This window comes from Littorina saxatilis, linkage group LG12 (genome assembly GCF_037325665.1).
Source record: "Littorina saxatilis isolate snail1 linkage group LG12, US_GU_Lsax_2.0, whole genome shotgun sequence".
Taxonomy (NCBI): domain Eukaryota; kingdom Metazoa; phylum Mollusca; class Gastropoda; order Littorinimorpha; family Littorinidae; genus Littorina; species Littorina saxatilis.
In genome coordinates, this window is record NC_090256.1 from 31,359,362 (window position 1) to 31,419,361 (window position 60,000).

At 41.8% G+C, this 60,000-nt stretch overlaps 3 protein-coding genes across 4 annotated transcripts in view; all 3 read left to right on the forward strand.

Moving 5' to 3' along the window:
• The window catches only part of LOC138981737 (phosphatidylinositol 5-phosphate 4-kinase type-2 alpha-like), a gene marked incomplete in the record, with an annotated part of 36,138 nt that extends 24,357 nt beyond the window's left edge, over positions 1-11,781 (forward strand). Inside the window, 4 exon segments of the mRNA XM_070354812.1 lie at positions 401-439; positions 1,828-1,941; positions 3,198-3,498; positions 5,538-11,781. Coding sequence (XP_070210913.1) covers positions 401-439; positions 1,828-1,941; positions 3,198-3,498; positions 5,538-5,722 — 639 coding nt within the window.
• Positions 11,782-23,611: 11,830 nt separating this feature from the next.
• On the forward strand, positions 23,612-49,492 carry LOC138981740 (polycomb group protein Psc-like). 2 transcript variants are annotated; one of them, XM_070354814.1, is made up of 9 exons: positions 23,612-23,725; positions 35,162-35,325; positions 36,952-37,048; positions 38,958-39,013; positions 40,403-40,553; positions 41,259-41,310; positions 41,764-41,862; positions 43,061-43,147; positions 45,560-49,492. In XM_070354814.1, exons 2-9 carry the CDS (start codon positions 35,214-35,216, stop codon positions 47,114-47,116), a joined length of 2,211 nt encoding a protein of 736 aa, XP_070210915.1. In that variant the 5' UTR covers positions 23,612-23,725; positions 35,162-35,213; the 3' UTR covers positions 47,117-49,492. The 2 variants fall into 2 exon arrangements, with proteins under 2 accessions (XP_070210915.1, XP_070210916.1); XM_070354815.1 differs by lacking the exon at positions 23,612-23,725 and adding an exon at positions 23,763-24,148.
• Positions 49,493-52,544: 3,052 nt separating this feature from the next.
• Positions 52,545-56,768, forward strand: LOC138983064 (uncharacterized). Its single transcript, XM_070356468.1, has 3 exons — positions 52,545-52,591; positions 55,740-56,391; positions 56,478-56,768. Exons 1-3 carry the CDS (start codon positions 52,545-52,547, stop codon positions 56,766-56,768), a joined length of 990 nt encoding a protein of 329 aa, XP_070212569.1.
• Positions 56,769-60,000: the final 3,232 nt, after the last annotated feature.

The following is a 60,000-nucleotide window of genomic DNA, read 5'->3' on the forward strand; positions in this document are numbered from 1 at the left end:
CCCCCCCCCCCCCCCCCCCCCTATTTACCCCCTTCCTTTGATGTTTTCAATGGAACAAAGAGAGCAAATTGCTATTTCTGTAACATTCAGATTGTAACATTTGGATTGTGGGGGTGTTGTTTTGTGTGAATGAAATGCAGGCGTACCAGGTTTTGTAAGGTCTCTTTGTTTTAAATGTTAGTGGGGTTGTTCCCATTCATGGACATTTAAGACGTTTTCCTGGGTGTTCTTTGTGCTTGTTGTTTTGAGATGGACTTTGTCGTTGATTACATTGCTGACATATAATTCACAAGAGAATCCTGTTTGTCTTCTCTCTTTCAGCCTTGCAGTCTTTCTCAAGACATGTAGTTTGTGTGAGCGGGTGACCAAAGGTGTAATACATGTTTTTATTGTGTTTCAGGGTTCCACAGTAGACAGACAAGCCAGTGATAAAGAACGAGTAAGTGCAACACGATTACTTTTGATTACTCAAGTTGAGGGTATGTTGTATGGCTGATAACTATAGTTGAGAGTCAGTTGCATGACGCATTGTCATTTTGATGTGCTGTGAATGACTCCTTGAGTTTGAAAATGACTCACTGGTCAAATGACAGATTCACATGACCCTCTTTGTGCTGATTCTGCACTGTGATGCCTACTTTTTTTTCATGCTAGCACATATTTTGTGTAATGCACAGTTCATAGTGGACTGTTATCTACATCAGTGCACAAGGCTGGTTACTGGACTAGCTGGATAGGTTTTTTGAGTCACTTGAGAAAAAGTGACTCTATGTAATCGGTCAGTGTTAGTCTGTCCGGCCGGCCGGCCGGCCGGCCGTCCGTAGACACCACCTTAACGTTGGACTTTTCTCGGAAACTATCAAAGCGATCGGGCTCATATTTTGTTTAGTCGTGACCTCCAATGACCTCTACACTTTAACGATGGTTTCGTTGACCTTTGACCTTTTTCAAGGTCACAGGTCAGCGTCAAAGGAAAAATTAGACATTTTATATCTTTGACAAAGTTCATCGGATGTGATTGAAACTTTGTAGGATTATTTTTTACATCAAAGTATTTACATCTGTAGCCTTTTACGAACGTTATCAGAAAAACAAGGGAGATAACTAGCCTTTTCTGTTCGGCAACACACAACTTAACGTTGGGCTTTTCTCGGAAACTATAAAAGTGACCGGGCTCAAATTTTATGTGAACGTGACTCATTGTGTTGTGAATAGCAATTTCTTCCTGTCCATCTGATGCCTCATATAATATTCAGAACTGCGAAAGTGACTCGATCGAGCGTTTGCTCTTCTTGTTAACTGAGAGAGAGGGGTCGGTCAGAGAGAGAGATAGTGTGTGTGTGTGTGTGTTTTCACACCAACCTATGAATGCATGCATGTTCACCTTTTGCATACCATGGGTGTGTTATGTATTTGACAGAATGTGGATTTTTGGCTATTAAAGTGAAGGATGTGAGTGTTCTGTTTGATGGAAGGGGCGGGTTGGCAGCAAACAAGGTGTTGCTGACGAAATGTAAACTCAAAAGGTGATGAAACAGTAAATAGCTATTGACAGAAGTAAATGGGGGGGGGGGGGGGGGGGGGGTTTGGGGGGGTGGGGGATGGTAGGGTGTGTAGGTAACCAACATGACCAGTTCAGAAATAAATAGGGGGAGAGAGTGTCTGTGTTTGAGAGAGAGACAGTGTGTTGATGTGGTGTGGGGGGGGGGCGGGGGGGGGGCATTCGCTCAGAAAAAAAAACTAGCAAAGAAACAAAACAGCAAACAAGCAAGCAAAACCAAACTTGTGATAAAGACGACCCAATGACACAGTGGTTGTTGATTACAGGCCAAAGAACTGCCCACATTCAAGGACAACGACTTTGTCAACGATGGTGCTGTCATCAATGTCGGCCCTGAAGAAAAGGAGAGGATTATGCAGATACTGCAAAAGGATGTGGAGGTGAATAGAAAATCCTGTGTCTGTGTTAATTTCTTGGGAAGTGAGATGAGGCCAAGTAGGGTCCTGTCAGCCGTTAACTTTGTGGCTGCTCCCTGGCACGGAAATGAGATGCAGCAGGAGTTGTAGTGTGTTTTTGTTGTTTAGTTCTTGTTAGTTTGTTATTTATGTGGTTGAATCTGTCTATAACGGATACTCAAGGGACAGACCAAAAGTGTCAGTATAAAAAAAAGTGGTCGCTATTTAAAGAAGAATTATATAGAAGAACCCCCTCCTCCCCCCCCCCCACCCCCCCCCCCTCCCCCTCCCTAATTTTTAAAAAGTGGTCCCTATCTAAAGAAGATTTATACAGAGGAACCCCCCAAATGGCCTCCTTTTTGAGACCTTCCTTTTTCAGATATTTTATGTTCGTAACCTCCCGCAGTGGGGCACTGCGGTTATGAAATTAAAGGCCCCTCCTGTTTTTTGAACCGCAGGAGCTTTCTAGTTTGCTGTTTGGTAGATTTTTGGTTCCTCTTTCCTGTTATGCTCTCTTTTTCTTCATGAATTCTTTTCTTTTTTCTGCCTTCTTGCTCATTCACCTGTATTTTTTCCAAAAATCTCTTCTCTTGCCGCTTGTCTCGCGATTCATGTATAGTTTAATCTGTTAGTGTTCTGATGTAAGTCCAGCAGTAGATAGGTTAAGCCTATTTTAACATACTGGAAACTGGTAATCTTCCAGTAGGTATTAATTTAGTTTTACTAAAGCCTGCTGGGACACAAGTAATGGGTTAGTGCATTTGTAAACAGGAATCGCTTGACAAGTGGCCCCCTTCATCCCCCCCTTCCTCGTCCTGATATGGCTCTGCGTAGTCGGCTGGACGTTAAGCAACAAATAAACAAACAAACAAACAAATGTTCGTAACCTTTGTGAATTTACCTCCAGTTTTAAGACTCCCTCCGTTTGCAGACCTGATTTTCTCAGACTTTTATTTTAGATCTTTAAACGTGGTTTTCACTGTACAGTGGAACCCCCCTTTTAAGACCTCTAAAAATCAAAGAAAAGCAGGTCTTAAAAAGGAGGGAGTCTTAAAATGGAGTAAATTTACAGAGGTTATGAACAAAACATGTGAGAAAACAGGGTCTTAAAATGGAGTCTTAAATTTAGTCGAACGCAGAAGAAGAAGAAGAAGAAGTCTTAAATTGGGGGGTCTTAAAAGGGAGGTTCCACTGTACTCAAATAAGGACTTGAACTAAGCGTACCCTGCTTTTGTTGCCAGTTCCTGGCCAACCTGCACATCATGGACTACAGCCTGATCGTGGGGATCTACGACTGCACGGTGGAGGACAAGCAGCAGCGCAACACCTTCCCCGTCCCCGCCGACGAGGAGGAAGAGGAGGAGGAGGGCCTGGGGGAGGAGGTGATAGATGAGGGGGTGGAGGAGGTGGAGAATGGGGTGGAGGATGATGGGGAGCTGGCTGGTACTCCCCCCGACTCCCCCCAGCCTGTCACCCCCATGCCCCCCTTCAGCGGCGAGCTGGACGCAGAGCTGGAGACGTTTGGTGTGCGCTCTGTTGAGGGTGAGTCCGGTGGGAGAGAGAGAGAGTGTGCATGCGTGCGTGTGAGCCTGAGTGCGGGCAGGCAGTAGGGAGGGCAAGCTGGTGAGTGTGTGTTTGTGTGCATATGTGCCTGCGTGCGTTCGGGACTGTCTGTGTGTGGAATATGCCTTATTGTGAAATGACATTTGAATGAGGTTCAATAAAACCTGCATTTTCCAAAGCTTTACAAACTTTAAGTACCAGGAGTGGTATTCAAGAAGAAAAAGAATTTGAGGTGGTTTCAGATTCTGAAGCCGTTTTAGCTACTACGCTTTAACTTCCGATTTTAACTGGCATTCACGAGTCCCCCTCCGAACGCTGTTAGCTAACAAGGTTGTCTATTTATAAACCACGGGGTTTCCCTCACTTCCTGTTCAGTGCGCACGGGCAGTAGGTCTTATCCGCCTTCATTGCTTTTATTCCGCGAACGAACACGTGTGCATTACATTTACTTTAGTCGACATGTACGGAACATCCATCGGACGAGCGAAAGCGCAGGCACACGAGGAAGAGATGGAGGGGAAGAGGAAACGAAGTGCTAACTGGACTGACAGCGAAACGCGGGCTCGCGAAAGATTTCAACCGATGCTCGATCATACCGGCTTGTGGTGAAAACGTGCTCGCGTTTTCTTTAATGCATTACAGTGTCCAATTTCTTCTACTGATTCCGTGGCCGAACGGTTCTCACATTCGCCTGATGCGCGATTGAGTCGAGTTCAAATCACCATCTGTCCGTAATTTTTTTTACTCTTTGGCATTTGTTTATTTTTGTTTATTTTCTTCATGTGCAAAAGAGTACGTTATAATAGCAAATTGATTTAAAAAAAAAAAAAATTTAGGCAGGAATGGTTTTTTTTGTGTGTTTTTTGTGGTTACCATGATATTAATTTATTGAACTTAAACATGTAAATATTTGATTTCAAAAAAAATATGAAGAAGGATGCTCCCCGCTTAAAAAAAACAAAGGTAAAAGAGAAGACAAAAAAACCCAACCTTTCTGTACAAATCTACATCGTCCTATTTATCCACAGGATGAATGCGATCCCGGAAAATTCTTCTCAGATTTCTTCTCTCGGCATATTCCAACATCATGAAGGCCGCCATCTTGAATCACGAAGATAACACGGTGTTAGCGATTGTAGAGACGAGGGGTAGGTCCTGTAACTTTGAAAACGTCACGTGACTTTGGCGGGTCACAACGGGCTTTCGTGAATGCCGATTAGCGCGACTTACAGCTCAAACAGCGCCACCATGCGGCCAAGTGGCGCTAAAGAGGTTTCTTGAATACCAGTCCAGTTCACTAAAAGTGATCCATAACTCTTTTCCAGTAAGTGCATATTAAACAAATTGCGCTGTATTTATTTTTGTAGTTTCACAAGCAGATCAATCATCTGTCTTTTTGTATTCCACGCAGCACATTAATTGATCCAAATACTGTATTACTGTACTTGGGCAGGGAGATAGCCCCCCCCCCCCCCCCCCCCCCCCCCGCGGGTTAGGGGGAAGAATTTACCCGATGCTCCCCAGCATGTCGTAAGAGGCGACTAACGGATTCTGTCTCTCCTTTTACCCTTGTTAAGTGTTTCTTGTATAGAATATAGTCAATGTTTGTAAAGATTTTAGTCAAGCAGTATGTAAGAAATGTTAAGTCCTTTGTACTGGAAACTTGCATTCTCCCATTAAGGTAATATATTGTACTACGTTGCAAGCCCCTGGAGCAATTTTTTGATTAGTGCTTTTGTGAACAAGAAACAATTGACAAGTGGCTCTATCCCATCTTCCCCCCGTTCCCCGTCGCGATATAACCTTCGTGGTTGAAAACGACGTTAAACACCAAATAAAGAAAGAAAGGGAGATAGCTCAGTTGGTAGCGGCGCTGGCTTTACAACCTGTTGTCATTATCAGAGTGGGTTCACCCCCAAAAATGTGTAGTCCGAATTTCCTTGAATGAATTCCCCAAGGAAAATAAGATATACCAAATTCATATATTTCTACATTTTCTATATTTTTCGCATGTGCAGAGTCCCCAAAGTCAGAGATTTACTTCATGGCCCTGATCGACGTGTTGACCAAGTACGGTATGAAGAAACGTACCGCTCAGGCCGCAAAGACTGTTAAGCACGGTGCCGGTGCCGAAATTTCCACAGTGCGGCCCGACCAGTATGCCCGCCGGTTTCTGGACTTTATCGCAAAATGCATCGAGTGACGGCCACTGGACACTACTCCTTGTTTCTTCTTTACCAACACCCACCTGATGTGCTAACTCTGCCCCCTGTTGTGTGGATGGCTTGGCTGGGGATCATCTCAGCGGATGCGTCACTGGTGACTGACAGAGCGACAGCTTCTCCTGGTGTGACTGTGAAAGGAACGTATCCTTGTTCAGTGACTGTCTCTGGTCTCAAACAGCTTCACTGGTGACAGTCAACTCCACAAGGCCTGTGTAGAAAATCGTCCAACTGGAGCATTTTGCATCTCTGGTGATAGCCCTGTGTAGAAGAATGTGGCTTCACCGGTGATGGCGCAAGGAAAGCATCCTGGTTGAGTGTTGGCCTCTGTACAAAGTAAATGCTTCACTGGATACTTTATGTAAGAAAAACGTTTGAAGCGTTTGCTTCACCAGCAACCAGCACGCTTTGTATTACCTCGCAACACCCTTCTGCACTCTTCGTTTCACTCACGCCAGCCTGCACTTTGCTGGCTGCTTCTGAAGGTCAACTCAACCCAGAACGACCTTGAGTTGGCCTTGGTGCATCGTGCTTGGAACTATAGCCGTTTCAAGACGTTGACACTGTGTACGGTTCAAGTCGTGGCAAGGATAATGACCTAAAACACAGGACCACAGGGGAAAACTTTTTATTTATTTTGCACTTACGGTTTTTGTACTACTGCTAGTGCTTTGTAGTGAGGACGCCTCCTAGCTTGACATTTTGAGATGACATGCTGTATCTCACAGTTATAACATGTCAATGACAACGGTGCCAAGATGTGATTTGAGATTGATTGTGGTATAGATATTGAGATTGATTGTGGTATAGATATGTGTCTGTAGCCCCCCAAAATGGAAAAGATCAGTGATACCACACTGAAAGGAAAATGTCAGTTGCTTGCCATGTGTCATTTATGAATCACACGACATGCAATGTCAGCATCAAACATGTTCCAATAATCTTTTCATCCCTTACGTAGCCAAAGCAAAGCCGTTAGAAAATGTTGCTTTGAGAGTAAGCATTCATGCCTTGTTTCCGTGATCATGTCAACATGACATTTTTACATCAGCATCCACAAGATATTTCATCTCTAGATTCCAGGCAATTCTTTGGCGCAAATTTTAATAGGCTTTATTGAGTTGTGTGATGGGAGTGAGGTTTTACAACTTCTACATGTACTGATAACCTCAAGCTTTTCTAAATGGTTGAAAACGACGTTAAACACCAAATAAAGAAAGAAAAGAAAGCTTTTCTAAAAAAAAAAAAAAAAAAGGTTCTCTTGTGCTTGTAGTAGCCCAACTGAAGCAGTTGATTTGATGTGTTCATAACTGGCATAATTCAGTCATTGTGATTGTGATCAAGATGGGTTCATTTTGACGACAGAGCGAGTGTTCATGGGGGAGGGGGGTTCATATCGATGACAGAGAGTGTGTTCAATGGGGGGCGAGGAGGTTTCTACCGTTTGTGGTACTGATTTTTGTTACCTGGATGTTCTTCTGATGTAGTACTTTCCAAAAGTGTGATCTTGAACAAAAACTAACCAACCAGTGCACAAGTTTACTGTAAGCTCCTTGTCTAAATATTGCTTAAATTGTACTTTGTTGACCACCCCCCGCGGGTTAGGGGGAAGAATTTACCCGATGCTCCCCAGCATGTCGTAAGAGGCGACTAACGGATTCTGTTTCTCCTTTTACCCCTGCCAGTAAGGTAATATATTGTACAACGTTGCAAGCCCCTGGAGCAAATTTTTGATTAGTGCTTTTGTGAACAAGAAACAATTGACAAGTGGCTCTATCCCATCTCCCCCCTTCTCTCCGTCACGATATAACCTTCGTGGTTGATAACGACGTTAAACACCAAATAAAGAAAGTACTTTGTTGACCAGAATGTCCCCAAAATTGTGGAACATATGTGATAGAGTTTTGGTTACAATGACTTTTGTTGCTGTAAAAAAATGGAAAAGCCCCATAAGATGAAGAATAGATTTTTGTGGCTTCAGCGTGCTGTGTTCATATTTTTCACAACTTACAGAAAGTATACATACGCATTTTTTTCCCCAAGTCTTTACCTTCTGTTACAAAACCAGTAAAAATAAAATGCAACAAAAACTACAATATGGCAAGTTTCAGGCATTGTGGGGTTGACAATTATCCAAATTGTTACATCAAAACGTCAGGAATTGCTTACTTTATAATAACTTGATGAGGGGGTCATTTACAATGTTTCTGTCCATGTAGCACATGCTAGCGAGAACTCTCACTTCTGTATTGATATGTCGTATATTCATTGTTTGTTTGCATCCATGTACATATACTTCTGTATATCATTGGACATGTGTGTATAATGTCCTCGCGCATGAGGCGCCTACTAACTGTCTGGTGTTGGAAGTCTGTGTTGAAGAGTGAGGAATCAATTTTCACAGATCTAGATGGCTTCATCCAGCAATGCATTCATTACTCCATAGGCACCAAATGACCACGATTGTCTTGTGTTCTCTCCATGTGTGTATCTACCAGTTGTTAACGTCCTGTCATCTTTTAACGAAGTCTGCTCTGGAAGCCTGACGTTCTCTGTTGCGTTGTCATTGTCTGTGCAAGTGCGAATGTACCGTTTCATTTCTGACTTCTTGTCAAATCTCTTGTGACCAAGAACATTTTGAGAAAAGTGCTGCAAACAAACTAAAGAAAATGCTGATGAGTTAGAGTACGAAAAGGTAGGATGCCTGAAGCGGGAGACAAAAACATGAACTTTGAGTGGAAGGGAGATAACTTTAAGTGGGAATGTTATGAACCATTTATGCGAATGGGTTCAGGCACTTCCATGATCATAGATTAAAATCAAACGCTCAAAGTTAGTTATTGCTTGAAGAACAGTAGATAACCAGGGAAATGTCAAGACCATGCAGTATAATGTACACTGCTTCTCATGTTTTGCTCATGTTTTTTCCATAGGGGTTGGTTACATTTTCATGAGGACAAATCGCATGTTTGATGACATATGATCAATATTGTGTCAGCAGTATGCAGCTTTATGCTTTACCGGGTACTGAAAGCTTTCTTGATAAAACAATACTCGCATTCATGATACGTATGTGTTTGAAAGAGCATATTAAAATCGTCCGCCAAATTTCATTTGCTTTTAAGAGTACGCTCATAAGTCTAGCTTGTTGTGCTCCATGTTCCTAATTTCATGTATGCGGCAATAGTACCAATGAAATTTATTGAATAAACTTGGTTAAACCAAGGGAGGTAACACGTCAACGACAGCAGAGAATTGAAATGTCATTTAGTTTAAGTCTACTACTTGCTTAGTGGTGCAGAATTGCAGATCAGGTATGTCTTCTGAGCATTTAAAAATGCAGAATTTTTTGAACATTTCAGTCATTTCCTGAAGGCATGTACTTACAAAGCACAGTTGGTTTTGTTCTCATTTCTTAAGATGTCAAGATTGTCCAGTGTTCACATTCTCTACCTGTGTTCCTTTATTTTTATTGCCAATTTTTTTCTCTCTTTTTAATACCTACAGCCATCACTTAATTTTCTATCTTTTGTTTCTTGTTATAGACAGTGGTGTGTTTGCTTTTAATACACTGTGTAATTATTGTTCATGACCTCTCAGCGTATTAGCTCCTGGCTATTATATTATCACCACCATTCTGTTCATCCACACTTGTGATGCTTCTTTCATAGATGTAAATAGTAACGCTCACTTATTCATGGACACAACCTTTGTGTAACTGTTCTTTTTTGTCGTTTTACAGATTGACCACTGTTTTTGTTGCCTTACGCTTTTGTATTTCATTCATTGGTCATGATAATATGTGTGTACATTTGTACCTACACATGACAAGCTGTGGTCATGCTTTCACACATAACATTGTTTCACATTTAAAGGCACAGTACTTCTTGTCTACCATTCAGTCTCACCAACGTAGGTCTGGCCAAGGATAAGGTGATCTCTTCGCTTGGACACATACCAAAAGCCTGTGCAAGGTGTTCATGTTTCAAAAAGCCACTAGTGTCAATTTGCAAAATAAATTCACTAACCATTTCCAGTTGAGGAAGCAGACAGGATGTTTATTTTTGGAATGTGTCCTCTTGGAGGGATGGTCTTCTTCCACATACAAGCCTAGGCAGATCTGAGATACTGAGCAGGAAGGACTGTGCCCTTAACGTCGGCCTTTCACATTCAACATTGTTTGATGTTTGACACACTCTCGACTCTAAGGTCATGTATGTATGGCTTTCTTCACAGTGCAATGACAGGCTTGTGGCCACGTACTCGTAATGGACCATGTTTTCTGAGTATTGTTCCTTGTCTGTTGTCAGTGTACAGAACAAAACTGTGTCGTCAATGTCTTTGTTGGGCAAGCGTCCATTGTGCGTGTTTTTGTGCAGATAAGTTTTTCGTGTTTTTTTAATTTTTTTTTTATCAAGAACTGGTACAACAACACAATGAAAAAGTTGATATTTAAAACTGTTTGTTTATGTTGTAATACTGTGTGTTATACAGGGAATGATATTCTTCTGATTTTGTTTTGAGTTTGGTGTTTTTTTAGTGAGAAGAGGGGGGTGGTTTTGTTATACGATCATACTATGAGTCATTAAATCTGGTTAATGTTGTTACTGACTTTTTTTTTTAAAAATCAAGGCTGTGCAAGACATTTTGTTTCCTGGTGAAGTTATTCATTCATTCCCTATCGCCTGATGCCACACATCTCTCTGTGTCTCTTTCCATTTCTCTTTGTCTGTTTTCTGACCCTACCTACCCCCTCTCTCTCCCCCCTCCCCCCACTCTGTCTGCCCCCCTCTCTTTCTCGCTATGTCCTCCCCCCTGTCTCTCTCTGTCATACTCCTTGCTCAGTACAGTATTTGATTTTTTCTCTTTCATGAACTTGAGAAAACATTACTCAACACAGTTTAATAAGGCTGTTCAAAATTGTCTTAATTCATCAGTTTTGAAATAACTTTTCCAACCAAAGTCTGTCTGTCTTTTTCTCCTTATCTTTTGTTTCTGTTGCTTCGTTCTAGTCCTCCTCCTCCTCCCCCCCCCCCCCTTCTCTTCCTCTCTTCTATTTTGTTTGAATGCAGCCATTAATGGAAATAGAAATTGTTTCTGTTGGTAATATTCGCTAAGGAAGTTAACAGCCAGTACTGGCACAAGTCACCCTCGTTATAATGCTACATGGTTAACTAATGGTGGTGTGGGGGGGAGGATGCTCTCAGGCTTTTTATTTTTTTAATTTACAATTTCAAGATGTCATGCCTCTTAAATCCCCCCGCGGGTTAGGGGGAAGAATTTACCCGATGCTCCCCAGCATGTCGTAAGAGGCGACTAACGGATTCTGTTTCTCCTTTTACCCTTGTTAAGTGTTTCTTGTATAGAATATAGTCAATGTTTGTAAAGATTTTAGTCAAGCAGTATGTAAGAAATGTTTTGTACTAGAAACTTGCATTCTCCCAGTAAGGTCATATATTGTACTACGTTGCAAGCCCCTGGAGCAATGTTTTGATTAGTGCTTTTGTGAACAAGAAACAATTAACAAGTGGCTCTATCCCATCCCCCCCCTTTCCCCGTCGCGATATAACCTTGAACGGTTGAAAACGACGTTAAACACCAAATACAGAAAGAAATGCCTCTTAAAGGCTGCAAAACTGTAGGGTTTTGTAAATGATCAGATTTGTGACTAATTATGGAGTATGGAGATTGTGTGTTATAATGAGGGTGACATGTGTCCAGAAGTCATTAGGGGTGACGAGTGTGGAATCATTTAACTTCATCTGTGTGACTGGAGGTATTCCGGCAATCCTTAAAATGTTGGACATCTGTTGCTGTTAGCAGTAGTGTTGCACAAACAAATATGCGTTTGTTTTTGAAAATAAAATCTTTCAAATTGTGTTAAGACGGATATTGTGTCAGATCTAAGTCAGCCAAAAGCATCACGTGACGATGACAGTGAAAACTGAACGCACCAGTATTGACACCATTGTTCTCTTCATCTGTCTTTGTCAAAGTGTTGAGGAAGCATTGTCTATTAAACTACATACAATGAACAGTCTTGGGCACTTGGATTTTGTTTTGTCTACAGGTGTATACAAGTTGAGTTTTCATTCTCTTTTCTGAGAGGTTTGACAAAATGTGTTAAAGGCACAGTAAGCCTCCCGTAAACCATCACAGATACTGTCAGGCTTTTACACACAGTACAAACACCGTTTCATTTAAACACTCACCGCTTGAGAACATTCTAGGTGCCCTCCGTAAAGAGCGAGCAATTTTCAAAGAATTTATTTTTGCGTGGTTTATCTTACCTCTGAGCCATCGTGAACCTGTGTAATCCAGTTTCCCTTTTTTCACAATTTAGCCGCCAGTTTGTCATTTCAATGCAAATCTCTGTAAGCTTATCTGCAATAGCACGTTATTGTGTACCTTTGAATCTGAAATGCAACATTGAAACGGCTGCGAACTAGAGCAGTGGCGGTTAAGGGTTCAGAGGAACTGGCACCAGGCAGCGTCGTCTGCTACGAGAACCACGACCTTGCGTGACCCTGCTTCCGGGCTATCTTTTTTTAAACTTTCAAAACTTCGTATTGTTCTGATCTTGTCTTGATGAAAAAAGATTTCTTTTATGATTTAAGAATGTTTGTGTAACAAGCTGTCAATTTATTATTTAGATTTCAAAAGTTAGGTCAGAAGCGCAAAAAAGCACCGTCCGATTGTCTGACAGACAATCCGCAAAATTAATTCTTTGAAAATTGCTAGCTCTTTACGTAGGGCACCTAGGGTGTTCCCGTTTGGTGAGCGTTCTTCTTCTTCTTCTTCTTCTGCATTCGTGGGCTGAAACTCCCACGTACACTCGTGTTTTTTGCACGAGTGGAATTGTACGTGTATGACCGTTTTTTACCCCGCCATTAAGGCAGCCATACGCCGTTTTCGGAGGAAGCATGCTGGGTATTTTCGTGTTTCTATAACCCACCGAACTCTGACATGGATTACAGGATCTTTTTCGTGCGCACTTGGTCTTGTGCTTGCGTGTACACACGGGGGTGTTCGGACACCGAGGAGAGTCTGCACACAAAGTTGACTCTGAAAAATAAATCTCTCGCCGAACGTGGGGACGAACTCACGCTGACAGCGGCCAACTGGATACAAATCCAGCGTGCTACCGACTGAGCTACATCCCCGCCCCTGTGAGCGTTCAAATGAAAGGGTGTTTGTACTGTGTGTAAAAGCCTGATAGTATCTGTGATGGTTTACGGGAGGCTTACTGTGCCTTTAACATAAGAATGAGAATCGAGCCAAAGGTGGTGGTGAATGGGTGTGTGTGTGTGTGTGCCTGTAGAGTGATTCCCAGAAAACTATTGGGCAGATTGTCATGAAACTTTACATATCTATTCTTCAAGATGATACCCCCAGATTTTTTCTTCTAATTTTTTCGATAAATGTCTTTCATGACATTCAGTTTTTAGTGAAAGTTGAGGAGGCATTGTCACATCAAATCAAATTGATTGACATTTTAGTCAAGCAATCTTTGACGAAGCCCGAACTATGGCATTGCATTTCAGCTTCAAAGCTTAAAAATTGATTAATGAGTTTGGTCATTAAAAATGTCAAAATTCTCATTAAAATTAAAATGTTAGTAATGGATCCAAAAATAATTTCACCTTATTCTTTATCATTTCCTGACTCCAAAAACATAGATATGTTATGTTCGGATTAAAAACAAGCTGAGAAAGTGAAAAAGATCAAAGAGAAGTGCACTATCCTGTGAAGCGCAATGCATAAAGCGATCAGCGACCGGTACACTTTCATCTCGAATATGTCAGCGCTTTCTCGGTCGCGGGGTATCGGCAAAGCTATTGACTAAAATGCAGTGCGTTAAGTTTTATTCTGTGAGATTGACAGATTGACTAGACGGGCGCAGTGGCGTGGTGGTAAGACGTCAGCCTCCTAATCGGGAGGTCGTGAGTTCGAATCCCGCCTGGTGGGTTAAGAGGGGAGATTTTTCCTATCTCCCAGGTCAACTTATGTGCAGACCTGCTAGTGACATAACCCCCTTCGTGTGTACACGCAAGCACAAGACCAAGTGCGCACGGAAAAGATCCTGTAATCCATGTCAGAGTTCGGTGGGTTATAGAAACACGAAAATACCCAGCATGTCTCCCCCGAAATCGGCGTATGCTGCCTGAATGGCGGGGTAAAAACGGTCATACACGTAAAAACCCACTCGTGCTAAAAAACATAAGTGAACGTGGGAGTCTAAGCCCATGATATGAACAAAGAAGAAAAAGACAGATTGACTAAATGTATTGACTTTGCATCATGCGACTTGTTTGTTTGTCTGGTCCTCTCTCTGTCTTTGCGTCAGATAGGCATATATGTGTGCGCACTCACACACACACATACACTCACGCGTATATGTGCTCACACATTAACTTTGGAGAATAAAAAAAGATAATAAAGGAGAATAAAACCAATACTGTCCAGCACTTTCGGGATAATAGAAAGGCCAATAGCTCTTGGTGTTTACAGAAGCATGTTGCATAAATTTAGACACTAGCCCCGATCAATGAAAAACAAAATTAAACGGAGAGGAAATAAGCGTAACCGTAAGTAAAAAGGCATGGAATTAATGATTTACAACGTCGAAGCTAAACAGGTAGGTGCAGAGAGAGGGAGAACTCTGCCAAGCTTCTAGAGCATCTGTCACCATGAGTTATTTCCCTTGCTATGTCTTCGCGTTCCGACTGCCTCCTACGGTCAAGGACGAACCTGCTCCTTTCGCGAGGGAAGGCTGAGTCCCGCCCCGCCCCCTCCCCCCTTCTTTTCTCTTCATATTTCTGAAACATTCTGTAATGGATTATTGATATTCATACAATAAAAAACAATATTGATAAAAACAAACCCAACAACATGATGACCGCGAATAAATTGATTGATCATTCAAATGATCACGACGTGACAAACTGCTGCAGCCCAAACAGCGACCTCGTTGTCCGTGTTGATTATAATATTTCATTCGAGGCAACTTGGTGTTTTGTTGTGTGCATCTGATTTCAAAACCAATCGTTCGTTAACTTGCGCATTGCGCTAAATAGCTATCTGACCAGGGGACCATTACATTATCGCGAAGACGCATTGACTAGATCTTCAGTCATATAAACTACTATAAGTTTTAATGCAAACTCGCCCCTCAAAACAATCCAACGCACCAGTGGGTCACCAGGTCATCACGTGCAATCTTTCGTCGCTCGATTGACTAAAAACAAAATAAAATAATAAAAGGCCAAACTCTGGAAAAAGACGATGAAATTGTGCCATTTTGTCAAAATACGGACATGCAGCTGTTTTGGGCAGAGAATTCACCAGACACACGTTAAAACGGCGAGAATCTTGTATGCAAATTTGCAACAGTAATCATGCTTTTGGTACAAAATATCAATAGGCATTCTGAACTCAGGTCAAAATGAGTTCGGCTCATTCGCTCCCTGACAGGATGCCTTGAGTTTCGAAACCGATTTTATTTTTTAAACATATTTAGAGCTTTTTGTAATGTATTGTTGATATAAGCAGATTCGCGATCGTCGATAATGATTTTTCATGGTGTTTTGTAATTTTTAAATTACAAAGCAATTGATATGTAAGACAGTTTCAAGCGAACTATTTTTCGCGGCTGTATTTATTGTGCAAACAACTCTAAATATGGCAAAAGTGTCACGTGATAATCAACCGTTTGGTTTCGGCGCTCACTGGAGCAGACGATTTTTTCTGTAACCAGTTGACAGTGATGAAACCATATATTACGGTCTCCTTCCGGCAGCAGTCCCAACATTTCGACTTGTTTTGACATTAGAACGATGTCTTTATCATAACTGTGAAGAGCAGAACGGAGATCACTGTCAAAGTCGGCCAATCTGCAATCATTTTCGTCTCGCGAACACTCTGAGTCTCAAATTTAGATTAGTGCTCGCGAAAAACATATGGGAGATAACTCTGTATTTTTGTTTTGATAGATTCGCGTGGGACTGTAGCGTCCGGTCAGAGAGACAACTGGTAATAGCCTTGGAGCGATGCTTATCAGAATGATCAATAGGATCTAACGGTTGTGTGTTCATTTCCAGCAAAAGTTTGTCTGGGCCTACGCATGACAGCAATGTTTATCAATGCTCACAGAAACAATAGGCAACATCCTTAAAAAGCTTAGGGTCTATCTGAAAATTTTAATTCACATTTAATTCATTACCGAAAATAAAAAAATCTTGAAATAAGATTTTTGTAAATTCAAGAATACATCCTTACGGTGCTTGTGTTATGGGCGTTTGTATGGTCTTTATTAGCCTGTTAGAGGAGGTCCTCGTATTATTTGCCATTGTTTGCTCTCTCTCTCTCCTTTTCTCGTTCTCTCCTTCTCACCTTCTCTCAGTCTCTCTCTCGCCTTCTCTCACTCTCTTTTCTTCTCTCTGATGATGATGATGATGATGATGAGGTTGTTGTTGTTGTGTGTGTGTGTGTGTGTGTGTGTGTGTGTGTGTGTGTGTGTGTTTGCGTGTGTGTGAGTGTGTGTGTGTGTGTGTGTGCGCGTGTGTGTGTGGGTGTGTGTGTGTGTGTGTGTGTGTGTGTGTGTGTGTGTGTGTGTGTGTTGTATTGAGTGCGAACATGCGGCGCGCGTGTGTGTGCGAGTCGACTTTTCTTTTCCTTTGTATTATATTGACATACATACATTTCAATGTTCTATCATGCATTATGTATTCGTACAGGTAATGTTGTAATTAGTAATACTGTATGATTGCGATTGGCAATTGTCCTTTTATTGTCTTTATTTTTATGTCTTAGTTTAGCAGGGACAGATTGTAAGACTAGGCGTGAGCCTAAAATCTCCATCCTTGAGTAATAAAGTTCGTTCGTTCGTTCGTCCTCTCTCTTTCTCTCTCTCAATCTCTCTCTCTCTTTCTTTCTTTCTTTTCTTTCAGTCAAGTCTCAGTTCACACGGCAGTCTCCATGTTTACATATATGTCTATCACTGTGACTGTGCCTGTTACTGTAGTTCCGAGTAGATATTGAGCCGATAGGATAACCATGCCGCGGTCGAGAGGAAGAAATATGTCAGACAGGAAAAGCGTCGTGTTTGAAGTAGAACCTTCAGAGAGAAGAAGTGCAGCTGATTGCAGACAACAAAAATAAAGTGCTGTTCACTAGGAAGACTTTCAACCAACTCTAGTTTGTTTAAACAATTTTATTCAGAAAATTACAAATCAGTAACAATACCGCATACAATGAATTAAATAAATGACGCACAACAAGCTTAGAAACGTGCTCTTAACCCCTTGACTGCCTTAGGACGGGTATACCCGTCCTGCACTTGTGCATTATTTCCATGATTAGATACTAAAAACAGATTCTTGGTTGAATTTCCTTTAAAAATAACATAGGTTTTACTTTCCTACCTACTGCCAGTTTGGAGCTAGAATTTTTTGTGAATTATTACACCCCGAACTCCCATATTCCCTGGCAGTCAGGAAGTTTTGATTGGCAGCGAAAGGGTAGCTATATGTGATGTCTGATTTGGCGGACAACTACACGGTATGTTGAAACCTTAGATGGTTTGAAGTCGCTCAGGAGTCGCACCAAAGTCTCTTTTCAAAATAGCTGAATGACACGCAGAAAGCACGGAGTTGAACAATACAGCAATACATTCAAAAATTCAGTGATGGAGAGCAAAGCAAAACTCATTTTAGCGCATCACCAATTATTTGCCTTGATGGGTTTATAGGTCTGTGAGACAGGAAATGATGTTGACGGTCCGGTGTCACGAACTGAAAAGTCTGCCTGAACAATCCTTCTCATTGCGGCGGTCAATGCGCATGCGCTAACATGGGGAGATTAATCAGGTCGTGAACAACCTAACCCTAACCCTAACCCTAATCATAACCCTAATCCTAACCCTAATCCTAACCCTAACCCTAACCCATGGTTCGTTCGGTCAAAGGGTCGCATTTTTTAAGTCCAAGATTGGCGCATGCGCATTGACCGCAATGAGAAGGATTGTTCAGCAAAGGTTTCAGTTCGTGACACCGGACAAGAACTAAAAGGGAGTCTTGGGTGGAATGTCACAGTGCCAGCAGGCTGGAATATCTTTGGTGCCAGTGTGGATGATCATTTATGTTATTGTATTGCAATGTTTATGGACAAGGGGCAACTGCATGTGCAGACCCACCGCAACACGGTGGCCTAGTGGTAATAAGGCGTCCGCCCAGTGAGCGGGAGGTCGTGGGTTCGAACCCCGGCCGGGTCATACCTAAGACTTTAAAATTGGCAATCTAGTGGCTGCTCCGCCTGACGTCTGGCATTATGGGGTTAGTGCTAGGACTGGTTGGTCCGGTGTCAGAATAATGTGACTGATGGGTGAGACATGAAGCCTGTGCTGCGACTTCTGTCTTGTGTGTGGCGCACGTTAAATGTCAAAGAAGCACCGCTCTGATATCACACTTCGTGGTGGACAGGGCGTTAAGCAAACAAACAAACAAATGTGCAGACCCAGAGACGGTATCCATGTCCCACCCCATGTCACCACGTTTAAAGACCTCGGTCAATCTGCCACTAGTGCACCTAAACTCACATGTTTCATCTGAAGGCCTTCGTCGGTGACTATACTCTCTCTCTCTCTCTCTCTCTCTCTGTCTCTCTCTCTCTCTCTCTCTCGCCCCCTCTCCCCTCTCTCTCTCTCTCCCCCCCTCTCCCCTCTCTCTCTCCCCCCTCTCTCTCTCTCTCTCTCTCTCTCTCTCTCTCTCTCTCTCTCTCTCTCTCTCTCTCTCTCTCAGTATGGTTTGAAACAGTTTTGCGTGACTTAAGGTCGCGGATTGGAATCTGGCCACGGGTCAAATGTTTGTGCAGACCCAGAGACGATATCCATGTCCCATCCCCGTGTCACGACGCGGCGGCGTATTGACCCGTTAAGGTCAACACTTGTTTAGTCTTGCCTTTGGAACGTTACCAGTCTATCTGTTTCAGATTTTAAAATAGCATGCCACCCAAAAAGTGTAAATATGGTGACAGAATTGTTTCCGTAATAGAAGAGTAACCTTAAATCCATTTAAAGGAATAGATCGCACGGAACTTCATTTAAAATTCGTTTTTATACAAAACCTTTTAAATTTTTTCTAATTCAAGAAAAGCTCAGATTTTTTTTTCTTTCTGTTTTGTTTGTTTTTTGTTACAGAAAATGTTATTTGTTGCACTTGTGGGTGAGAGTTGACGTGTGTTTTTTTAATTTTAATTTTAAACTGTTTGGGGTAGGGTATTTAATCTTCAGGAAACATTCATCTCCAAGAATGATATATAAAGATATAGTTTTAAAATATGTTTTATTTCAGTCTGAATAAATGCCAACATTAGATAGCAGAGAGCTTCTTTGTTTATATCGTTTTTGTTTTCTGAGGAAATATCATATGCAATAAATAGCCTGCTACATTAAAAAGTAAAAATTCTTTTTTGACTTTGACAGAGTTTATTCACAGAAAGGCTCTCTGTTATTGCATTTGATACTAAAATAAGTCAGTTCTAGCAACAAATCGGAAAAAAGTAAAAAGATTGAAAGTTCAGAAAATACATGAGTATTTTACAGTGGTGCTTGGTATGTTGCTGGAAAAGAACCGCTATTCTGAGAAACTTGTTTTCACAATGATGTTAAATCTTAATGAGTCACTTTTACAATAATCTTTTTATTGAAAGGAAGAGGGTGACGATGACAAATGTCATCACGCAATGATTATGTGGTGTTCAAAGTACCTAAGATGCTGAGAAATTGAAAAATAGAAAAAGATAGTGAGGAGATGGTTTTTTTTCCCTATCATCTTGTCGTCTTCAAAACTATTGGTACGTGCGAAATATATAAAGAAAGAGAGAAAGAAAGAAAGAAAGAAAACAAGAGGATAAAGAAGACAAAAAAAGAAAGATAGAAAGATAGAAAGAAAGAAAGAAACACACACACACACACACACACAAACACACACACACACAAACACACACACACACACACACACACACACACACACACACACACACACACACACACACACAAACACACACACAAATAAAAAAGAAAGTAAACCAACATATATTTTTGTTTGGCCTTAATGTTAATCCTCATCGAGGCCATACACTTTGCCACCAGTATACACATTCAGAGAGTGTTCATTTTGATTAAAATAGAAATTATGCAAATGCTAACGAACTATTAGTTCTTATTGAAACCACGCAAATGCAACAATTGCACGCAAATACTTATTTATTCAAATGAAAGTATAACATATCTGACAGTGATACATTTTGACACTATGCTATATGGAAAAATTATGCTAACGCCAACACTTACTGATTCCATTCAGCTATTATGCATGCAGTGATTAGTGTAAATTCTACTACTATTAGGGCCTACTATACTCTTTTACTATTTCTCAACTGTAGTGCAATACGAATTCATATTCAGGCCACGGAAAAAGCTATACACTTATGTATATAATGTATGTCTGAAATGAGCAGAAAGCCTGTTATGTTTATTATTGATGAAGTATATGTCTCTGCTTCAAAGTCAAAGACACATTCCCAGGTGTGTCCGGGACGAAACCGTTTTCCCTTATTTGATAAAAAAAAAAAAAGGGATACATGGCCGAGCAGAGACATACACAAACTTTTTTGTACATAAGCATATCCATATACTTTCAATGACAGATCCATAAAAAAGAACACAACAATTACAACAACAACAACAACACCACTAACAACAACAACAACAACAACAACAACAACAATAAAACGACAACAATAAAACAACAACAGCAATAACAACGACGACGACGATATCAATTGAATACGGTATAGTTTACAATTCATTGGTATTTTTGTATGTTGAAAAGTTAAACATTAAAATGCTGTAAGGTACCAAAATAACAAACGCACATGCGCAAAACGTGTTTAAAAAAATAGAGTAAAAACAGACAACCAACCAACCAACCAACCAACCAACCAACCAACCATCCAACCAACCATCCAACCATCCAACCAACAAACAAACAAACAAACACTGTACTGAACTAAACAAAGTAAATAGGCCTACATACAATGGGGAAGAAAGAAAGAGTATGTACAAGGTTCAGTGGCATCAGACCATTTCTTTCATGATTTGTTTTATGGCTATGTCCCTTTCACATAAAAATGAATGCTCCCCATCCATCAAGGTAGTAAACTCTCCTACCCTCCTCCTCCTTTTTACTCACAGTACAGTTCAAGTCAATAACTCAAAATATTCAGATCGTCTCTTCAATGAAAGTATGTTAATCAGTTATTTCATATTTCATATTATGGCGTTCGCATATTCAAGGATTTCTCAATTTAATTCATATATATGCCCTTACAAAATGACCAGACCTTATATGACTCCAAGCAACTGATTCAAACACTCAAAATGATAACGATTCACTGATCTGATGAGATATAGAGAATTAAAATGATGGTGGTTTTTTTAAGGTGTTTTTCTTTTTACAAAGAACAATATTGTTATAATTATGTGCTCCATACGACACAAACAGTTCTGTTTCTGTTGGCTCAAAATTTTAAAAAAACGTCTTGTCCGAGTTCGAAGACGCGAGCACAGCCACAGAAAAGTGAGTGTCCTGAACTTCGGCTGAAGACTCCCCCAGAAAAAAGAACAATGGTAAAAAAAATTTAAAAATTTCCTACCCGGATCAGTTCTATTTCTGTGGGGTTACAGGGCATTGTAGAAATTGGCACAGAAAGCCTTTATATTCCTCAGTTGTAGCGTATGAGGTTTGCCATACTTGACAGAAAATAAATAGCCTCGGATCAAATCATTATGTCAGTGTCGGAGATGGTGGGAAGGAAACTATATATGACGGCTTACTAGTGCCAAAACCTGGGGTTACCCATTATCACATGATAATTACTAATTAACGCTGTCAGTTACTGTTTTCACTTGTTAGTTACTCATTTTCACGGGATAATTAGTAATTTTCACGGGAAAATGACTAATTTTTGAGTCACTTGAGAAAAAGTGACTCTATGTAATCGGTCAGTGTTAGTCTGTCCGGCCGGCCGGCCGTCCGGCCGGCCGTCCGGCCGGCCGTCCGGCCGGCCGGCCGGCCGGCCGTCCGTAGACACCACCTTAACGTTGGACTTTTCTCGGAAACTATCAAAGCGATCCGGCTCATATTTTGTTTAGTCGTGACCTCCAATGACCTCTACACTTTAACGATGGTTTCGTTGACCTTTGACCTTTTTCAAGGTCACAGGTCAGCGTCAAAGGAAAAATTAGACATTTTATATCTTTGACAAAGTTCATCGGATGTGATTGAAACTTTGTAGGATTATTCTTTACATCAAAGTATTTACATCTGTAGCCTTTTACGAACGTTATCAGAAAAACAAGGGAGATAACTAGCCTTTTCTGTTCGGCAACACACAACTTAACGTTGGGCTTTTCTCGGAAACTATAAAAGTGACCGGGCTCAAATTTTATGTGAACGTGACTCCCAGTGACCTCTACACTTTGACGTCTGCTTTGGTGACCTTTGACCTTTTTCAAGGTCACAGGTATGTCTTGAAGGAAAAAAATTGAAATATCATATCTCTGAAACTATTCATCGGATTTGATTCAAACTTTATAGGATTATTCTTTACATCAAATTATTTACATCTGTATTGTGTTGTGAATAGCAATTTCTTCCTGTCCATCTGATGCCTCATATAATATTCAGAACTGCGAAAGTGACTCGATCGAGCGTTTGCTCTTCTTGTTAGTTTTGGCACTAGCAATCCGTCAGGAAGTGAGCCAAAACTAAAAATTAGTAATTAACAGGTGAAAGTTTGTAATTTTCCCGGGAAAATTAGTAATTAACACGTGAAAATGGTAATTATCAAGGGAAAATTAGTATATTTTCCCTCGATAATTACAATTATGAGGTTTTGGCACTAGTAAGCCCTATTTCGGGGTTACCCATTATCACGTGATAATTACTGATTAACGCTGTCATTTACTGTTTTCACCTGTTAGTTACTCATTTTCACGGGAAAATTACTAATTTTTAGTTTTGGCACTGGCAATCCGTCAGGAAGTGAGCCAAAACTAAAAATTAGTAATTAACAGGTGAAAGTTAGTAATTTTCCCGGGAAAATTAGTAATAAACACGTGAAAATGGTAATTATCAAGGGAAAATTACTAATTTTCCCTTGATAATTACAATTATGAGGTTTTGGCACTAGTAAGCCGTCATAGGAAACGTGAATCATTTTGTTCACGGTTTATTAAACAAAGGGAAGTAAGCGCTCTAAATGCATACGGCATTCGTTCATACACAAGCAGATCATCAGATACCTGTGCCTGTGCTTCATATGAATTCGTTCACTTTGACATTTCATCGAAAGACTGAGACTGACTCTCCCTACACTGATTTGCGAGAAAAAACCACACACATATTGAAACTGATACAGACAACGTTTTGTACTTTTCGTCTCCAGGAGAACCCGCAACCCATATAAGGCACAAGAAGAACAGTTACATAAATATGTGTTTTAGACACAATGACAAATGTTTATTTTTAACCAAGGACATTATTGCGGGCCCGGCCAGACTGCTTGCTGTTGCGGTCATTTTTTGGGCATTGGCTTACATGGGAATTGAAAAAATAAATGGCGTCTTGTCTACACAAAACGACACAGTGTGATTGAAAAAAATGTACTCGTAAAACAGAAATCTGCCAAATGAAACGATTGTATTGCAGACGAGCTTTGTTGAGAAACGAGAACCAATCGCTCGTGTTTCGCTCTCGCCCCAGCTGTCCTTCTATCAATGAAAGCGTGTTTTCCAGTCACGTGACCGCTGACACACTGTGTGCGCGCGGAGACTCGTGTTTAGGCTCTGAGACGCTGGCCTCTTTGTGTGGCTATGACAGCAATTTCTGCTTGTTTGTGGTGCTTCTGTAAGAGATAAAAAGGTATGTGAAACTCTTATTTCATCGTTGTTGTGGCAGTTATCCCTGTCGCAGCTTATTTCGTTGTGGGATCTATATGAGCGCGCGCTTTCTCCATTGTGTGCTCGACTCCGGGGCTTGTAGCCTATGCTGTACCTCGTTTCACCCTTACACATGCTTGAGTGCAAACAGTAGGGCGCCCGCCACTGGTATGACCCAGTTAGTGCACAGACTGAGCGCGTGGAGCACGTTGTAGCTAACAACTGAACGCAGCAAAGTTCTCGTCTACCGCCAGCGACCTTACAATATGGCGGCATTTTGCGAAGCGGTAGAGAGAAAAGGGGTGACTTTTAAATTTGAATGCGTCGTCCTCGATCGGCACACGTCCCCTCAACAAAGCCTCCGGCAACCACAGATCGGTAAATGGTGAAGCTGCACGTCCAGTTGGTGAGTAATTTCCAGTGCCATTTCGCTGCTTTCCAGTGGACCGACAAAAGCCTGTTTATAAACAAAGTGATTCACCCGTAGACCTCGCGCTAGTACAACAACCTGCCCGTGACTGATGTAAACCCGTGCGTTACACACGCTGTACGTGTGCCTGCTTTATTCGGGCTGCACGCACAATCCGTGGTTACACGCGTGGAAACAGTGTGATAGTCCTGGAATTTGGAACTGACTTACAATCTTGGTCGGCAGCGCATGGCGTAGAAATATCACTAGCTGCACATCGCAAAATGTTTCGGACTGAGTCAGTCAGAGGCATCGACCAATAGTCGGTAGCGGTGGTGGCAAGGGGTCAAGAGATATGTCTCACCTTCGCCGCGGCGTAGTAATGCTATGCATTTTTTTCACACTGGACATTTTGACAAACTTTGTGTCTGCAACAGACTTAATTTCATCTTCAGCTCTTTCATTTGTTTGCTTGCTCATTCTTGAGATAAAAAAATTGCGTTCAGCTGTTGTCATGTCATTATTGTGTCTGTCTCACTCTCCGAAAGATTCTTGCTTAGATTCTGTGGATTCCATAAAAAGCGAAACGTATGAGTGTGAAGATATTCCAGAAAATTGCGTCAGGTGTCTTTCTGTCTCTCGGCACCAGCATCATTGAAAAGTAGACTCTCTTGCCTTCAACATTCCGCATCGTCCTTTTCCTTTTGTAATACGTAGCTGTCTTTTAGGCATTTACGTGACACTCTTGCAGGGAGAATTTAGATTACTGTGACTCAACTTTCTTCGAAGAAGCGATGGTGTCTTCACTCTTGTGTTCATATCAGTTCCAGACTGTAAGCTTGTAATATTTAAAAGTTATGCAAGAGGTGCAGCATGCGCATTTGGGCCTTTTCATTTTGTTGTTTGAAATTCACATAATTATTCACTTTGATGACAAAGCATTGCACTTGTCTTGTGTGTAGAATCATGATTTAAATATCTGTAATAAACTGGTTTGGTGGTGATAAGTACAAGCTGCGAACTTTCTGTTTATCAGTGTTTATGTTACTGTTAGTCATCATTTGTCATGTTATTCTAAGTCATTTTGTCTCAACATTTGTCTGTTGCTTAAGGTTTGACGTGTGTGGGTCACTCACTGTGTGTGTGTCACTGTGTGTGCGTCAATTTCGGTTTGTGTGACATTGAATGAGGCGACTGTCCGGCAAGTATGTTCTCTAGTTTTGTTGGAAGAATGTTGTATTTTAGAGTGATGTGGTTTCTGCTCACTGTTTAGTGTCGTTCAATCATCGATGTTTATCAAGTCATTTATTATTCTGTCTTCGAAGCAAGCGTCTGAGGTTACCTCGTTCTCGTTTAAAGTAGAAAAGAGAGCTTGTCTGCTATTACTACTAGTATTGTGCGTCTACATTGTGTTTGTGAATTAGACAGCCAGTACAATATTTCAAATTCCACCAAACTGGTGTGGGGAAACTTGGAAAAGACACCAGCCGAATTTTCATTTAGACCGAGATTGCTTTCTTGCGTCTTTAAAAGGGAATTGCCTGCGTTTCCCGCAGATGTATATATTATGTTGTTCAGTTTCCGAGGGTCACTCTTGTTGAGTGTGATTGCTAGTAGATTTATACATCCCGTCGTTCCTCGCACCACAAATATGTGTTCTGAGTTTCTTTCAACTTGGAATACACAAATATCTTTGTTTAATCTAGTAAAGGTGTCGTTCTTCCCATGTTTACCATCGTGAAAGAACAGCACAGATCTCCCCGGGCTTTCACGTGCAATGCGAGCATCCTTCCGCTTGGGTAACACACTGTACACGTGACAAAATCAATAGTCCTGGCTGCTTCTGCTTCCTCTGCACAGTGTGACTCTCTTTGCGGAATTAATTTCACATGGTCACATTGGTGTCAACTGTTAGTGTCATGTACGAAATTAATTAATTACACCCCCGGTATAGGGGTGTGTATAGGATTCGGTCGATGTGTTTGTTTGTTTGTTTGTGTTCGCATATAGATCTCAAGAATGAACGGACCGATCGTCACCAAACTTGGTGAACAGGTTCTATACATTCCTGAGACGGTCCTTACAAAAATTGGGACCAGTCAAACACACGGTTAGGGAGTTATTGGTGGATTAAGATTCTACAAGGACTTATAGAGGGACATATTAATGGTCAAAGGGAAATAACCTTCTCAGTTGGTGGCAGTGAGAATGGTAAGGACGGGGGTGTTTTTCCTACCTCGGAGGAATTTCTTGTTCAGTAACATTTTTGCCTTTGACTGGAAGCAAAAAAATTGTTATGAATGATCTGGGTTTTTGTAAACTATGCTGTGCGACTGAAATGTGTTATGTTTCAGAGCGTGTGTCCTCCATGAGGATGTACAAGTTCCTTTTTGGAACAGTAGGTATTGAACATTTGAGATTAAAAAAAAATCTAGTCAGTAAAACAAACGTGCACACATAGCATGCAAAGAGAAATTAAATAATTAAGGGGCTTTAACAGGAATTGAGTAGTCGTTTGTCTTCTATCATTTAACATTTTTATCTTAGGTTACATACATATAGAAGTGGCTTATTTTGTTGTTGCGTGCAATTGTAACTTGTTATGAGGGTCATTTAAAAGTGTATAGATCTTAGAGGCAAAATGCTGTGCGAATCCTGTATTGGTAGAAGGATGTGTACATGGGGCGTTTTTGTTACGTCTAGGATTTTGGGTGCAGCCACATAGGCACAAATAAGGATCTCAAGGCTACAGAAGCGTATACAGGTGACCGAGCGTCCTTGAGTGACACATGTTTGTCGTACGACAGACAGCCGTATAATTCGTATGCTCGCTGCATATTGAACGTGTGTCGAGTTCTGTTCGCGCAAAAAAATGTTTTTTGTGTTCGTGTTGTGTTTTTTGGCCTCAAATTTAGAGCTCTTGATTCTTCCCGTTATGTCTTAGAACGGTTTGTTGTTTTTACTTTTCCAGTGTAAAATTGTGCGGGCATTTTAAATATTTTGTTTGTTTGTTTAAAGATTTTAATTTTTTTTATTGCATCTGTACTGTATATAATACACATATCGGGGTTTTTTTTTGTCATAAAAAGGTTTACTCTGTTAAAGTGTGAATTTTGTGCTTTTGACAAAATGAAGTGTCCAGTTCATGTAAGCTGAGTACTTATAGTTTCTCAGTGAATCTGGAAATGCACGACGACGATTTATCATTACAGATACGACACAAAACAATACATAAACAAGTAGTGATGGTGAAGGTAACCTGTCCCACAAACACAGGTATGTTGCACACAAAAAAAAGGAAAAGTTTAGGCTTGGCGGGAGAAAACTAGATAAGGCTGGGTAAACGTAATTTGTATTGTATTTTGTTTTTAATGTATTATTATTGTTCTTGCGTATAACGAAGACATGCGTGCAGCGGGGGAAAACGCCCAACTTTTGCTTGTTTGTTTCCTGTTAATAATATTATAATATTTTTTATGATATTTATTTTATTTCTTATTGCTGTCGCGTAAGATAAATACACGCTCAAGGTTGTTTGTTTATTTATTTCTTGTTTTTTATTACATTTAGTCAAGTTTTGACTAAATGTTTTAACATAGAGGGGGAATCGAGACGAGGGTCGTGGTGTATGTGTGTGTGTCTCACTGTCTGTCTGTCTGTCTGTGCGTGTGTGTGTAGAGCGATTCAGACTAAACTACTGGACCGATCTTTATGATATTTGACATGAGAGTTCCTGGGAATGATATCCCCGGACGTTTTTTTTCTTTTTTTCGATAAATGTCTTTGATGACGTCATATCCGGCTTTTTGTAAAAGTTGAGGCGGCACTGTCACACCCTCATTTTTCAATCAAATTGATTGAAATTTTGGCCAAGCAATCTTCGACAAAGGCCGGACTTCGGTATTGCATTTCAGTTTGGTGGCTTAAAAATTAATTAATGACTTTGGTCATTCAAAATCTGAAAATTGTAAAAAAAAAATTGTGTTATAAAACGATCCAAATTTACGGTCATCTTATTCTTAATCTTTTCCTGATTCCAAAAACATATAAATATGTTATATTTGGATTAAAAACAATCTCTGAAAATTAAAAATATAAAAATTATGATCAAAATTAAATTTTCGAAATCAATTTAAAAACACTTTCATCTTATTCCTTGTCGGTTCCTGATTCCAAAAAACATATAGATATGATATGTTTGGATTAAAAACACGCTCAGAAAGTTAAAACGAAGAGAGGTACAGTAAAGCGTGCGATCAATCAATCAATCAATCAATGAGGCTTATATCGCGCATATTCCGTGGGTACAGTTCTAGGCGCTCTGCAGTGATGCCGTGTGAGATGAAATTTTATACGGCCAGTAGATTGCAGCCATGTCGGCGCATATTTACCTTTCACGGCCTTATTCCAAGTCACACGGGTATGGTAGACAATTATTAACTGTGCCTAAACGGATGAAGCATAGCGCAACCGCTACCGCGCCAAACAGGCTCGTCACTTTCACTGCCTTTTGCACTAGCGGCGGACTACGTTCAGTTTCATTCTGTGAGTTCCACAGCTTGACTAAATGTGTATTTTTCATTTTTATTGTTTAAGACCTATTTTGATTTTCCATTTCAGCTATGTAGTATGTCTTCGATAGATATCATTTTTAGTGAATTTCATATCAGTGGTGCTGTTATCCTATCGTTTGTTTGTGTGAAACTTGGGGTGTCGTGTTGCGTGAAACTCCTGTGCATGGTGTCGGGTTAACATGCTTGCCTTGACGCTGTCTCGCTGAAGGTAACAAAAGAAGAAATAATGTAGCTAGTGAAAAAGAGTGTTTTTACATTTAGTCAAGTTTTGACTAAATGTTTTAACATAGAGGGGGAATCGAGACGAGGGTCGTGGTGTGTGTGTGTGTGTGTGTCTGTCTGTCTGTCTGTGCGTGTGTGTGTGTAGAGCGATTCAGACCAAACTACTGGACCAATCTTTATGAAATTTGACATGAGAGTTCCTGGGAATGATATCCCGGGACGTATTTTTCTTTTTTTCGATAAATACCTTTGATGACGTCTTATCCGGCTTTTTGTAAAAAGTTGAGGCGGCACTGTCACACCCTCATTTTTCAATCAAATTGATTGAAATTTTGGCCAAGCAATCTTCGACGAAGGCCGGACTTCGGTATTGCATTTCAGCTTGGTGGCTTAAAAAATAATTTATGACTTTGGTCATTAAAAATCTGAAAATTGTAAATTATTCTGCATCATTTTCTGATTCCAAAAACATATAAATATGTTATATATTTGGATTAAATACAAGCTCTGAAAATTAAAAATATAAAAATTATGATCAAAATTAGATTTTTGAAATCAATTTAAAAACACTTTCATCTTATTCCTTGTCGGTTCCTGATTCCAAAAAACATATAGATATGATATGTTTGGATTACAAACACGCTCAGAAAGTTAAAACGAAGAGAGGAACAGAAAAGCGTGCTATCCTTCTCAGCGCAACTACTACCCCGCTCTTCTTGTCAATTTTACTGCCTTTGCATCGAGCGGTGGACTGACGATGCTACGAGTATACGCTCTGGCTGTAAAAATGCAGTGAGTTCAGTTTCATTCTGTTAGTTCGACAGCTTGACTAAATGTTGAAATTTCGCCTTAAGCGACTTGTTCTTTCTTTCTTTCTTTCTTTCTCTCGCTCACTCCTTCCCTCCTCCCCCCCCTCTTTCTCTCCAGAAAGTAAACATAACTCTTCTGCTTATCTCCCCCCCCCCCCGCCCCCTTCAATGATTCAATAACAAAAAACAAAACAAAATATATAGATCCCTGTTTAGACCGCGGCTTCGTGTTCGGCTTCCCATTAACCCAAAAAATAAGTCAATTCCTCTCAATGTTGTATACATGTACAAAACAAATTCTTTTATTTTTATTTGCAATTGAATTTGTCATTTCCACCGATGGAAACTGTCAACTCTGTAGGTGCCGGCCACAGTCTTTTAAAAAAAAATTTTTTATTACTATTTTTTATTACAAATGTGGGGGGGGGGGGGGGGCTATCTGCTTTCTTAAAACGTCACGTTGAACTTCTTCTGCATGGCATTTTTGTGTGCATTGTTTCTAAATTTACAACAGAAATACTTATGTTCTGAGCAGAACACTTTCTTTACGTTAATTTCAACATTAGAGGACAGACATGTGCATTTTCGAGGTGGAAAAACCCCAAGCATTGTGACTGGTTGCTGAAAACATTGAATAAGCTTGTGAGCGTGTCGTAAATGGAAACAATGTTTTGTGGTGGTAGGGTCAATTTGTAGACACAAACCAAGAAGGCAACAACAACAAACGGATAAACAAATTCCGGAGGTTTTTAATTCACATGGGCCAAAGTATTTGTATCCGCTTGGTTTCAGCGACTGCACGTAACTGTGTTCGCATTTAGGCGAAGTTTATGTGCGCACTTCCCATAACGCGCCGAGGGAGCAAACTAAAGACGATTTTAGACTCATCTATTTGGTGCATCACACATCTGCGGTATTGACACACCACCCTTTAACCCTAGACCAATAGCTTTACAGTGAATGTCTCCCCCCGCGGGTTAGGGGGAAGAATTTACCCGATGCTCCCCAGCAAGTCGTAAGAGGCGACTAACAGATTCTGTTTCTTTTTATATTTAGTCAAGTTTTGACTAAATATTTTAACATCGAGGGGGAATCGAAACGAGGGTCGTGGTGTATGTTTGTGTGTGTGTGTGTGTGTGTGTGTGTGCGTGCGTGCGTGCGTGCGTGCGTGTAGAGCGATTCAGACCAAACTACTGGACCGATCTTTATGAAATTTGACATGAGAGTTCCTGGGATTGATATCCCCATACGTTTTTTTCATTTTTTTGATAAATGTCTTTGATGACGTCATATCCGGCTTTTCGTGAAAGTTCAGGCGGCACTGTCACGCTCTCATTTTTCAACCAAATTGGTTGAAATTTTGGTCAAGTAATCTTCGACGAAGCCCGGGGTTCGGTATTGCATTTCAGCTTGGTGGCTTAAAAATTAATTAATGACTTTGGTCATTAAAAATCTGAAAATTGTAAAAAAAAAATAAAAATTTATAAAACGATCCAAATTTACGTTTATCTTATTCTCCATCATTTGCTGATTCCAAAAACATATAAATATGTTATATTCGGATTAAAAACAAGCTCTGAAAATTAAATATATAAAAATTATTATCAAAATTAAATTGTCCAAATCAATTTAAAAACACTTTCATCTTATTCCTTGTCGGTTCCTGATTCCAAAAACATATAGATATGATATGTTTGGATTAAAAACACGCTCAGAAAGTTAAAACAAAGAGAGGTACAGAAAAGCGTGCTATCCTTCTTAGCGCAACTACTACCCCGCTCTTCTTGTCAATTTCACTGCCTTTGCCATGAGCGGTGGCCTGACGATGCTACGAGTAAAATGGCATTGCGTTTCATTCTGTGAGTTCGACAGCTACTTGACTAAATATTGTATTTTCGCCTTACGCGACTTGTTTTACCCTTGTTAAGTGTTTCTTGTATAGAATATAGTCAATGTTTGTAAAGATTTTAGTCAAGCAGTATGTAAGAAATGTTAAGTCCTTTGTACTGGAAACTTGCATTCTCCCAGTAAGGTCATATATTGTACTACGTTGCAAGCCCCCGGAGCAATTTTTTTATCAGTGCTTTTGTGAACAAGAAACGATTAACAAGTGGCTCTATCCCATCTCCCCGCTTTCCCCGTCGCGATATAACCTTGAACGGTTGAAAACGACGTTAAACACCAAATAAAGAAAGAAAGAAAGTCAAGCAGTATGTAAGAAATGTTAAGTCCTTTGTATTGGAAACTTGCATTCTCCCAGTAAGGTAATACATTGTACTACGTTGCAAGCCCCTGGGGCAAATTTGTGATTAGTGCTTTTGTGAACAATTGACAAGTGGCTCTGTCCATCTCCCCCCTTTCCCCGTCGCGATATAACCTTCGTGGTTGAAAACGACGTTAAACACCAAATAAAGAAAGAAAGAACAGTGAATCACTGAATGTCGACATTTCGCAAAGAACTTATAGGTTAAATCGGAACAACAATCAGTGAGACAATGGGCTGTCGTCATGGCAGCCCTGAAAGTGGCGAGTATTTTACACAAACATGCGTGTTAAGTTGCTGAAACAAATTGTTGGTTTGGCCAGTAAAGTTTGCTCTCTGGCGAGTGAATTTCAGGACTGCATGGACTCCAGTCGTTATTTGAACAGAGAAAGGAAACAAACTTGCATCGGTCCCGCATGGCCAATTAAAAAAAAACACAAAAAAAACAACAACCTTCAATCGTAATTTAAAACAACATGTGACTGATGTCATAAAACGTCTCTTGTTCTCAGCTCTATATACGTGAAGAAGAGGTTTGCTGCAAGAAATCGTTGGATTCCAAATAAATAAGCTTGCGGATACAAAAACACGTTTGGATAAAATATACGCTGAATGCCAAAACAGGAGTGCTGTTTATTTATTTTTTTTATTTTTTTGAAACTAATTTTTTAGGACTTCTTTTGTGACAATTGTGATGAAGTAGAACGGCTGACTTTTGTTAGTATCATTCTTTTCTGATTATGCGGCCCTTACATTCATATTTGCCTTTTATATCGATTCTTGAGAGTTGGTTCAAATATAAGTCGCATGTTTGTGTTAGTTTGTTTGCTTAACGCCCAGCCGACCACGAAGGGCCATATCAGGGCGGTGATGCTTTGACATATTATAACGTGCGCCACACACAAGACAGAAGTCGCAGCACAGGCTTCATGTCTCACCCAGTCACATTATTTTGACACCGGACCATCCGGTCTTAGCCCTAACCCCATAATGCCAGACGCCAGGCGGAGCAGCCACTAGATTGCCAATTTTAAAGTCTTAGGTATGACCCGGCCGGGGTTTGAACCCACGACCTCCCGATCACGGGGCGGACGCCTTACCACTAGGCCAACCAGTCGCATGTTGAACAATCACATATTTAAACTTTCTTGTTAACGACAACAGGAAATAACATTCTGTCCTTTTTTTATACACAAATCTGGATGCTTCTCTGTAAAGTATAGAGGTGCATGGGTACGAGACTTTCCCATTTAACCAAGGTGTAGCCTGTCATATTTCGTTACAGTATTTCCGGAAATTATCGTCTTGAAAATGTTGCGTTATAACGAAGCACGTTTTGGTGGTTGCGGTTGTTTTCGACTTCATACTTTGAAAAGCATTATTAGTTATTTGTTCATCATGGAGTTGAGCGTTTCTCTAGAACAGATAGGGTATGGATGAGCGCCGGCCGATGCTCGCCTAGGCAAAACTGTGCAGTATATGCAAGCGCTGGCTTCGCAAGGACTTTTCCTGAAACTTCCGGGGAAAAATGTCGTCTAGGCGCCAGCATTGACAGTTGTCTGCGCCATATACCGAGGTTTGTTAAAAGCAGCGAAGGAAAAGAGAGAGCTACCGATGTCAACGCGAGAACATCTAGATCAGCGAAAATGAACGCATGCAGGCAAATGTCAGTAACTGTCGCTTGAGTTGTCTCTTGGCACGTTGGTCGACAATCGAATTGAATAACTGAGCGATCGGAGAAGATTTTCTTGCGTGTTCAGTTGTCTTAATTGTTTATCTTTCGTCAATTATAACAGAGCAGGAGTTGATATCCACTTCGTACAACACTGAGTACAGACATCTTGCTTTTTTATTGAAATATTTTGTGGTGGAAGCATGCTTGTATATATACGTAGTACATTTATATATTATACTAGAATGAATACCCGCTTCGCCGGGAAGAAGTAGAGCCGAATGATACCCGGCTTCGCCGGGAAGAAGTTGAGCCGAATACCCGGCTTCGCCGGGAAGAAGTAGAGGAATACCCGGCTTCGCCGGGATAAAAGCGTTAATGTGGACATTGAACTTCTAAAAAAAGTATAGGGAATATCCGGCTTCGCCGGGATGAAAGCGTTGTGGACAGTGACCTTCTAAAAATAGTATAGGGAATATGGATTGACGCCACACGAAGGAAGGGAGATAAACGCAAAACACTGGAAAAGATAAGGAAGAGTTACTGGGAATGGATCTGGGAAGATGAACAGAAAAACCAAAATTGGTTCAGCGCTGCGCGCTGAGAGCACGTGTTGAAAATTCTCATCGACCAGGTTGTGTCCGGGGTCTACCTGAATATGCCCACCAAATTTGAAGCAGATCCATCAAGAACTTTGGCCGTGCATCGCGAACACACACACACACACACACACACACACACACACACACACACACAGACAGACACAAGTCGTATATATATATATATATAGAATTAGAAGAAGAAGAAGATAGATAGATAGAGAAGATAGATAGATAGATGTACAAGGCCTTTGTCGCCCTTGCTATCTGCTTCTTTGTTGCACTGCAGTGCTGTAGAGCTATTACTTGCCGAAGAAAGATGAATTGATGCGTCGAAACAAGGAATTAGACAATGGACGAACTCCGGAAGTAACTCTAGTTTGTATAGGTTGTAAAAGAGTGAATAGGCAAGCTTTCCACACGTGTTCCCTGTCCACGTGTTTCACAAATACCCTTCGCTAATGACTGGTCTATCATTTTTCGTGGGAAAGTGTAGTATAATCACTCTTTCATAACACATACAAATCCGACAGAGTTATTTCCGAACATCGTCTATTGACTGGCTGAAGTCAATGTAAGTTTACCAAGACGCTTGTATCCTGCTGCACTAGCGTCGGCCATTGGAGAATGAAATGAAAGTCTCTTTTCACTGAAAATAAATTCGACGGCTTTTAAACCTGTAGGTTTTGATTGTTTTTGATAAAGATAACCGTCGCGATATAACCCTTCGTGGTTGAAAACGACGTTAAACACCAAATAAAGAAAGAAAGATAAAGATAACCGCCCCTTTCATCTATCTGTTAATTAGCGTCTTGATTAAAATTTACGGTATCTTCCTCTTCTTCACGGATTTGTTTGTGTATCTCCACAGATCGTGTGCAGCAAGAGTACTCTTTGAGACAGTCCGAGAGTGACACGGGAGGATGTACCACTGTACGAAGATCAGCATCGCGGATCTGAACCCGCATCTGATGTGTGTGCTGTGTGGGGGGTACTTCATTGATGCCACCACCATCATTGAATGTCTACACTCCTGTAAGTCTTTTTTTGGTGTGTGTACGTGTACGTGTGCGCGCGTGTATGGTTGTGATCGCTCACGGGTGTTAACGAGTGTTGAGCGCTCTCGAGTTTTATTTGTTGGACTCAGAGAACATGGATTTATTGTTCTGTTTATTTCAAATGGATGACGCAGTTCCGTTTTCCCGTTTCTTGTCCTATTCAAATTATTCTGTTTTTCGCAGCAAACACTGCAATGAGATCTTCACAATAACTGTCTCGAGAGAGTTGAGTAGGCGATTAAAATGGACAGTACTGTCCGAAAGAACGTGAAACAAATTAATTGAGGACATAAAAGTGCTCCCCGTCGCGATATAACCTTCGTGGTTGAAAACGACGTTAAACACCAAATAAAGAAAGATAGAACATAAAAGTGCTGTTCCACATGTTGACAGAGCCCCGGATTTAAATGAGCTCCTCCTGTATTGTATCGTCGGCACGTCCATCAACAGTTTAGAAAACGCTCATCGCGAATGCGTTAAGAAAGTATAGTAAAGACAATATCGAAAGAAAGGCATGTTGGGAAAGCCTACAGCATCAATACGTAGATTCTGCCAAACAAGAAGTTCTCAATGTGTACACCGTATAGTACCTGTTTTATAACAGTCTTAACTGAACGGATGTCTTGGAGAGCTCTGAAGCCATGCACGTGGGGATTGAAAGCGTTTTGTTTCCCCTTTTGTTCGAATACACGTGAATCAAAATCGTAAACGTGCTATACGGTCTGCGAAAATGGTTGATCGGAGAAAGATTGGAAGGCACAGTCCTTCTGGTGTAAGCGACTCGGCTCACTATCTCAGATCTGGCCATGCACGCTTTTGCATGAGGTGATACAAGCCCTCCACTTGGACAAATACCCCTAGTCAACCCGGGTGCTTTCCTTGCAAAGTGGGAATATTTTGATGAATTAATGTCTGAACTGACACAAGTAACCAGTGTCAATCTGCCAAGTTAGTTCATCCAAAAATGTCCCACACAGAGAGCAGTCAGGCTATTGATTGCCCCCCGCGGGTTAGGGGGAGTCCCATATTGGTTGGGACGAGAAAGAATTTACCCGATGCTCCCCAGCATGTCGTAAGAGACGACTAACGGATTCTGTTTCTCCTTTTACCATTGTTAAGTGTTTCATGTATAGAATATAGTCAATGTTTGAAAAGATTTTAGTCAAGCAGTATGTAAGAAATGTTAAGTCCTTTGTACTGGAAACTTGCATTCTCCCAGTAAGGTAATATATTGTACTACGTTGCAAGCCCCTGGAGCAAATGTTTGATTAGTGCTTTTGTGAACAAGAAACAATTGACAAGTGGCTCTATCCCATCTCCCCGCTTTCCCTCCGTCGCGATATAACCTTGAACGGTTGAAAACGACGTTAAACACCAAATAAAGAAAGGCTATTGATTTTGGTTGTGTCCAAGTGATGAGACGAAAAAAAACCTGGGCAGATCTGAGAGGGTGAGCAGAACTGATATCATGGGAAGGACTGATCCATTACAGTGTAATATTGTCTGCGAAAATAGCTGGTTGTCAGGAAGCATTAATATTAGACATTGTGTGTCATGCTGTGCGGTGCCACGTGTGTTTGTCACGTGTTTGTGTCTCGTGCAGTCTGCCGCACGTGCGTCGTGCGTTACCTGGAGTCCAGCAAGTTCTGTCCTATTTGCGATGTTCAGGTGCACAAGACGCGGCCGCTACTCAACATCAGGTCAGTTTTCTCTGTGTGCCTTTGTGTCTGTGTTTCCATGCAATTGTATTATCAAACATATATGCATAATTCAGGAATAGTTTTTTGTGTGGCTGGATCCTCAATGTTTCAAGATTTTCAAGATTTTCAGCCAACTTCCTTCTGTCTGCATGTTTTCATTACATTAAGTCAAGTTGTGACTAAATGTTTTAACATAGAGGGGGAATCGAGACGAGGGTCGTGGTGTATGTGTGTCTGTCTGTCTGTCTGTCTGTGCGTGTGTGTGTGTAGAGCGATTCAGACCAAACTACTGGACCGATCTTTATGAAATTTTACATGAGAGTTCCTGGGAATGATATCCCCGGACGTTTTTTTCATTTTTTCGATAAATGTCTTTCATGACGTCATATCCGGCTTTTTGTAAAAGTTGAGGCGGCACACCCTCATTTTTCAATTAAATTGATTGAAATTTTGGCCAAGCAATATTCGACGAAGGCCGGACTTCGGTATTGCATTTCAGCTTGGTGGCTTAAAAATTAATTAATAACTTTGGTCATTAAAAATCTGAAAATTGTAAAAAAAATAAAACATTTATAAAACGATCCAAATTTACGTTCATCTTATTCTTCATCATTTCCTGATTCCAAAAACATATAAAATATGTTATATTTGGATTAAAAACAAGCTCTGAAAATTAAAAATATAAAAATTATGATCAAAATTAAATTTTCCAAATCAATTTAAAAACACTTTCATCTTATTCCTTGTCGGTTCCTGATTCCAAAAACATATAATATGATATGTTATTGTTTGGATTAAAAACACGCTCAGAAAGTTAAAACGAAGAGAGGTACAGAAAACTGAAAAGCGTGCTATCCTTCTCAGCGCAACTACTACCCCGCTCTTCTTGTCAATTTCACTGCCTTTACCACAAGCGGTGGACTGACGATGCTACGAGTATACGGTCTTGCTAAAAAAATTGCAGTGCGTTTAGTTTCATTCTGTGAGTTCGACAACTTGACTAAATGTTGTATTTTCGCCTTACGCGACTTGTTGTTTTTCTCTTTCCTTCTCATAGCTTTTTTTTCCGAACTGAAGTGTGTCATAAACCGTTTTGATGTGTTTTGTTGGGTTCTCCCAAAGCATCAGTTTACTTAAATATAGCAGTACTAAACTTTGTTCGCCGTCAGCTAGCGACTTCTTCTTCTTGGCGTTCGCAGAGGTTACACGATCAGTCCAGCACTGGTGATAAATGTTGTCGTTTTCTCTGACTCCTGTCGACTGCCGTACAGTTTGGTCTGCAAGGGAGTTGGTGACGGCCACACTTCTTTTCGTTCCTCATCTAGTAAGGGACATCGCTGTAAGATGTGTTCCGCTGTTTGGTCTTCTTGACCGCAGGCACAGGTTGGTGATGGCGCCAGCTTGAACTTTCGGTTCATGTGAGCATTGAGCCTGTTGGGGCTAGTACGCAGCTTGATGAGGTTGACTTGCTGCTCTCTGGACATTGTGTGGTAGTCATCTCTGTTTGTCCTTGGCCTCATCAATGCCTTGATGATTGTCTTCTGCTCACTAAAGCTGACAGTGTTTTCAGGTTGATCTTCCACGGCTCCTTCTTTCGCCAGCTCATCTGCCCTTTCATTTCCTGGTATCCCACAGTGTGCTGGTATCCACTGGAGGACAACTCTTCTGGTTTGTCTGACCATCTGTAATGCTTTGGCCAGCTGTGGGAGTTTGTCGTTCTCTAGGGCCTGAAGGACTGAAAGGGCGTCCGAGAGGAAGACAACTTGGTAGCAAGGGTCTGCGAAGTCCTGAACCAAGGAGGCGGCCTGCATGAGAGCTTCTGCTTCTGCTTTATAGTTTGGGCTAGCGACTAAATTAAATGGGAATTATGCATATTGAGTTTTGATTTATATCATGGGTTCTTTTTCAGGTCGGACAAAACACTGCAGGATCTGGTGTATAAACTTGTTCCAGGCCTCTTTGAAAGTAAGCAACTTTTCTGATTTCAATACATGTACAGTTACCTCTCCGTTCCCAACCTTTTTTACATTTAGTCAAGTTTTGACTAAATGTTTTAACATAGAGGGGGAATCGAGACGAGGGTCGTGGTGTGTGTGTGTGTATGTGTGTGTCTGTGCGTGTGTGTGTGTAATCAGAGTAAACTACTGGACCGATCTTTATGAAATTTTACATGAGAGTTCCTGGGTATGATATCCCCAGACGTTTTTTTTCTTTTTTTCGATAAATGTCTTTTATGACGTCATATCCGGCTTTTTGTAAAAGTTGAGGCGGCACTGTCACACCTTCATTTTTCAATCAACTTGATTGAAATTTTGGCCAAGCAATCTTCGACAAAGGCCGGACTTCGGTATTGCATTTCAGCATGGAGGCTTAAAAATTAATTAATGACTTTGGTCATTAAAAATCTGAAAATTGTAATTAAATTAATTTTTTTATAAAATGATCCAAAATTACTTTTATTTTATTCTTTATCATGTTCTGATTCCAAAAACATATAAATATGTTATATTCGGATTAAAAACAAGCTCTGAAAATTAAAAATATAAAAATTATGATTAAAATTAAATTTCCGAAATCGTTTTAAAAACAATTTCATCTTATTCCTTGTCTGTTCCTGATTCCAAAAACATATAGATACGATATGTTTGGATTAAAAACACGCTCAGAAAGTTAAAACGAAGAGAGGTACAGTAAAGCGTACTATGCAGCACAGTGCAACCGCTACCGCGCTAAACAGGCTCGTCACTTTCACTGCCTTTTGCACTAGCGGCGGACTACGGTCATTGTGAAAAAATGCAGTGCGTTCAGTTTCATTCTGTGAGTTCCACAGCTTGACTAAATGTAGTAATTTCGCCTTACGCGACTTGGTTCTTTTCCCCCCTACCACCGTCAGCTTAGTTTATCATACAATGTAACAGTTCTTTGTCTTGTTCCTCACTGTAACTTGATGTGAGCTTTTCGAGCGTTGCTTTAATACACCAACACCAGAAGGTGTATTTTGCTGTGAAAGATACATACATACAGTCGAACCTGTCCTGGCGACCACCTCTCGATAACGACCACCTACCAACAACGACCATTCTAAAGGATCTCCGAATGGTTGTTTTTTTCTCTTTATATAATTCACCTTTCCGTAGCGACCACCTATCTATAACGACAACTTTTGGTCAGCCCCTTTAATTGTCATTACAGACAGGATCGACTGTACATTCTGAATGTTGATATAATATATCTTGAACATATTATGTTCAAGACGTTTTTACCCCATGTGAAGGCGATGTACAAGATCGTCTACACGTGAGGGAAGGCATCTTCATGGTTTTGATAAGAACCCTGCTTTGTTACGTCTTTCAGAGGAGATGCTTCGTCGGCGAGAGTTTCTCAGCCAGCACCCAGAGATCCCCACATTGGGCATGGATCTGGAACAACGGGGCATGGCTCACATGGTACCCGCCCATTCCTTGCCAGAGGAGCGCATCTCACTGGTTCTGCAGCTTGTGGCACCGTAAGTCCAACTGGATTTTGTACAGACTTGCCTATCCCTACTATTTTCAACCCTCCTCCCGACGTAGGCAGCCGTCATATTACTGAATTTTGAGAAGTATCTAAGTGGAGAGATGCTCTTTCTCTAAGCTGTGTGGCATTTTGCGACATACATTTTTACTCTCGTTTTACTGGTTGTGATGTATGTTAAATGGGGACTATAGAGTATTCTCGTGATTTCTTTCGGTGACCCTCCAGTCAGTGAATGAAACAAAGAAGTGAAAAGGGCACATCTGATATTTGCTGTCTTTTAAAATAATGTCTTGGTCCATGTCACAACCCTTTACGCTAGACATATACCGACTTGTTAATGCTTGTATTGAACCAACGTAAGAAATCAATTGGTGCAATAGTTCCTAATTCTTTCCTTCGGGGTGGGGGGAAGTATTGGAAACGCCAATTGTTCAGGAACTCAAGTTCGAAGATTAAAAGTACTCAGTTGAAGAAATAAAATATTGCTGCGTAACATGGTTTCCGCTGGTACACCGTTTTATACTATATAGAACGACCCAAAACTGAAAGCCTTAACAGAGCTGTTTTTGTTGGCATGATCAGGTACACTGGCGGGCAGGCAGTTATCTTTAACTACGCCACTTTGATTCATTGTTGAGTATTTGTGCTAACGACGTGTAGCATGTCTGAATTGTGTGCATGTTCTTTTTTTCAGAGCACCATCTCTGTTTTCCGATCCTCGAACACATTCCATTACCTCATTGAAGGTGGGTATCGGTTGCTAAAACTAGTCTTGTAATGCACGCTTATAACACTCTCTCTCTCTCTCTCTCTCTCTCTCTCACACACACACACCACACACACACACACACACACACACACACACACACACACACACACACACACACACTGTCTCTCCCCCTCCCTCTCTATTCACATTCACACTTTCATACACATATAAATATTTACACACAACATACGCACGCACTATCTGTGTGTGTGTCTATGTTTGTCGACTATCTGTCTCTGTCTGTCTGTCTGTCTGTCTGTCTGTCTGTCTGTCTGTCTCTCTCTCTCTCTCTCTCTCTCTCTCTCTCTCTCTCTCTCTCTCTCTCTCTCATACGGCTAATATCGGTAGTTTAAGCAGTGTCATTTCGCCTACCCGCCATAAACACCCCCCTGCAGTTGTTTCCTTCTGTGTGCACGTGACCCGCCCTCAGCCCAGAGACCGCCGTTACCTCCTCTGTCCCTCTGACGTCACCATCGGTCATCTCAAAAAGTTCGTCAGGATCAAGTTTGGCTTGCAGGAGAAATACCAGGTAAGTACAACGGTTTTTTTGAATGAATGTAAGCCTGCATGCACAATTGACACCCCTCCCCCCAACCGCCCCTTGTATAGTTAAGTTTTGTCTTAAGATCCTGTTTTCTCCTCTCTTTGTTTGTTTGTTTGTTTTGTTTTTGTAGGCATGGAAGTTTAACTCCATTTTAAGACTACATAACTTTTTAAGACCCCTACCCTCCCTTTTAAGAACGTCTTTTCTCTGGTTTTCTGTTCACCGATATATATCTCTTTATATCTATATACGGCTTGTGTGTGTCTGTGTGTTCACGATTCACGGCCAAAGTTCTCGATGGATCTGCTTCAAATTTGGTGGGCATATTCAGGTAGACCCCGGACACAATCGTGGAAAATTTTGAACACGTGCGTGCTCTCAGCGCGCAGCGCTGAACCGATTTTGGTTTTTCTGTACATCCATTCCCATTGCGTTTTTTGTTTTTTAATAGCAATAAACGTTTCTTGCCGTGCGTTTGAAAGACATTCTGCTGGCTATAGTGACGTTCTAGCTTTTTGTAAAACATGTCCTGTTATCTAGTTTGTGTGATTTGCTGAAACTTGATACAGAGTTTGCATAGTAGTTGCTACAGATATTGATACCGGCCCGGTTGGCCTAGTGGTAAGGCGTCCGCCCCGTGATCGGGAGGTCGTGGGTTCGAACCCCGGCCGGGTCATACCTAAGACTTTAAAATTGGCAATCTAGTGGCTGCTCCGCCTGGCGTCTGGCATTATGGGGTTAGTGCTAGGACTGGTTGGTCCGGTGTCAGAATAATGTGACTGGGTGAGACATGAAGCCTGTGCTGCGACTTCTGTCTTGTGTGTGGCGCACGTTATATGTCAAAGCAGCACCGCCCTGATATGGCCCTTCGTGGTCGGCTGGGCGTTAAGCAAGCAAACAAACAAACAGATATTGTTGTTTTGTTGTTACGCATTTTGATGTTTTTTAAATTTTATTTTCAAATTACTTTGACTTAATACAATCACATTTTGGTTTAAAATATTGAAAGTGGTTTTGAGGTAATTAGATTTTTTTTATTGACTCTAATTGAAACAGGTTTTAACATTTTGGTCTTCTTAGTACCGGTCATTGCTTAATTAATTAAAGATATAGGCCTAGGATAAAAAAAAAAAAAAGAAGAGTATTTTATTTAAAACTGTTCGTGTATTTTTTTCCTCGTCAGATTGACGTGTTTTACAAGCAGAGCGAAGAAACGATCAACGATGATTTCACCTTGCTTGACGTCACTTTCATCTATTCTTGGAACAGGGTACGTAACTTATTCGTCATTTGGTACTGCATGACGGACAATGCACAACAGCTTTTTGTTTGTATTTTGGGGTTCTGGGATTAGTTTTCTAACACAGTTCTGCACTTTGGGCAGTTTAAGCTCCCTTGTTTTTCATTTAAGGAGTTGGATTGAATTCGTTTTTAAAAATTGCTGTGCATTGAAATGAGAGATTTTCGTTGGAGCAACCTCTCTTAAGCTTCAGTCACATACGCGATTCGTTGAGTTTCAATCGCGCGATTCAATCTGGAGCCGATCGCACATCACATCGTATGCCATTGACCCGTCACACGATGAACGATAGACGAACGATTGACGAACGATAACTCCACGCGAGCGGGGCGGAAGTGACGTGTCACAGTGAACACAGCAAACGCGCTTTGCGAGAGCAGACGCTTATGTTCGAACATCGCTCTACCTTTCTGAAAATACCTTTCAGCATTACGCCTTTGCGAGAAATAAAGTTGCAATTAATGTTTCCCGACCGCTGTACACGCCTAAAACGTCTCCTTTATATCTGGGTAAGAAACTGTTCTTCCAATAAGTTTTGAATCGACGAAGAGACGCTGTCCGCCATGCTCTGTCCGCCATTTTTTACGTCACGGCGTGAAGGCCGCAACGACGCGTTCTGATTGGCTCTGCCCCTGCGATTGAATGACGACTGGGTCGCAGGAATAGAACAAGTTCTAAAGCTCAAAGCTACGAGAGAATCGCATGAGACTGAGTCGCAGACTTGTCGTAGCTATTTTCCACGACTCAGTCGCCCGTGTGACAGGGTAAATCGCACGATTGAATCGCGCATGTGACGGCCCCATAAGTGAAGACTGTATGGGTTCTGATCGCTGACTTATAAATAAGAAAATAAAAAACCTAGTGTGTTGCCTTGAAGAAGCCCTTCATGTCTTAACTTTGGGATTGAATTTAAGCCGAGGCATTTTGGTTGTTCTAGAACTTTTCTTGCGTAAATGAATGAGCTTTTGCAAGTTTGATAGTTCCCAGTCATCATTGCGTGGAGTGGTGTTGAGAAAAAGGAATCTTGACCTCTAGCGTCTGCATATAACCTGTCTATAGACGGGCAATCCAAAGCAAATTAACCCCATAACAATTACAAATAAAACCTACACACGAAAAATTATAGTTTAAAGGCACACTCAGATTCCCGTTAACCATCAGTTTCTGGTCACAGACACTGTCAGGCTTTTACACACTGAACAAACACCCTTTCGTTTAAACACTCACCGCTTGAGAACATCCTAGTGCCCTCTGTAAAAGGCGAGCATTTGTCAAAGAATTTATTTTTGCGTGGCCATCCGGATTTACAGTGAGACAAATCGGACACCTCGTTTTGGCGCGAGAACTAACTTTTAAAATCTAAATGATAAATTGACAGCTTGTTACACAAACATTCTTAAATCATAAAATAATTCTTTTTTCATCAAGACAAGATCAGTACAATTCGAAGTTTTGAAAGTTTGAAAAAAAGGGAGCCCGGAAGCAGATGGTGCAAGGTCGTGTTTCCCGTAGCAGACGAATTTTCTGCATAGCGCTTGCTTTTTTTAAGTCAACCACTGCCGATAAGTTCGTGTGACTCGCAGTCGTTTGTTGCGTTTTAGATTCAGAGGTACACATTAACGTGCTATTGCAGATATCAGCAAGTCGCAATGAAATCACAAACTGACGACTAAATTGGGAAAAAAAAGGAAAGTGGATCACACGGGTCCACATACCGCAACACGGTGGCCTAGTGGTAAGGCGTCCGCCCAGTGAGCGGGAGTTCGTGGGTTCGAACCCCGGCCGGGTCATACATAAGACTTTAAAATTGGCAATCTAGTGGCTGCTCCGCCTGGCGTCTGGCATTATGATGTTAGGGCTAGGACTGGTTGGTCCGGTGTCAGAATAATGTGACTGGGTGAGACATGAAGCCTGTGCTGCGACTTCTGTCTTGTGTGTGGCGCACGTTAAATGTCAAAGCAGCACCGCCCTGATATCACCCTTCGTGGTGGACTGGGCGTTAAGCAAACAAACACGGGTCCACGATGGCTCAGGGGTAAAATAAACCACGAAAACGGGGGTGTGGTTTACGCGAGCTAAATAGACATTCAAACGAACTGTTTGATGTAATGGTTTCAAATGCCATTGCAAGTGTGTACCATAAGCTTAGAACTAATTTTTTTCATGAGAAGATTTAAATCGTTCTGTAAACCATTTGAGGCAGACTGGGCCTTTAACCCAGGTGAGATTGAAAAAATAGTGTTTTTGTTCACATGCACAATTTATCTTTCACCAGAGGAGGTTACATTCATATAAATACTTGGCCAATATGCTTCAGCGTCGGCGTGATTTATTTCCTTGAAACTCATTCTTACTTGAATGGATTGCCCATCTGTCTTGCAGAAAAAGCCCCTGCGTCTCTGCTACTCTGTATACGAGAAGCCCAGGCGGAAGAGAAAGCTGACGGCAGCCGCGCGGTCCCTCGTCTCCAGACCCTCACCGGCGAGGAAGGCGAGATTGGAAGACCGCAAGATGACCCACACTTCTGATCTGGATCATCTCAGCAAGACTTCAGTCTCGTCATCTCTGTCCAGCGGTCGTGCAATGATGTCGACTGCAGTTAAGAACAAACTGAACGTACAGCAGTCATCTTCGAGGACGGCAAAGCTTCCTGGTCGTGGCGCTTTCTGCAGTAAGGGGACCAACACGAAGTTGGTAAAGATGAAAAAAGATGCTTGGAAAAAGCGGAGCTCTTTCGGTGGCAAAATTCCGGGAAAGATAAATGCTTCCTTTCACGGTGTGCAGAAGAACGGTGCAGGCCGAAAGAAGATGGTTCCGACAACGAAAAGCGTGACTGCTGGTTCTTTCAGTACGAAACTCACCTACAGAAAAGACAGTTCTAATGGCAAACTGAAAGAAAAGAACGGCAACACAAAATCGGACACGAAACATTTCAATGGGAAACCCGACTCGGTATTTTCTAACGGCAGTATGGCAACAGTGAGCAAAGCAAAGAACATCACAACACACAGCTCCAGTCCCACCAAAAAACACGTCAGCAAAGTGAACGGTTCTGTCAGCCCCACACTCTCGGCGTCTTTCCACAGAAAATCGGCGTCAGCTTCAGCAACAGCAGCATCAAGCGGCCGTATCGGTGCTAATGACAGTGACGGACCCAAGACACTCAAAGTGTCACAGCTCAAGCAGTCCAGCAGTCGCTCTTCCAGCCCCAGACTGCCTGTCACCAACGACAGTCGATGCTCTAGTCCCAAGCTGCTGGGCGTGGCTTCCAAAGACAAGAATTCCCCGAGCTCTAAGCTGGCCACGAACGGTGCGAGTCGTTCGGGTAGTCCTAGGCTGTCGGTGTCAAACGGCAGTAGATCTGGCAGCCCCAGACTGCTCAGAGAGCTGGAGAGCAATGGCAGTAGATCTGGCAGTCCTCGGTTTTTCAAAGTGTCGGAGACCAACGGCAGCCGCTCAGGGAGCCCCAGACTGAGTAGTGTAGGTGACAGAGGGAGTCGGTCTGGCAGTCCCAAACTTCTCAACGGGAAGACGGACTCCTCTAAGACTTCCAGTGGTTATACCACGTTGAGAACTGTCACTGCAAAACACTCCGACACCCACCGCGTCAGGTCCTCGCCCCTCTTCCCTTCCGTGCCCGTGGAGGAGAGGATCACCATTGACGTCACCACGTCCTCGGAGACGTCATCGGACGTGACGTCACCGGGGGCTGAGGACCGCGCCAACAGTACTGGGTTGGAGGAGCCGGAGGACTTTGACGCGGGGGGTCATGTGTGTAATGTGGCTGTGTTTGCCCCCCGCCCCCTCCCCTCCCTGGTGCACATTCCTCACAATGGATTGAGACATAGTGGTAAGAGTGGCGTCAAAGACAGTGCCAAAGTGTCAAGACCCTCACACGTTGACAGTGACAGCAAGACCCACAGCAACAAGAAGCGGTAGACTGGTTTCTGGTGGGAGTAACAGCAGAGCTTTTGCATTAAGTCCTATTTGCCCACTTGCCAAAACTGGAGAGACAAACATCTACGCAGTCCAACTAACACGCACGCCTGCACGCACACACACGCTCGCACCCACGCACCCACCCACCCACACACACACACACTCACACTCACACTCACACTCACATACACACACACACACACACACACACACACACACACACACACACACACACACACACAATGTGGGCATTAGTTTTTTTTAACACTTACTTCATTCATAATACATGTACACTGTAACTATATTGCAGGTCTTTCATGTCCAATATATGTATTTTAACATGTTTTAGGAACATCTTCAAAGTGAGTGTGTACACCTCTACTGAGTTATTCTATCCAAAGGAAAGTCTCACAATCGAGTGCTGAACTAGTCTGTGCTTCTTTTGAACTTCTTTAAGAAAAATATGACAATGACAGTTGCAGTGTAGTGTGTAAGAAGGAGTTGTGTCGAAAAAACACACAAGAAGTTGAGTCGGAAAAAGAAGATGTTTCGTCTCACAGTGTGTTCAATTTAGTCCACAAAATGTAACATTATATGCCTAAACGTTTCATACTGATGCCGAAATACCGCAACACGGTGGCCTAGTGGTAAGGCGTCCGCCCAGTGAGCGGGAGGTCGTGGATTCGAACCCCGGCCGGGTCATATCTCTGTGGTCATACCTAAGACTTTCAAATTGGCAATCTAGTGGCTGCTCCGCCTGGTGTCTGGCATTATGGGGTTAGTGTTAGGACTGGTTGGTCCGGTGTCAGAATAATGTGACTGGGTGAGACATGAAGCCTGTGCTGCGACTTCTGTCTTGTGTGTGGCGCACGTTAAATGTCAAAGCAGCACCGCCCTGATATCACCTGGACTGGACTGGGCGTTAAGCAAACAAACAAACAAACTGATGCCGAAATGTACTACTTTGTCAACTGTCAAGTATAGCTCACTTTTATTAAAAAAACAAAAACGAACAAAAACTGTACAAGACTCTTCTGTATCCTACCTCGCTACACGCCATGTTTGCAATTATTACTCATATTTTATACTCTCATTTATACGCAATGTTTGCAGTTATTACTCATGTTTCATACTTTCACTTATCCATCATCTGCTGTGAAACCATAAATTGCTTTTTGCTTTTTTTTGCAGTGAAGGCTTTATGCTGTTATTATTAACGGAAATGCGCTACTCTTCTGTTCCTTGCATAATTCATGAACATAATCTCTCGATTTGTTGCGGATGCTCGTTTTCTTTCGTTTACGAAGAACAATACGAATGATGGATACACTGTATGTATACACACCGTTTTTCCATGTATGATTTTACACGTTGACGAAGATTGTGGGATTTTGTATCCAGACATAATTTTGTTAAAAAGATTATTTCCTTCCCGTGTAAACATTTATGTAAGCCATCATCACAGATCTGTGCAGGAATATTCATGAGCATCGTTCGGCTGAGACATGCATACATATAATAACTGTCGGCACAGACTGGCTACTTAATATGAAAAGTAGTGTTTTGTTTTGTTTTTTATGTGGTTTTTGTTTTTTTATGTTTTGCTCTGTTAATTTCGCAGATTGTTAGGTGTCTATTACTAACTTTATTCAACGAAAATTTGTCACTGTGCAGGGAAAACAGTTATGCTGTACAGTTTGGGTATGTGACCGAGTCTGGCCGTATGTATGGTGATTTACAACGTGGTCTGTACACGGAAAGCAAGGTACACTCTTAACTGAAATGTTCCATTCTTGAACACACTTTATGTAACCAGTTTTGAACAGTCAGTGTGACATAGTACAGAATTCTACCAGCAAAAGTAGCACATATGGTAAACACTAGAGTTCATTTGAAGTAGAATTATGAACTGTGCCACAGTGTTCAAAGCTGGTTACACCGAGAGAGTGTGTTCAAATCAGAGTGTATGCTTACCGATTAGGAGCTTTATAAATTATTCATCGACTCTGCTGTTGGGAAATTAGCTTTATATTTTACGAGTCCGGTTTGTTCTTGCAAGGAATGCAGCTGTTCCTAGTCGTTGTTCTGCATTGTATTTATTTTAGTATTGCATTGTTTACACTTTGTTTGGCCAGACACATACACGCCCGCATACCGTTTGGCTGTTCATGTGAATTTTAAGTTTGCATACATGTATACCCTTGTGATTGATTATATGACTGTGCAGTTTGTGAACATCGTGTCGCGTTTCATAGCAAGGGTCCACCGAGAATTGTGTTCAGACGTTACTTTTACAACATAATGATCGTGCAGATTAATGTTTTTGTGCGATGTTTATGTAAATAATGCAATTCTTTTGATATGAAGAAAAGTTTCTTTCTCGTTCTTTTTGTTTGGGATTGAAAGTTGTGTTTGGTCACTTCTGTCTGTCAGTCTTGTCTGTCTCAACTGTCATTTCTGCCTCTCTCTCTCTCTTTCTCTCTCTCTCTCTCTCTTTCTCTCTTTCTCTCTCTCTTTCTCTCTTTCTTTGTCACACACATAACACACACAATGCACGCACGCACACACACACACACACACACCACGCATGTGCTTGGTTTCTTCTGTCTGAACTGTCAATCCTGCATACATCGTTATGCGGTCTGTCTTTTCTTTTGAATTTACCTGCACAGAGCACAAGAAGCAAGCTTTTGAGGGGTATTGTCAGTTTTTGGTCATACATGTACTTGCATTCCAGAACAAAGCTGCGTTTGTTGGGAGCTTTTCGTATGCTTTTCAGTTATTATTTGATGAGCCTGGTGGTAGCTAAACTTTATTTCAGCATGCTTGATTTCAGCATGTTTATTTCAGAGAAAAATACCGAGTAATATTGTAATATTATTCGACAGTAAAGCAGTCTTGAAATAAGATATCACAGTTCGTCCAAGCACATGCATATCAGTTCCGAAAATTTCTTCTTCAAGTAATACTTCGTCGCATGTTGTTTTACATTTTAACTTTGTAACATGTTGTTTGTGATAACATTTAACGGTAAAGCACGTTCATGTATTGCCGTACAAATGAAAGGGGCGATACAAGAAAATGAAAATGGTAAGTGTTCCGTACTTTATCTCCATGTATACAGAGGCCAAGCATATATATGACGTGTAATATCACACAAAACACTCACATTTTCTCGAACACACTGACCACGCGTTTAGGCGAGTGTTTACGAGCTCATTCTCTCAAAACAGTCAGAAGACATACTGAAGAAGGCGGAGCTTGTCTCCTTTTATACCACAAGTCGCCTCTTTAAAAAAAAAAAATCGTTTATTTAGAAAGAAGCTGTTTAACAACGTTTTGGGTATGAAGGGTATTGCCCCATCCCCCCAAAAAAATCGGGACTTTAGGTTTTAAGAACTCAATTCTGTGTGCCATTGTCAAATTGCTAAGTCTCCGTATTAATGATTAAAACTATGCTGTCCCAAAGGTGTGGTCTTTGACCTACGAAAAGTAGCCAACATCTCGAGAGTTATGTCTTCTTTTTTGTTTGCAGGGTGCAAAGTTTAATCTACATTGTAATTGCACACATGGTTTTAATCAAAACTGTGCATGTTAACCTTCGAAGGCAATCTTTGACAAGCGTCCGGGAAACTGGGCTTTATTCTTTTTGTTGGTTATCCGCCCTTTACAGAACACTGTATCTATATATATATACGACTAGTGTCTGTCTGTCTGTCTGTTCGCGATGCACGGCCAAAGTTCTCGGTGGATCTTTTTCAAATTTGGACACCGTATTCAGCTACACCCCGGACACAACCTCATCGATAAGATATTTCAACACGTGCTCTCAGCGCGCAGCGCTGTGCGCGCTGAACCGATTTTGTTTTTTTGGGTCTGGATCCACTACCAGTAACTCTTCCTTATCTTCTCCAGTGTTTTCAGCCGCGATTATCTCCCTTCCTCCGTGTGGCGTCAATCCATATTCCCGTTACTACGTTACTATTTTTAGAAGGTCACTGCACGTTACTATTTTTAGAAGGTCTCCAGTGTTTTGCGCGTTTATCTCCTTTCCTTCGGCCGGCGTACACCCGGCAAAGCCGGGTCCCAGGCGCAGCCTGGTATTCGGCTCTACTTCTTCCCGGCGAAGCGGGTAATCATCTAGTTATATATATACATTCAACACAATCAAGCAAATTTAAAGTTACATTTTGTTGTTCTATATTGTATTGATTTATATTCTTCGTTTTTGCAATTTTTCAATTGTTTGGATTCTTTGATTTTGTTGGCATTGAGATTTTTGTTCTGTTTTTATACATCTTCTGAAATTTAAAGTTGAATTTTAATTTATAATTTAACTTAATTATAATTCCTTTATCAGTCTCTTTAAAAAATTTTTTAATGTTACCCAGTGTTACGTCAAATTGCCTCATCGACGTGCTTGCGGACAGTGATTAAAATACCTGCCATTTCCGGTCATATAAGACGAACTGAAGAGATAAATTCTGGCTGTTATCAAACATAACCATCTGCCAAAGGTCACTGGCCAACAAGCACAAGCATCGTTCGTTTCTCGTGTTGTTTGCGCGCTGTACTTAAAAGATGTAATCTTTGGTTTTTCCAGAGACATACATAGTTCTATCGATGTCTCTGGTTTTACGCCCCGGTTTGCGTGTGTAAACAAACTGCACAGTAATAAGAAAGGCGAATGGGGATGATCATAAACCCATAGACTCTACCAAAGCTGAATAACTCAAATTCTTCTTGTCACCATATATCGACACAGACTCGCACGCATATTTTAATATATCAAACACATCACTCACACCCCCTCCCTCCACCGCCCCCCCCCCCCCCCCCCCCCGCTTCAACGCATTCACACAAACTGAACGCCGACACGGCATCAAGTACACCACATTTGCGCTCTGTCGGTGATAGATTTCATTCAAAGATCAAAAGGCTGACTATGTCATTATATCAGCTCAGGCGTTCCTCTGCCACTGCGTTTTTCCTTTCAATCCTTTCACCGTGCGGGCAAAGCCTAAAATCCAAAGGTCATTGGTTCGTTTCATTACTTTATCGTCATGCGCACAACCCACGCAGAACCCCAACGTATGGTTCCGCCCACTGATGGCTCGTTAGCGCTCCAGTCGCACGTCACTCAAAGTCACCTGGTCTACAGCTGAGCGTTTTTTGTACGTGTGGCACAAGTCGGTAGCCAATAGAAACACTGCTGCCTTGTCGCTCATATTGAGTGACAGGTACTGTAGCCAATCAAAACTACTCCTTGAGAAACTGCCACTGACAGCCGACAATCCTCGGTGTGTTATAGTCTGTTCCAAGCCACAGACACAACAGGGGTTTGCCAACGGCATGAACAATACTGGGCGACGTGCCAAATTGCCGAACCGAAATGTGATTGTGAATGGCTGCTTGGGCCACACTCAAGATGAAAGGCTTGGTGAAGTGCCAGAGCTGTGTCAATTCTCCCCTTGTGTCAGTCAGTATCTTCTTGGGTCATGCTTCTCAGTTAGAGTGTACACGCGAGATTAGCCTTAGCCCAATCAAAATGATCGCATTTCGTGCAGAGCGGATCTTTACTCAGTGACCCACGCACATGACGTAACGGCATTTTTAGTTTAATCTAAACTATGATCAGTCTTATGTCGCTAGAAGTTCAGTTCTTCTGTTTTCGTAGGGTTTAAAAAGAAACTGCTGCGCTTTTTTGTGTGTTAGATTCATTTATATTTTTGCAAGCATCGAAACACACGAGGTTACTGGTCGGTTTATCACGTTACAAAAATCTTCCCGCCAGCGTTTGTAGATAATGCGCAGTATTTCGTGAACATTAAACAAATCGTCGCCGCACAGTTTTTACGCGCACGAATAAGTCACGTGAACTGATTAGTTATGCGACCGGGTTTTCTCGCAGTTCGTATTCTCGTTGGTTCCGTCGAGACGACAGACTCTTAACCCATGCCCTTTACACCCACCCCCCCACCCCCGTGTCCTGTTCTCCTCCCCCCCCCCCCCCCAAGGTTCACTTCAACCCGCCCTCCTGCTCCCGCCCACCCCTACTCTCCTTCTCTCTATACTATCTGTAACGTGGAGTTGTGCTATCACGCAGCACTGCACAGAACAGGGGGAAAAAAGAAAAAAGGTGGAGGTGGAGGCTGCCTAGACTGACTTGCTTTGCGGCACAGACCTATGTCTCCAACGACTTTTAGCTCTGTGGCATGGATCCGCGAGAGCTCAGCGGTATGGCAGTGCTGTGTTGTTGTGTCACTTCCCGTGGTAAAAGCCTGGCTCAAGCTGTGCGGGCTGGCGAGTTGCCCACCGCTGTCTGGCTGCCATTTCCCCTGCACCGCTTTCACTCTCCGCATTGCCAACCTAACCTATGCGCTATCGTGGCGAGGGAGAGTTTATTTGGAAGGGAGGGGGTGTCAGATTGGGTCTGAAATGTGACGGAAATAAATTTGATCTGTCAAGCAAAAATGTCGCGCAGGCTAGAGCACCCAGTGACATTTTTATGTCTAGCTCTCAGCTTCTCTCTATCCGCTTGTCTGTCTTGTCTCTCTCTCTCTCTCTCTCTCTCTCTCTCTCGAAGATATTAAGTACAGAGTTGCTCTTACTCGTTTCCGCGCAGGAGTATCCGAAATCAACGCTCACAAGTTTCGGTACGCACCAAACCGAGCGACAGGAAACTGTCCTCTCTGTACAGCTGATAAAGAAGATGAACACCATGTTGTATTTTTATGTCCTTTTTATCAAGACCTTCGAGCAAAGTATTTGAAAATCTCGAACTCTAAGACGCTGCAACAACAACTTGTGTATTTCTGTGGCAATAATGAGGAACATGTGATGAACAGCTTCAGCAGATTTGTGTTCTTCATGCTACAGAAGAGACGAACCCTTATAAATGAGGTTCAGTGATATGTCATCAGGGTTTTAATGTATTTGTTGAATTTTATGCGTGACTATAATTTATAACTGTGCAGATACTATTGCTGTTATTTTAACCACTATTGTAAGGGGCTGTGGCCTTAGACAATTAAAGATTTGTTCTTGTTCTTGTTCTTGTTTTCTCTCTCTCTCTCTCTCTCTCTCTCTCTCTCTCTCTCTCTCTCTCTCTCTCTCTTTATTTATTGTTGACATTTCCTATCCGTGAATAATCAAAATCAGTCAGTATCTTTGTTGGTGAAACACACACACACGCAAACACGTACGCACGCACACTCACACGCGCTCACACACACACACACACACACACCGCAAACGCATTAACAAATGTACGCGCGCACAAACCAACCCATCAACACACGAGGACATAAGCGTAGACACACTATTCTACCTGAACTGTCAGTTTTACACACACACACACACGGCACACACACACTGACACACAAATACACACTTAACTTTTACTATATACTAATGTAAATGACAGCGAACGCACGTCACCCAGATTACCTTTCTCGGTCATGTCAACAAGGTCATGCCTGCTGAGCTGTAATATCTATGGACAACATCCGATGATCGGTTGATAACTCTGCGTCATTCATTTCAATAGTACGAAATACACCATTGCGTCACTTCCTGTATGGTACATCGTTAAGGTCATCGGCGGCTACTTTATAGCCCTCACAATTTGTATATCCTATGTAATGACAGCTATGGTTTTACTTATGTTGAAGGAATTCCTAAATAAACTATTGGGTTAACCATCAAAGACCTGGCTTTTTGCACAGGATACGATCACAGGGCCGGACTAGGTAACTACAAGGGGGGGGGGGGGGGGGGGGGGGGGGGGGGGGGGGGGGGTTACAGATGGGGGTCTAGGGGGCGAAGCCCCCTTGGTGGGGGTCTAGGGGGCGAAGCCCCATTGGTGGGGGTTGCAAGGGGGCTTCGCCCCCTTGAAGCAGAACGTTTTTTGATGTTTCCGGAGGGAAAGGAAGCCTCTCCTTGAACGAAAAAGGTAAATTCGACAGCAAGCTGTATAGGCAATGAAGAAGAATTGATCCAGATGCAACTCCCCCTCCCTCCACCACACACACACAAAAAAGCGTTTGGGAGGTACATGCTTAAGCCAGGGAGGGGGGGTGCGCAACCCCTGTAACCCCCCTTCCCCCCCCCCCCCCCCTAGTCCGGCCCTGGATCAACCTTCCACTTGCACGCACATCGAAACCAGTCAGATTGTTTTCTGTGCACAGCAGAATTACTGATATCCGTAACTGACACCCGCAAAGACAATTGAAAACAACCCACCCATATGTACGCTGCGCATGCAGGACGCGGCCATGCTGTTTATTTTGGTCATGTTTGCAAGGGAAATGATGCTCTTTTCTCACATGAACAATCCCAGGTGGTGTACATAAGAAGAAGAACTGTTTCTTTTTGCCGTGTATCTTTCAGTCTTGTATCCACGTCAGTCGTATATCTGTTAGCCCTGTATCTTTGGGCCATGTATCTTTCATTCCTGTATCTTTCAGCGCTGTATCTCTCAGTCGTGTCTCATTCAGTCCTTTATCTTTCGGCCCTGTATCAGTCAGCCCTGTATCTTTCAGTCCTGTATCGTTCGGCCCTGTATCTTTCAGTCATGAATCTGTCATGAAGCCCTGTATCTCCCAACCCTGTTATCTTCCAGCCCTGTATCTCCCAGACCTGTATCTTTGAGCCCTGTATCTGTCAGTCCTGTATCGTTCGTCCCTGTATCTTTCAGCCCCGTATCCCCCTGCCCTGTATCTTTCAGCCGTGTATCTTTCAGCCGTGTATCTCCCGTCCCTGTATCTCCCATCCCTGTATCTCCCAGCCCGGTATCTCCCAGTCCTGTATCTCCCATCTCTGTATCTCCCAGCCCTGTATCTCCCAGCCCTGTATCTCCCAGCCCTGTATCTCCCAGTCATGTATCTCTCAGCTCTGTATCTCCCAGCTCTGTATCTCCTAGTCTTGTATCTCCCAGCCCTGTATCTCCCAGCTCTGTATCTCCCAGTCTTGTATCTCCCAGCCCTGTATCTCCCAGTCCTGTATCTCCCAGTCCTGTATCGCCCAGTCATGTATCTCCCAGCCCTGTATCGCCCAGCCCTGTATCTCCCAGTCCTGTATCGCCCAGTCATGTATCTCCCAGCCCTGTATCGCCTAGCCCTGTATCTCCCAGCCCGGTATCTCCCAGTCCTGTATCTCCCAGCCCTGTATCTCCCAGCGGCCCTGTATCTCCTAGTCTTGTATCTCCCAGTCATGTATCTCCCATCTCTGTATCTCCCAGCCCTGTATCTCCCAGCCCTGTATCTCCCAGTCCTGTATCTCCCAGTCTTGTATCTCCCAGTCATGTATCTCCCAGCTCTGTATCTCCCAGCTCTGTATCTCCCAGTCTTGTATCTCCCAGCCCTGTATCGCCCAGCCCTGTATCTCCAGCCTAGCTGTATCTCCCATCCCTGTATCTCCCATCCCTGTATCTCCCAGCCCTGTATCTCCCAGCCCTGTATCTCCCATCCCTGTATCTCCCATCCCTGTATCTCCCAGCCCTGTATCTCCCAGCCCTGTATCTCCCAGTCCTGTATCTCCCATCTCTGTATCTCCCAGCCCTGTATCTCCCAGCTCTGTATCTCCCAGCTCTGTATCTCCCAGTCTTGTATCTCCCAGCCCTGTATCGCCCAGCCCTGTATCTCCAGCCTAGCTGTATCTTCCATCCCTGTATCTCCCATCCCTGTATCTCCCATCCCTGTATCTCCCAGTCCTGTATCTTCCAGCCCTGTATCTCCCAGCCCTGTATCTCCCAGCCCTGTATCATTTAGCCCTTGAACACGATGTCACCTTTAGTATGAATATGCCTGCTACCAAAAACTATAGAGAACAATGTGGGCATGCTATATCGTGAAATTCCATTTATGTTACGCGTGTATTCATTTAAAAAATAAAAAAAAGTCGCGTAAGGCGAAATTACTACATTTAGTCAAGCTGTGGAACTCACAGAATGAAACTGAACGTAGTCCACCGCTAGTGCAAAAGGCAGTGAAAGTGACGAGCCTGTTTGGCTCTGTTGCGCTGTGCTTCATAGCACGCTTTACTGTACCTCTCTTCGTTTTAACTTTCTGAGCGTGTTTTTAATCCAAACATATCATATCTATATGTTTTTGGAATCAGGAACCGACAAGGAATAAGATGAAATAGTTTTTAAAACGATTTCGGAAATTTAATTTTAATAATAATTTTTATATTTTTAATTTTCAGAGCTTGTTTTTAATCCAAATATAACATATTTATATGTTTTTGGAATCAGAAAATGATGAAGAATAAGATGAACGTAAATTTAGATCGTTTTATAATATATATTATTTTTTTTAATAATTTTCAGATTTTTAATGACCAAAGTCATTAATTAATTTTTAAGCCACCAAGCTGAAATGCAATACCGAAGTCCGGGCTTCGTCGAAGATTGCTGGGCCAAAATTTCAATCAATTTGATTGAAAAATGAGGGTGTGACAGTGCCGCCTCAACTTTTAAAAAAAGCCGGATATGACGTTATCAAAGGTATTTATCGAAAAAAACAAAAAAACATCCGGGGATATCATTCCCAGGAACTCTCATGTCAAATTTCATAAAGATCGGTCCAGTAGTTTGGTCTGAATCGCTCTACACACATACACAGACACACACACACACGCACACACATACACCACAACCCTCGTCTCGATTCCCCCCTCTACGTTAAAACTTGACTAAATGTAATGATCCAGTCACCAAGCTGTCACAGTTTCTCTCTGTCTCGGTGGTTTGCAATAACAAGCTCCTCTGCTTGAAACTTGAAGCAGGAATATAAGGAAGAAACGAAAAGCAATTAAAGAAAGCATCACGCGGTTTTTGTTCCTTCTTCAAACCGGATTGTTGGATTGCAAAAGCATTCAATTGTACGTTGCAAGAAACTGATATTTCATCATTATAATAATATCAGATCATATGAAATAGGCCTCGCATGCAGAAACCTCCCCGGCCATCATATACAAGAGACAAAAATAAGTATATATTATAATTATATTGTATGATTTGAAACATGCAGAACGCTCCGGACTATATTTCCTAAATTCCCGAACAGCCCATGGCATGCATGCACAGGTGTGCATGATTGAAACCTTTTTTTAGTGCGAGAAAGGAAGACGAAATTTTGAAAAAAAGGATGCAAAATGATGCATTCTGAGGATGATCATTACCAGTTTCAGGCAGCAGATTTTGTCACTGATTAATACCCCAAAAATTGAAACTCAACCCAAAAAAACACAAACAAATATTTTTATTTTTTGGCTGGGGGGGGGGGGGATCCGGAAACCCCAGAAACCCCCCTCGTCCGCCCCTGATATGCACACACACGCACGCACGCACGCACGCACGCACGCACACACACACGCACACACACACACATACACACATACGCACAAAACCAGCCATAACAATGCATTATGAACAAACAAAATGTGACACCTTTCGAGTGTAATACAGCTCGCTGAGGACACCCTGACCTCCCCCTCACATGTTATCTGACGTAAAGTCAGGGTTGTGATCGCTACTTTTTAAAAAGTAGCCGCTACTTCTCCGCTACTTTAGTAAAATTTGTAGCCGCTACATTTCCGCTACTTTTTTTACACAAAGTAGCCGCTACTTTTCCGCTACTTTTCAAAAAGTAGCCGCTACTTTTTCCGCTACTTTTAACTCCACACAAGCAGTAAACACAGAACAAGAAATCAAAGTCAGAATACATTTTATTTACAAAAATCTTCACTAAAAAACAAAAGTTAAAACGATCACGCAGAGCAGATTGTTTATCACATCTTTCACACCTTTCACACCTTTCTGCCATTGTATTTGATGAGGACAGACGTAAAATACTGAAGTAAAATACTGAAAACGTAGACATACCTGCAAATGAACCTTCAAGTTGTAGGAAGAGGTTTTTCCACACGAGAACACTTTCGCAGGAGCGCAACCCAACAAGCATTTAAATAAAAACTTGTCTTCCTTCTCCTCGATGAAAGCAAAGCTTGCTAAAAAATTATCCAAAAAACTCGGTAATACACGTACGGCTGCCATCGTTTGCTCTTGAGAATGAAGTGTGAACTGAGTGTGAATGATCGATCGATCATTGAGTAGGCCTATCGCGATTCAAAACAATGTAACTTCCGGTGTAACTTCCGGTGAGTATTCGCCGAAAACACTCGTTAGCAGCTCATAAATCTGTGACCACGCGATCAACACAAATGTCCCTAAAAGATTACACATGTAGCGGAATTTGTAGCGCAAAATCGCTATTCGCTACAAAAAAATAAGTAGCGCCGCTACTATTTCGCTACTTTTACAACTTTCGAAAAAAAAAGTAGTTTACCGCTATTCGCTACTTTTTTTTGTAGCGGCGCTACATTTTATAGCGGCATCACAACCCTGCGTAAAGTATCCACAATCAATGTTGCCTGTACTTTACTTAAAAAACGCCGCAGGCGCAGGCACTAAATTTAGTTAAAATGTGCAGCACATGCACGACATGATTTATAGATAGTCGCAATCCCAGTCGCTGAAGCGTTAAAAAAAGTTGTCGAACCGTGACCAGTATTACTTCGTCGTTACCGCGATATATTATAATATACATGCAGCATAAACTACCTTGTAAACACCCACCAATTTCGATCGAAGTATATTGGGGTTAGGCGTTTACTTGGTACTGTACCCTGCGCAAGATCAGCCGTTCCGCGTACGAAATAGCGGTATTTCAACACATGAAATAAAAATATTAATAACATAAAAGGATGTTTCTGCTAAAAAATGTCGACCCTCTTTCTCTGTGACACACGTGTCCTCGCGTGTGCCAGTGTTTTGCCCGAATGGCAACTGGAACACATTTACATATCTCAAATGAAAACTG

Bases quoted from the DNA above. Each gene is read 5' to 3' on its own strand.
- LOC138981740 (XM_070354814.1), top strand. From the start codon at position 35,214: ATGTACCACTGTACGAAGATCAGCATCGCGGATCTGAACCCGCATCTG. The intron at 39,014-40,402 runs GTAAGCAACTTT...TACGTCTTTCAG, and splicing joins TGTTCCAGGCCTCTTTGAAA to AGGAGATGCTTCGTCGGCGA. The intron at 40,554-41,258 runs GTAAGTCCAACT...TCTTTTTTTCAG, and splicing joins GTTCTGCAGCTTGTGGCACC to AGCACCATCTCTGTTTTCCG.
- LOC138983064 (XM_070356468.1), top strand. From the start codon at position 52,545: ATGAAAGGCTTGGTGAAGTGCCAGAGCTGTGTCAATTCTCCCCTTGT. The intron at 52,592-55,739 runs GTCAGTCAGTAT...GTTATCTTCCAG, and splicing joins TGTGTCAATTCTCCCCTTGT to CCCTGTATCTCCCAGACCTG. The intron at 56,392-56,477 runs GTATCTCCCAGT...TGTATCTCCCAG, and splicing joins GCCCTGTATCTCCCAGTCCT to CCCTGTATCGCCCAGCCCTG.